The sequence below is a fragment of the Papio anubis genome, chromosome 1 (assembly GCF_008728515.1).
Source record: "Papio anubis isolate 15944 chromosome 1, Panubis1.0, whole genome shotgun sequence".
Lineage (NCBI taxonomy): Eukaryota > Metazoa > Chordata > Mammalia > Primates > Cercopithecidae > Papio > Papio anubis.
The window spans coordinates 211464302-211535595 of record NC_044976.1 but is presented as its reverse complement, the minus strand read 5'-3'; the positions used below and the strand labels follow the sequence as shown (position 1 = coordinate 211535595).

The following is a 71294-nucleotide window of genomic DNA, read 5'->3' as shown; positions in this document are numbered from 1 at the left end:
TACTAAAAATACAAAAAATTAGCTGGGCGTGGTGGCAGGTCCCTGTAATCCCAGCTACTTGGGAGGCTGAGGCAAGAGAATCACTTGAATCCAGGAGGCAGAGGTTGCAGTGAGCCGAGATCACGCCATTACACTCCAGCCCAGGTGACAGTGTGAGACTCTGTCTCAAAAAAATAAAAGAAAGGAAAATAAAAAGAGAAAAAAGCATTCATATATATCTATATATATACACACACACACACATACATATATACACACACATATATATGCTGTAATAATTCATTCTTAAGAAAACAGAGACTTTATCAGCAGTGTTTAGGCAAAGAAAAAAGAAACTGTAAAAAGGTAAAAGGAATAGGAAAAAAGAAAACGAGCAACAACAGAAAGACCGTCTCTCCTACCCACAGCCTCAGCCAGGTATCTCCCTCATTTCACTGTTTCCTTTGATTGCAAAACTCTTCCAAAGAATTTCCTATTTCATCTGTAATTTTTCTCCTCCGATTCTCCCTTCAACGGACCCTAGTCAGTCTGTTATCCTCACCACTCCAACCAGACAGCTCTTGGAAGGCTCATGGTGACTTGCACATTGTTAGAGTTCGTGTTCAATTCTCAGCCACATCTCACATGATCTTGCAGAAGCATGTGCCCCTGCCAACCACTCCCTCCTCTGAAAACACTGTCACCTTTGGGCTTTTGGGTTACTACCATCATTTGGTTTTTCTCCTTCTCAAGACTTCTTTATGGGTCCTTCTCATTTCACCAGTCTCTTCATTTCAGAAAGCTCCAGAACTCAGATCTTGGCTCTCTTCTTTTTCCTTTCTATGTTCACTCTTCTATGGTATGCGGCGATATGCTACTGACTCCCCACGATGTGTCTTCTGACCAGACCCCTCCATTGAACTATAGGCCTGCTTACACCGCGTGCGAACTTACATGCCTAATAGCTAAGCCAAAGGTAACATGTCTAAAGCTTCGAAACCCATCATAAATTAATCCATGCCGCTTCAGAGAAGGTGCTGAGTAATGCCAAGCAATCCTAGAAGAGAACATTCATGACGAAGATGTCCTATTATTGATTAAAGGAAAAAAAAAAAAAGGTGGGCGCAGTGGCTCACATCTGTAATCCCAACACTCTGGGAGGCCAAGGTAGGCAGATCATGAGGTCAGAAGTTTGAGACCAGCATGGCCAACATGGTGAAACCTCATCTCCACTAAAAATACAAAATTAGCCGGGCTTGGTGAGGCACACCTGTAATCCCAGTTACTCAGGAGGTTAAGGCATGAGAATCGCTTAAATCCAGGAGGTGGAGGTTGCAGTGAGCCAATATGGTGCCACGGCACTCCAGCCTGGGAGACAGAGCAAGACTTTGTCTCAAAAATAATAATAATAATAATAATAAATAAAGTCCCTTTTTCCTAAATTAAAAAAAAGGCACCTTAATCAAGACAGTGTGGTATTTGTGAAGACATAGACAAAAACATCAATGAAACAGAATAGAGAGCTCAGAAATAGATCCATATAAATAGAGTTAACTAATCTTTAACAAAGAAGCAAAGGCAGTACAGTAAAGAACAGATTGTCTTTTCAACAAATGGTACTGGAACAACTGAACACCCACATGCAAAAATCTAGACACAGACCTACATTCTTTATAAAAGTTAACTCAAAATGAATAATAGGTCTAATTGTAAAATGTAAAACCATAAAACTCCTAGAAGATAATATAGGAGAAAATCTAGATGGCCTTGCTGTTTGGTAATGACTTTTTTTTTTTTTTTTTTTTTTTGAGATGGAGTCTTGCTCTGTTGCCCAGGCTGGGGTGCAGTGGTGTCACCTCCGCTCACTGCAACATCCGCCTCCTGGGTTCAAGTGATTCTCCTGCCTCAGCCTCCCAAGTAGCTGCGATTACAGGTACGTGCCATCATGCCCTCTAATTTTTCTATTTTTAGTAGAGACGAAGTTTTGCCATGTTGGTCAGGCTGGTCTCGAACTCCTGATCTTGTGATCTGTCTGCCTCGGCCTTCCAAAGTCCTGCGATTACAGGCGTGAGTCACCATGCCTAGCCCTTGGTAACGACTTGTTAGGCATAATACCAAAATCACAATTCATGAAAGAACTGATAAGCTATACTTTATCAAATCAAAAATTTTGCTTTGTGACAGACACTGTCAACAGAATGAAAAGACAAGTCATAGACTAGAGAAAATATTTGCAAAAGACACATCTGGTAAAGGAATATCATTCAAAGTATAAAAAAGACTCTTAAAACTCAACAATAAGAAATCAGACAGGCGGGGCATGATGGCTCATGCCTGTAATCCCACCACTTTGGGAGGCTGAGGCAGGTGGATCACTTGAAGGCCACTAGTTTGAGACAAGCCTGGTCAAATTGGTGAAACCCCATCTCTACTAAAAATATAAAAATTAGCCAGAGGTGGTGGCAGGTGCCTGAAATCCCAGCTACTTAGGAGGCTGAGACACGAGAATTACTTGAACCCGGGAGGTGGAGGTTGCAGTGAGCCTAGATCACACCACCGCATTCCAGCCTGAGCAACAGAGTGAGACTGTCTCTGTCTCAAAAAAGAAGTCAGACCACCCCACTGAAAATGGTGTTAAGTTATTTTTCAGAAAAAAGAAACTTGCAGAAGACCTTAATAAACACCTCACCAAAGAAGATATACAGGGAGCAGAAAGCATCTGAAAAGATACCCCGTATCATGTGTCGTCAGGGAAATGCGATTGAAAACAGCAATGAACTACCACTACACATCTGTGACATTGACCAAAATCTGGAACACTGGCAACACCAAAGACTGAGCAGAATGTGGAACAGCAGGAACTCTCTCATTCATTGTTAGTGGGAATGCAAAATGGTTCAGCTACTTTAGAAGACAGTTTGGCTGTTTCTTAGAAAACTAAATATATTCTTACCATAGGATCCAACAATTGCACTCTTTGGAGTTTACCCAAAGGAGTTGAAAACTTATGTCCACACGACAACCAGCACACGGATGTTTAGAGCAGCTTTGTTTATAATTGCCAAAACCTGGAAACAACCAAGATGTTTGTCAGTAAGTGAATGGAAAATAAGCAGTGGTACAGTCAGTACTAAAAATAAATGAGTTATACAACCGTGAAATACTTTTTTTTTTTTTTTTTTTTTTTTGAGGTGGAGTCTCTCTGTGTCACCCAGGCTGGAGTGCCTTGGCACCATTTTGGCTCACTGCAACCTCCACCTCCTGGATTCAAGTGATTCCTACACCTCAGCCTCCAGGGTAACTGGGATCACAGGCGCCCGCCACCACACCCAGCTAATTTTTTTTTTTTTTTTTTGTATTTTTAATAGAGACGGGGTTTCACCATGTTGGCCAGGCTGGTCTCGAACTTCTGACTTCAAAAGATCCGTCCACCCCCGCCCCAGCCTCCCAAAGTGTTGAGATTACAAACGTGAGCCACCACACCCAGCCTCCATGGAGAAATCTTAAACTTACATTACAAAGTGAAATAAACCAATCTGAAAATGCGGTATACTGTATGATTGCAACTACAAGACGTTCTGCGAAGAGCAAAACTATGGAAACAGTAAAAAAAAAAAATCAGTCGTTGCCATGGATTGGGGGCAGAGAAGGATGAACAGGCCAAGCACAGAGGATTTTTAGGGCATTGAAACTACTCTGTATAATACCATCATGGTGGGTACATGTCATTATACATTTGTTAAAACCCGTGGAACGTATACCACCAAGAGTGAACCATATGTAAACTATGGACTTCAGATGATGATGATGTGTCCATGTAGGTTCAGGGGTTGTAGCAAATGTACTACTCTGGTGGGGCACTTTGATAATGGGGGAGATAATGCATGTGCTGGCAGGAGATATATGGGAAATCTCTGTATCGTCTGCTCAATATTGCTGTGATTCTAAATTTGTTCTAAAAAATAAAGTATATTTTACAAAGTAAAAGGCACTGTGCTAAGAAATCTTCAGATATGGGCTAGATACAAATGTGGCAGGGAACTGACAGAGACAACATCAGAAGGAGATCCTTGTTATTCAATGTGTGGAGTGTAGACCTGGGGACTTCCTAGAAATAAAGAAACTCAGGCTTCACCCCAGGCTACTAAATCGGAAATCCGCGTTTAGGCTGGGCGCGGTGGCTCACACCTGTAATCCCAGCACTTACACAGTAAGTGCTCAACTTTGGGAGGCCGAGGTGGGCAGACCACCTGAGGTCAGGAGTTCAAGACCAGCCTGGCCAACATGTCGAAATCCCATCTCCACTAAAAATACAAAAATTAGCTGGGCGTCTTGGCGGGAACCTGTAGTCCCAACCAATCAGGAGGCTGAGGCAGGATAATCACTTGAACCAGGGAGGCAGAGATTGCAGTGAGCTGAGATCTCACCACCGTACTCCAGCCTGGGTGACAGAATGAGACAGTGTCTCCAAAACAAAACAAAACAAAAAAACAAAAAATCCATGTTTAAACATCCCCAGGTATAACAAATGTTACAGTTGGAGAAATAGCACCGTGAAAGAATGCTCTTTGAAATTCCCAAACGTAGGATTTTGTGTGTGTGGATGGAAAAGAAACTAGAAAAGGAGTTTTGGATTAAATCAGAAGAAAGGGTAGGGAATCTTCAACTCATTTTTCCTGCCATTCCATGATCAGATTCTAAATTATTTTCCATTTGCATGTATCAGTGGGACTCTGCCATTAGCATAAAAAATGCATTCTAATAAACAGTTTCCAAGAAATTATCTCCCAGATAACCTGCTTATGATTCTCTGGAAAGCCTGATAGCAGGAGGTTCTATCTCTCAAGGATACAGATATTGATTGGACTTTCAAATGGACTTTCAAAGTCGTTCCACTAACGGGTTTCACTATATCGTTCATGGCTGAAAAACGCATTCATACCTGAAAGAACCCACATCAAACTGTCAACATTGTGTACCTCTGAAAGCTGGGAATACAAAAGACAGAGAAGGGAAGAATATTTTTTTTTCCTATGCACCTTTGTATTATTTGGCTTATTATAACAAGTATATATGATACCCATCCCCACCACTTCCATACTCCTTAAAAAACAAAAGCCCCACACCCATAAGATGCTGGTTAAAGAGAAGGAAGTGGCCACTCTGCTCCTGTGGCATTTTGCATGACATTCTCCGTCATCAGCAACCCAAATTATTATTAGCTATTCTCATGGAAGATTTTTACCTCCACTGCTTAATGGTGTGCAGCAGCTGTATACTTAGAGTGACGAGAAGACAAATGAGAAAAGAAAGCCTGGTTGTCAGATATGACAAATTCCCACAAGGAATGCCTTTTCCTGTCCATCACCTATACTGGTTTGGGGTTGGCTACGCAGCATGCATGTAAGAAAGGGCGTATCTGCTTTGCTATACGTGTTACAGAAGGTTGAGTCTCCTAAGCATATTAATATTCAAGACTAGGGAAAAGAAGCCTAAAAATACCACTGCAACACATTTTATGTCTTGCAAAGTATTTTCACATAGGTCATCTCAGTTGTTCTCATAGCAATATACAGTGTATATTTACAGACAGATATTACTATTAGCATTAGCCTTACTGTTTTCCATATTGAGACCAAGTTAATTAAGAGGAAGAATGTGGGATTTTTTTTTTTTTTTTTTTTGAAACAGAGTCTCACTCTGTCACCCAGGCTGGGGTGCAGTGGTGCAATCTTGGCTCACTGCAACCTCCGCCTCCCTGGTTCAAGTAATTCTCCTGCCTCAGCCTCCCGAGCAGCTGGGACTACAGGCACCGCCACCATGCCTGGCTAATTTTTTGTATTTTTAGTAGAGATGGGGTTTCACCATCTTATCCAGGATGGTCTCGAACTCCTACCCTAGTGATCCACCTGCCTCAGCCTCCCAAAGTGCTGGGATTACAGGCAGAAAGTGGGAATTTTATACCACTATTCACTCTTGAGTAAATCACATTCAAAAATATTCAGGTGTGAAAAAAAAAAAAAAGATCTTATAATTTATCTCACTACAAAACAATCCCATGGTATAAAGTATAGAATAATTGCTTGGCTGGACATGGTGGCTCATGCCTATAATCCCAGCACTTTGGGAGGCCAGGATGGGTGGATCACTTGAGGCCAGGAGTGTGAGACCAGCCTGAGCAACATAGGGAGATCCCATCTTAATAAACAACAACAACAAATTGCTACTCTCAACTAAGCACACGCATATGCCAGACAGCATATGTATTATTGCTAATATTCACCAGCAAGGCAGACATCATTATCCCCATTTTAGAGATAAAAAAGTGAGGTTCAGAATGATTCCACGCAGTGCCCATGGTTACAATTTGCAATGCTGGATTCAAATCCAGCTTTAACTTCCAAGCCCAAGCTTTGTCCCCTAAAACGCAGCTTCCTACCATGACTCTTCTCATTACTAGGAGGATCTGGCATTGCAGGAGGAAGCATCTGTCCCAAATGCTGCTGCATCCCCATCCCGGGTTCAGTGAGATTGAACTATTTCCACCTTCCAGTGTCGGAAATTTCATCCTTTGAACAGAACTGTCAGAACTGTCAGATCGCTTTATCTTGTCAAGTCACAAACAGCTGATCCTGAATTCCTTTCTCTCCAAACCACAAAACAGGTTCCCAAAGTGGAATTCAGATTGAATCTGGAGGTTATACTACATTGATTTTTTTTTTCACTCCTAGTAACTATCCATCCGCTACTCACTGAACTCTTGCCTGCATCAATATTCATTATGTTATTTAAAGAAAAAAGCATATTAGAACAGAAATAATGTATGATGTCTTGCCTGATCACTAACAAAGATGGATGACACAAAGGCCAGTACATTAGGGCTGGCAGATGAATGTTGAAATGCACTTGGCTTCTGTACTTGGAGTCTTCCCTCTGTAGGGAAGACTAGGGTCTGTGTGCTACATCCCGGGGGTGAGTCAGCAAAGGAAACCTGTGCTTGGTGAAATACAGATTCTGAACTCTGCTAGTACTGATCAGTGCTGTTCCTGAAAATCCATTATTTAAGAAACAGGAAGTGAGTGAAAGACCCTCCTACCAGGCTGTCCCAACTTCACCGCACCCCCAAAAAATACCTGAAAGTAGAAGCTGCAGGACTGATGAGCATTGATGCATTTTCTTTCTTTGTGTAGTTGTTTGTTTGTAATGGTTTGGTTTGGGCGTGTTATTTTGTTTTTCTCTTGTTTTTAAAGAGGGTATCAGACAGGCATAGTGGTTCGCACCTGGAATCCCAGCATTTTGAGAGGCTGAGGCTGGTGGATCACTTGAGGCCAGGAGTTTGAGACCAGCCTGGCCAACATAGCGAAATCGCATCTCTACTAAAAGTACAAAAATTAACCAGCTGTGGTGGCAGGTGCCTGTACTCCCAGCTACTCAGGAGACTGAGGCATGAAAATTGCTTGAACTTGGGAGGCTGAGGTTGCAGTGAGCTGAGACAGTGTCACTGCACTCCAGCTTGGGCAACAGAGCGAGACTCCGTCTCAAAATAAAATAAAATAAAATAAAAAGATAAATAAATAAATAAAAATAAAGACAAGGTCTCGCTATGTTCCCCAAGCTGAAGAGCAGTGGCTATTTCACAGTGTTTGTGAATGTTAGACAGGAAATCTAGAAAACCCAAAATGTCAACCCAAATCATTTATGAGAAGAAGCATTACCCCACTGCAGGTAAGGAGGCAAGCATCACAGTGTGGTTCTACAGGGAAGGATCCCATGAAATCATCAAAAATGAAGCAACAGTACTGGAAATACCTGGGTTTGTGAAACAGAACCCTGACACGAAACAGGCATTCTGTCACGGTGGCCAGAGGAGGGGCCGCGGATCACCACTCCGGCTGGAAGCTCCGCTGGCTGGTTTTCAGCGGGGTGCCAATGGCAAGTCAATTCTCTCTGAGCCCCAGTTACTTCACTGTACGGCGGAAGTAAAGCCTGGGTTACCTGGCATTGAGATCTGGTGAAAATCAAATGAGATGATGCATTTGAAAATTCTAAACAAATGTTATTTATCATAAACTGAAAAAAGGCACAGGGCCAGGAGGGTAGAAAAGTCACATCGTCTGTACAGATGGCGGATGGGAATTTTGCCCTTGATCACGCCTTCAGGTGACGAGGGCTAAGGTATATGTTGATGCTGCGTCCACAGCGGGGAGAGTCCAGAGTATTTAGCCTTTCTCAAAAGTGTGCATCTAGATGACAAATGTATTATTATTATTATTATTATTTTGGGACGGAATTTCACTCTTGTCACCCAGGCTGGAGTGCAATGGCGCAATCTCGGCTCACTGCAACCTCCACCTCCCAGGTTCAAGTGATTCTCCTGCCTCAGCCTCGCAAGTAGCTGGGATTACAGGTGCACGCCATCGTGCACAGCTCATTTTTTTGTATTTTTAGTAGAGACACGTTTTCACCACATTGGCCAGGCTGGTCTTGAACTCCTGACCTCAGGTAATCTGCCCGTCTTGGCCTCCCAAAGTGCTGGGATTACAGGCATGAGCTACTGAACCCAGCCAACGACAAATGTATTATATCAGCACCTGGAGCTGAAATTTCCCTTGCGGGGCAACTAACCACTTTTGTTTAGAAAAATACCCTTTTTTCCCCTTTAAAAAAAATTATTTATTTATGTTTGTAGAGACAGGGTCTCACTATGTTGCCCAGGCTGGTCTTGAACTCCTGACCACAAGGGATCCTCTGGCCTCAGCCTCCCAAAACACTGGGATTACAGGTGTGAGCCATGGTGCCCAGCCAGGAAAATACCTTAATAAGTAGCACAGAGGTAGGTGGAACCCTGATGACATGGTTCAGCAGAGGTGGAGGCAACAAAAGAGAGCCATAAACTTCTCCACGTGGGAAATAAGCAGGAATTTGTGAGTGAGAAGGAGATCTGAGAGACGAGGGCTGAAGCACACAGAAATTGGCATGGGCCATGATTTCAGAAATGACTGAAGGATTTCCAAAGAGAAATAGCTAACAGTGCGTTTTCAGTTGTTTTTGTGGCTGTAACATCAATCTCTCTGCAACCTTCAGTTGTCAGTAAATCATCTACACTCATAAATGAAGGTGCTGAGACAATCCAATTCTGTGAGCTAGAGCCTAAAGCCAGAGGTGACCTTGAGAACAAGCCCTTGGGGAATCGAAGGGAGTCTTGGAGAGCACTTTGAAAGAGGTTGCAGCAATTGGGCAAGATAAGGTGACCCCAGCTGACCCCTGAGTTATCACATGCTCCTCTCTCCAGCTCAAGTCAAAACCTGCTGTCATTATAGAGAGACTTTGAAATGCACTGAACAAAATGAAGAAAATGTGTTCAAAGTGTTTTATGGACTGCATGCTCATGTGCCCCCAAATTCCTATGTTGAAACCCCAACCCCAATGGATGGTTTTAGGAAGTGGGGGCTTTGGAAGAGAATTAGGGTTCGATGAGGTTATGAGTGTAGCACCCCCTTGGTTTGGAGAGATTAGAGCGCATGCCTTCTCTGTGTGCATGCACCAAGGAAGGCCACGTGGGGGCCATAACCAGAATGAGGACTCTTGCCAGGACCCAACCAGGCTGGCACCCTGACCTTGGTCTTCCAGCCTCTAATTTTTTTTTTAATGGAAAGCCTGGGGGAGGAGGAGGAGGAGGAATGAGGAGTTGAGGAGGATATGTACATTTCTTTTTTCTTTGTTCGAGATGGAGTTTCGCTGTCACCCAGGCTGGAGTGCAATGGTGTGATCTTGGCTCACTGCAACGGCCGCCTCCCAGGTTCAAGCAATTCTCTTGCCTCGGCCTCACAAGTAGCTGGGATTACAGGCACCCACCACCATGCCTGGCTAATTTTTGTATCTTTAGTAGAGACAAGATTTCACCATGTTGGCCAGGCTGGTCTCGAACTCCTGACCTCAGGTGATCTGCCTGCCTCGGCCTCCCAAAGTGCTGGGATTACAGGTGTGAGCCACTGAGCCCGGCCCGAACCTCTAGAACTGTGAGAAATCAATGTCCATTGTGTAAACCACCCAGTTTAAGATCTTTGTTATAGCAGCCCAGACTGACTAAGACACAGAGCCAGAAAAAAAGTGAACCCCAAACAAGAGTTTAGGACAAAGTCGCTACATACTTCACAAGGTTGGATTAGGAGCAGTGTTGCATCCTTAATGATCCTTGGCAGTTAGACTGCACCTGTTCTCCACAGTACCGTTTCTGCTCTCCTAAAATTCTAAGCCCACCTCTTCATCTCACTCACACCGAGGCCAACACCCATCAGTGTGCAGGACTCTGTCCATCCTCCTCGTGTATCTCAAATGTTTGCCCCATCTCTCCTCTGTCTTCATCCTCTTCCTTTCCACTGACTCCTCCTTTGGCATTTAAACAAATACAGATTCACTTCATTTCTCAACTCCGTCTTCTGTCTATTGATTACCCTAGCGCGTCTCTTCATTTTCCAGCCAAATTTCTAAAGACACACTTCCTCACCATCCCCTAGCTTCTCGAGTCACTGTAATGTGTCTTTCCAATCTTGGCCACTCCACTGAGACTGCTGGCACCGGTTTCACGAAACACCTCCCTTTCTAAGGCTTTATCTTACTTAAATTATTGTTGGCATTGACAAAATCCACTACTGTCTCCTTTGAAACACTCTGTTCTCTTGATTTATCTTGCGCCCGATCCACTACACAGGTTCCTGGATTTCTTCCTGGCACTGTGGTTAATTCGTCTCAGGCTCCCTGCAAGCTGAACTTCCTTACTCCTAAAGATGTTGATGCTTCTCAGGGTTCTCCTTTTGGCGCTCTCTTCCCCTCACCACTCCTCTCTCACTTTGCCCACTCTCTCTAGGCAATATTACATACTGTACTCCCCTGTGTTCAACAATATTTCCAGACCTTCACATTCCACTTCCTTTTGAATATTTCCACTTGAATGTTCCATATTCACCTCAAACCTCCAAAAGTGAATTTCCCTCCCCACCCCTCATATCCTGCTCCTTCTCCTTGGCTCCCTTCCCCATCCCTACTTAATTGTCGACTTAGAAATGTGCATATCAGCCGGGTGCAGTGGCTCGCGCCTGTAATCCCAGCACTTTGCGAGGCCAAGGCGGACGGATCGCCTGAGGTCAGGAGTTCGCACCAGCCTGGCCAACATGGTGAAACCTCACCTCTACTAAAAATGCAAAAATCAACCAGGTGTGGTGGTGGGTGCCCGTAATCCCAGCTATTTGGAGGCTGAGGCAGGAGAATCGCTTGAGCCCTGGAGGTGGAGTTTGCAGTGAGACGAGATCTCACCATTGCACTCCAGCCTGGGCGACAGAGCGAAATTCTGTCTAGGAAAATTAAAAAAAGAGAGAGAGAAAGAGAAAAGAAATGTGCATATCTTCCTCAACCCCTCATTCCTCCTCCTCCCCCAAACTTTCAATCAATCATTAAGTTCTATTGATCCTCCTTTCTCAAATTATCTCAATCTCCTCACTTCTCTTCTTAACTACATCTACAACCATAGTGTAATTCCACCATCATCCATCACCCAGATTATTCCAATACTTTCTTAGCTGGCCCCATGCCTCTGGCCTTACACCTTCAAATTAATTCTCCAGGGCTGGGCACGGTAGCTCATGCCTGTAATCCCAGCACTTTGGGAAGTTGAGGTGGGCGGATCACGAGGTCAGGAGATTGAGACCATCCTGGCTAACACGGTGAAACCCCGCCTCTACTAAAAATACAAAAAATTAGCCGGGCGTGGTGTCAGGCGCCTGTAGTCCCAGCTACTCGGGAGGTTAAGGCAAGAGAATGGCGTGAACCCAGCGGGCAGAGCCTGCAGTGAGCTGAGATTGCGCCACTGCACTCCAGCCTGGGCGACAGAGCGAGACTCCGTCTCAAAAAAAAAAAAAAAAAATTAATTCTCCATGCCACAGCCATCATGACCTTTTCAAAACAACTCCCTTACTTAATACCTTCAGTGGTCCCTTAAGCTGCCCAGGAATAAATATTAGACCCTAACATGTCTTCCAGGTCCATTCCAGATCTGGCCTCTGCAGCCTCTCCTGTCTCTTCCTACTCCACTTCATTCTTTTCCCATCAAATGTGTCTTACTCCTTCTTGGACCTCCATGACCAGGTTCATAGTCGGCCTATGACTAACACCACCAGGTCTGATCATGAGACACCCTTGATTCAATCCCTTCCTGCTCAGTCAGGCAAACGGACTTTAAGTGTCTTGGTGTCCTGTGGCTGCTATAACCCTGTACCACAAATTGAGTGGCTTAATCAACAAAAATGGATTCTCTCACAATTATGGAAGCCAGAAGTTCAAAATCAAGGTGTTGGCAGGGTAAGTTCCTGCCAGAGTCTCAAAGGGTGATTCAGCTCCATGTCCCTCTCCTAGTTTTGGGGCATCAGCAATGCTTGGTCTTCTCAGCTTGTGGACACATCACCTCCATCTCTGCTTCTGTCTTCAGACCGGCTTTCCCCCATCTCTCTGTGCCTCCTCTCTCTTACAAGGATGCCCTCCACTGGATTTATGGCCCTTCCTAAGCCAGGATGACCTCAGCTCAGGATCCTTACTTATGATATCTGTGAAGATCTTTATTCCTGGGCAAGTTACCGAACCTAGGAAAATATAAAAAATAAAAAACATTTTAAAAATAAGGTCAGGTGTGGTAAATCATGCCTATAATCCCAGCACTTTGGGAGGCCAAGGTGGGTGGAAGGGTTGAACCGCAGAGTTCAAGACCAGCCTGGACGACGTGGCAAAACCCCATCTCTACAAAAAATAGAAAAATTAGCTGGGCATGGTGGCACATACCTATAGTCTCAGCTACTCCGGAGGCTGATGGAGGCTGAGGTGGGAGGATCATCTGAGCCTGGGGAGGTCCAGGCTGCCATGACTGTGCCACTGCACTCCACCATGGTCAAGAGAGTGAGACTCTCTCTCAAAAACAAAAATTTTTTAAAAGAAATAAAATAAAAAATTAAAGACCCTTATTCTAAATAAGATCACATTCTGAAGTTCGGGATGGACATATCTTCTAGGGGTTACACCATTCAACCCACATTATGGGATGGTTTGGGGAAAATGTTTTATGTCCACTTATAGCTCCTGAATGCCTTTACTCAGTATTTCTTGATGTCTAAAATTCTTAAAAATCTTTGTTAGTTTGGCAAAAATTGTGTTAATTTTAAAACTTGCATTTGTTTTATTATTAATGAAGTTGCATGTATTTTATTGCCTATTAACCATTTTATTCCATCTGTAAATTATCTTCTCATATGCTCGGCAGTTTTACGGAGTCTTAATATCTTTCTTATAAGTCAGTACAGGATCTTTATATAGTGAAGCTATTAGTATTTGTGGCAATTTTCCATAGTTTGTAGTTTACCTCCGCTTTCTATTTTGTTTCTTCTACATAAGATCTTAGAAATTATTCATGTTGGCTGAGCACAGTGGTTCACGCCTGTAATACCAGGACTTTGGGAGCACTTTGGGAGGCTGAGGCAGGAGTATCTCTTAAGCCCAGGAGTTCAAGACTAGCCTGAGCAACAAAGTGAGACCCCATCTCTATTTATTAAATTAAAAAAAAGAAATTATTCAGCCAGGCCCAGTGGCTCAAGCCTGTAATCTCAGCACTTTGGGAGGCTGAGGTGGGTGGATCACCTGAGGTCAGGAGTTCAAGACAGCCTGGCCAACATGGTGAAACCCCATCTCTAATAAAAATACAAAAAGTTAGCTGGACATGGTGGTGGGCACCTGTAATCCCAGCACTTGAACCTGCGGGGAGGAGGTTACAGTGAGCTGAGATCGTGCCACTGCACTCCAGCCTGGGTGACGAGCAAAACTCTGCCTCAAACAAACAAACAAACCAAAACAAAAAAAACAGAAAATATAGAGGGATCATGTTAATACTGGATGGTGAGCTCAGAGGTCTCCTGATAGGCAATAATCCATAAGCTAACTACTCCAAAAGCTTTATATTTGTCTGTAATATGTTTTTGGGTTAGTATATTTTAGAAAACGTAGCCAGGTGTAAATAAACAGCCAGTCCAGGCATGGTGGCTCATGCCTATAATCGTAGCACACTGGGAGGCTGAGATGGGAAGATCACTTGAGGCCAGGAGTTCGAGACTGGCCTGGTCAATGTAGCAAGACCCCCATCTCTATTTTTATATTTTAAAAGTATAAATAAATAAATGGCCATAAGACTTCCATTTCTGAAGCTGACAGTGAGATGATACTCTCAAGCTTTGGAGAATTAAAAATAAAATCTTACTCTAGAAATGCAATTTATTTATTTATTATTTGAGACAGTCTTGGTCTGTCACCCAGGCTGGAATGTAATGGTTCCATTTTAGCTCACTGCAACCTCTGCCTCCCGGTTTCAAGCGATTCTCCGCCCTCAGCCTCCTGAGTAACTAGGATTATAGGTATGCGCCACCACGCCCAGTCAAAAAATGCAATTTATGGCAATCTTGCAGATCTTCCTATTGGTAAAAATCATTTTACCAATCCTACCTATTCAGACCCTCAGACAGGCCACTGGGTCATTTTTATAGATCTGAAAGGACCTGGTGTTCTGTTGCTGCAATAGCCTAAAACACAGAGAACCACTGTGGTTAATAACATGATATTGAGTGGCCCTTCAGGTGAACAAAATTTAATACTGGCTTCCACACAATTGAAACATGCAGACTTGTGCATGCCCCTTAATTTCTATGAGCTTTGGTGTATTTGTTTATAAGACAGAAGTCGTAATTTTCCTCCGAGTGGTGATGTGAAGAGTAAATGAGATGATGGGTGAGGCAAAGTGGCTCAAGTCTGTAATCTCAGCACTTTGGGAGGCAAGGCGGGATGATCACTTGAGCCTAGGAGTGCAAGACCAGCAGGGGTAACATGGTGAGAGCCCGTGTCAACAAAAACAACAAGAAGAAGAACATGTATCTATAAAGGTAAATGATGTTTATGACAGTGCCTACATAGATAGGCATCAAGCTCAAAAAATGTTAGTTCCTATCCCCTTCCCCTCACTGGGGCCAGATACACATGCCAACATGAAGGGTTTACAATAGATGATCCCTTCCAACTCAGAAACTTTTAACATACAACTAAAATCAGTACTGGTGAGGCTGCAGGAGAAACGTCGCAGAAGTGCATGTTGGGGCAACCTTTCTGGGCAGCTGCTGTATCAATGGGCTTAACATGCAAGTACATTTTGACCTAATGATTCAGTTCCAGGAATTTAGCTCATGGAAATTATTTGGATTGCTACTAAAAAGTCATCAAAATGTTGATCACAGTGTTGTTTTTAATCAAGAGAATTAAAAAGCCACTCGGATCATAGAGTGGTGATTAAATAAACTGTGGAATCTCTAAGCCACCCGTATAACAGATATTGTTTTAAAAAATATTATCAACAGAAAAATCAGTCAGGCGTGGTGCCTCACGCCTGTAATCCCAACACTTCGGGAGGCTGAGGCAGGAGGATTGCTTGAGCCCAGGAGTTTGAAACGTGGTCTCTACAAAAAACTAGCCAGGCATGGTGGCATGGGCCAAGTAGTCCCAACTACTCAGAGAGGCTGAGGTAAGAGGATTGCCTGAGCCCAGGAGGCCAAGGCTGCAGTGATCTCTGCTCCTGCCTCTGCACTCCAGCCAGGGTGACAGAGCAAGACTTTGTCTCAAAAAAATAAAAATAAAAAATAAATAGAATTAAAAAAAAGAAAAATATTCATAGCATACTGTTTACCAGAAACTAAAAGGAAATGAAATATAATATATGCTTTGTGATCTTAGTTTTGTTACATTAAAATAAACATCTTTGTGCAGAGGCAAAAGATTATACACAAAAAACTCTAATGGTGGTTACTTCTAAATAGTAGTTTGGACATTACTTCTTTTTTTTTTTTTTTTTTTTTTTGAGACGGAGTCTTGCTCTGTTGCCCAGGCTGGAGTGCAGTAATGCTATCTCAGCTCAGTGCAACCTCTGCCACCTGGGTTCAAGCAATCTCCTACCTCAGCCTCCCAAGTAGCTGGGGCTACAGGCGCCTGCCACCACACCTGGCTAATTTTTGTATTTTTAGTAGAGATGGGTTTCACCATGTTGGTCAGGCTGGTCTAGAACTCCTGACCTTGTGATCTGCCCGCCTCGGCCTCCCAAAGTGCTGGGATTACAGGCCTGAGCCACTGCACCCACCTGGATATTATTTCTAAAAGGTTTTTATGATAGATGTATATTGCTTTTGTGAAGAAGAAAGTCACAGGATCTATTTTTAAGTCTTTGCAAAAATGAAATGAAAAATTATTTAATAGTCATTAAGTGATATGTGACGTTAGTCTAGACTTCTCCATTAAAGTAATCATTGGTGTTCTGCAAGAACTCAAACCACTTCGGCAGAGGGTCTGATGAAACGCTGGCGAGTTCCTGCGCTTCAGAGTGGAAGAAAGAATTGTGTGGGCTTTGATCTATTAGTTCTCTGTAGAAAACGCTGTGTTCCCTAGGGGATGTCTGGGCCAGAGAGAAAGGGACTGTGCTTTCGGGCAAAAGCCACCACAGTGGTGACCCTGCCTGGCCCCCACAGTGGAAAAGTGCTTTCTGTAGTCTGAAATGAAAGGCGCCCTGTGCATCTCCCCTTAATGGGCTCTGAAAGCCCAGGCTTCGGGAGTTGACAGCATCCACAACACTAACCTTAATAAATGGACATAGGCAGAGAAACTTAAGCTCTCTATCAATACAGATTGTGTGGGTGTTTCGGAGGCAACACAAGTGATGCACACTCATCCCAGGGCAGCCAACCCCTCGCAGTGCCTTGTGACATGCTGTTACCCTTTTCTTTGGGGTCCCAGAGCCTTATGCATGGAGCTGGTGTTAACTCCCTTCTCATTTTCACAGTTAACTCTCAAATTCCTGGATACTCCCCAAGCTAATCTTGGAGACTTCTTTAATCCAATCAGCCCTTCAAGAGCCTATCTATAAGTTATCATTCCAGAGCCTGAGAATAAAAAGATGAATAATAGGCTGGGCGTGGTAATCCTAGCACTTTGGGAGGCCAAGGCAGGAGGATGACCTGAAGTCGGGAGTTCGAGACCAGCCTGGCCAACATGGAGAAACCCCATCTCATGGTGAAACCTCGTCCTACTAAAAATACAAAAAATTAGCCAGGCATGGTGGTGGACACCTAGTAATCCCAGCTACTTGGGAGGCTGAGACAGGAGAATTGCTTGAACCCAGGAGGCAGAGGTTGTGGTGAGCCAAGATTGTGCCACTGCACTCCAGCCTGGGCAACAGAGCAAGACTCCGTCTCAAAAAAAAATGGAGACTGACAAAGGTGAAGTTACCGCTCAAAGTTATGCAGGTAAGAGATGGAGGAGGTCGTGTTGATAGCAGGCTTACCTGACTTCTGCGTGTGACGTGGGAGAGGCAGCAAGGCAGCCTGCCAGAGAACTGCAGACAGGGCTTCCCAAGACTTGAAGGAGCTTTGGGGAGTCCACTGCACTAAGAAATGAGGGGAAAGGGAGTCAAAGCAAATAAGCTACATATATTTCCTATTTTATTTTTCATTATAGTCGGGTGCAGTGGCTTACACCTGTAATCCAACACTTTGGGAGGCCAAGATGAGAGGATCACTTGGAGCCAGGAGTTCGAGACCAGCCTGGATGACAGAGTGAGATTCTGTCTCAAAAAAAAAAAAAATTAGCCGGGTGTGGTGGTGGATGTCTGTAATCCCAGCTACTTAAGGGAGGCTGAGGCAGGAGAATTGCTTGAACCCGGGAGGCAGAGGTTGCGGTGAGCTGAGATCAAGCCATTGCACTGCAGACTGGGCAACAAGAGCAAAACTCCGTATCCAAAAAAAAAAAATAGCTGAACAGTGATGGTGAGTGTCTGTAGTCCCGATACTCAGGAACCTGGGGCAGAAGATTGCTTGAGCCCGAAAGTTTAAAGTTGCAGTGAGCTTTGATTATACCACTGCACTCCAGCCTGGGCAATAGAGCAAGACCCTGTTTCAAAAAAAGGAAAAGAAAATGTTATCACATGCTGTCTTTGGCAGCACATATACTGAAATTGGAACAATACAGAGAAGACTAGTATGGCCCCACACAAGGATGACATGCCAATTCATAAAGTGTCATTCCTCAAAGAGCTAAAAGCAGAACTACCATCGACCCAGCAATCCCATTACTGGGTATATACCCAGAGCAACGTAAGTCATTCTCCCATAAAGACACACGCATGCAAACATTCACTGCAGCACTGTTCACAACAGCAAAGACATGCAATCAACGTAAATGTCCATCAATGGCAGATGGATACAGAAAATGTGGTGGCTGGGTCCGGTGGCTCACGCCTGTAATTCCAGCACTTTAGGAGGCTGAGGCGGGCAGATCACCTGAGGTCGGGAGTTCGAGACCATCCTGACCAACATGGAGAAACCCTGTCTCTACTAAAAACTACAAAATTAGCTGGGCATGGTGGTGCATGCCTGTAATCCCAGCTACTCGAGAGGCTGTGGTAGAAGAATCACTTGAACCCGGGAGGCAGAGGTTGCAGTGAGCTGAGATCACGCCACTGCACTCCAGCCTGGGCAACAAGAGCGAAACTCCATCAAGAAAGAGAAGAGAAGAGAAGAGAAGAGAAGAGAAGAGAGAAGAAGAAGAGAAGAAGAAGGGGATTCTGGATCTGGAATACTAGGCAGCCATAGAAAAGAACAAGATCATGTCTTTTGTGGAAATGTGGATGGAGCTGGTGGTGGCTATTATCCTCAGTAAACTAGCAGAGAAACAGAAAACCAAATACTACATGTTCTCGCTTATAAGTGGAGACTAAATGATAAGAACTTACGAACAAACACAAAGAAGGAAACAATAGACACGGGGGTCTACTTGCGAGTGGAGAGTGGGAGGAGAGAGAGGAGCAGGAAAGATGACTATTGCGTACTGGGTTAATCCCTGGATGATGAAAGAGCCTGTAGAACAATGTCCATGACACGTGTTTACCTATGTAACAAACCTTCACATGCACCCCCAAACCTAAAAGTTAAAAAGAAATGTAAAAACACATAATGTGCCAAAAATAGAATGGCCAAAAAAAAAAAAGAAAATACTATCACAATCACCATGTATCTCTCACTGGCCAACCCTGTATTTCGCATTTATCTGAGCAAAGTGCTAGAGGGTGGAGATACGGTGGTGAGAAAAAAAATGAAATTAATTGTAACAGTTAGTTACAAGAACTTAAAATCTTGTGTTTAACTTAGGTAGCTATGGTAGGCAGAATGATGGCCCCCAAAGATGTTCACATCCGAAGCCCCAAAACTTGTCAATATGTTACATTATGTGGTAAGGGGGAACTGGGATTCTAGATGGAATTAGGAATGCTAACCCGGCCAAGCATGGTAGCTCATGCTTGTAATCCCAGAATTTGGAAGGCTGAGGCAGGAGGATCGCTTGAGCCCAGGAGTTTGAGACTAGTCTGGGCAACATAGTGAGACCCCATCTCTAAAAAATAAAATAGACTGGGTGTGGTGGCTCACGCCTGTAATCCCAGCACTTTAGGAGGCTGAGACAGGTGGATCATGCGATCAGGAGTTCGAGATCAGCCTGGTCAATATGGTGACACCCCGTCTCTACCTAAAGTACAAAAATTAGCCAGGTATGGTGGCGGATGCCTGTAGTCCCAGCTACTCGGGAGGCTGAGGCAGGAGAATTGCATGAACCCGGGAGGCAGAGGTTGCAGTGAGCTGAGATCATGCCACTGCACTCCAGATTGGGCGACAGAGCGAGACTCTGTCTCAATAAATAAATAAATAAATGAGTGAATAAACAAAAAATAAAATAAAATAGAGGAATGCTAATCTGCTGACCTTAAAATAGGGAAATGATCCTGGATTATCTGGCTGTGCCTAATGTAATCACGAGGATTCTTAAATGATGAAGAATCAGGAGAGTCAGGGAAGGGAATGAGACCACAGAAGCAGAAGTCAGAGGCTGGAGTGAAATGATTGCTGGTCTTGAAGATGTAAAGAAGCCACAAGCTAAGGAATGCAGGCAGCCTCTGGAAACGAGATGACAAGAAAACAGACTTTCTAGCTGGGTGTGGTGGCTCATGCCTCTAATCCCAGCACTCTAGGAGGTGAAGGTGGGCAGATCACGAGGTCAGGAGTTCGAGACCAGCCTGACCAAAATGGTGAAAACCCATCTCTACTAAAAACATAAAAATTAGCTGGGCGTGATGGTATGCACCTGTAATCCCAGCTACTCAGGAGGCTTAGGCAGGAGAATCGCTTGAACCCGGGACTCAGAGGTTGCAGTGAGCCAAGATCATGCCACTGCAGTCCAGCCTGGGCAACAGAGTGAGACTCTGTCTCAAAAAAAAAAAAAAAAAAAAAAAGGCCAGGCGCAGTGGCTCACGCCTGTAATCCCAGCACTTTGGGAGGCCGAGGCTGGCGGATCACAAGGTCAGGAGATCGCGACCATCCTGGCTAACACAGTGAAACCGCATCTCTACCGAAAATACAAAAAATTAGCCGGGCATGGTGATGGGTGCCTGTAGTCCCAAGTACTCTGGAGGCGGAGGCAGGAGAATGGCGTGAACCCGGGAGGCGGAGCTTGCAGTGAGCCGAGATCGCACCACTGCACTCCAGCCTGGGTGACAGAATGCGACTCCATCTCAAAAAAAAAAAAAAGAAGAAAAAAAAAAGAAAAAGAAAACAGACCTTCCCCTAGAGCCTCCCAAAGGCTGACACCTTGATTTTAACCTGGTGGGGTTCATTGAGACTTCTGATCTCCAGAACTATAAGAGAAGGTGTGTTGTCTTAAGCTGCTAATTTGGGGTGATTTGTTACAGCAGTCATAAGACAATAGCACAGTGGGAGGTCATGGAAATCTTCCATCAGGCAATGGCTCTTGAACTGAAATCTGATGGAATAGGAGGGAAGGGTCCAACACATTTGGCAGGTAAGGTTGGCACAGCTGGAGAAGGCTTGTCCTAGGAGAGAGGTGGAGGAGCTCTGTAGGTTTTCAAGCAGGCAAGGCCAGGTAGGCCACATTCAGTATATTGGTCCTCCTTTTTTTTTTTTTTTTTTCTATAGATGGAGTCTTGTTGTGTTGCCCAGGCTGATCTTGAAATCCTGGCCTCAAGTGATCCTCCTGCCTCAGCCTCCCAAAGTGCTGTGATTACAGGAATGAGCTAGCACACCCGGCCAGCCCTTCTAAAAGCAACAGAAGCTGGGCACGGTGACACACACCTGTAATACCAGCCACTCAGGAGAGTGAGGCAGGAGAGCCCAGGAATTCGAGACCAGTCTGGGCAACATAGCAAGACTTTATCTCAAAAAAAAATTATTTTAATTTAAAAACAAAAGCAACGAGAATCCACTGAAGGACTCAATTTCAAGGATGGCATCAGCAAAATTTTGCTTAATAAAATTGTTAATTTCAGATTAATCCCTACCTCACTACACCTAATTTATCTCACACAGTACTCAGAATGCAAATTAATATTAACCATAGACAATTAAAAAGGCAAACAGACTGGGAAAATGTCACATGATAAATTCCTAAGTCAACTACAAATTATTTGCACATTATCCCCAGACATTCTCTCTTCCCATAAAAATGAGTAATTAAAAGACACTAATACCAAGAAAAGTTTCATTGATACTTTGTTCCAAATGGTTGAGATTAATGAATACACTAACACAAGATTTGCTTTCATACTAAAATCGAGGTGAAATTTGGAATAACATAGGCCAGAAATTTTCTGTTGACCATCAAGTGTGGTGTGACATCTAGTGGCCAAAGTTACCAATTTTATTTCTTCCTTCTTGGCTTGATTTAAACATACTAGACACAATGTACCTTGAGGCCAATAAACATTGAGAAACCACTGTGTTAAAAGTTAAATTGACTGTAGGGATAGCCAAATGAAAAATGTGCTGCCTCTGATTCTCTTGGAGCTTGAAGACTCAGTAGAAGGTGGAAAGATAAGTATTTAGATATTCTTTTTTTTTTTTTTTTTTTGAGATGGAATCTCGCTCTGTTGCCCAGGCTGGAGTGCCGTGGCACGATCTCAGCTCACTGCAAGCTCCGCCTCCCGGGTTCACGCCATTCTCCTGCCTCAGCCTCCCAAGTAACTGGGACTACAGGCGCCCGCCACCACGCCCAGCTAATTTTTTGTATTTTTAGTAGAGACAGGGTTTCACCATGTTAGCCAGGATGATCTTGATCTCCTGACCTCGTGATCCGCCTGCCTTGGCCTCCCAAAGTGCTGGGATAACAGCATGAGCCACTGCGCCCGGCCTTGTATTTAGATATTCTAATAGTGGGCAGGTGATTGCAGTACTTGCTGTGACTCTTTCTCCACCTTCTAGCAGGTGTTAGGCAACCAAATGGGAATGAAGGAGCCCTGGGCTGGAGACAGATTTGAGATCCATTAGTGAGCAGGTTACTGTTGAGACTTAAGTGTGGAGGATACACAGGAACACTTAGCACTGGGACTGGTACAGAACAGTTGTTCAATAAATATTCACTACCATGAAAAAGCATTCAGTCAAAAGTGTCAAATGCTGTGATTGCAAGAGGAGGACCCATGGGAGAGTTCCAAGTACTACTGTATGGAAATGCCTGGGCTTGATAAAATAATAGTGTTAAATCACTGATGCTAGCCAATACACATTGCGTTACAGCTGAATTATATAAATTTTGGGGGTTTCTAATAGTCTAAATTGGGTTCCTTTGGGGAAATTGCTCATCTTCTCAGAGGTACCTGCCTAACTGGTTGAAAGACAAAAACACCATCTGTCGGAAATTCTGTGCAGATCAACTGAGATAATGTGTCAAAAACATTTTTAAGAGACCAGGCATGGTGGCTCATGCCTGTAATCCCAACAATTTGGGATGTTGAAGGGGGCAGATCACTTGAAGTCAGGAGTTCAAGACCAGCCTAACCAACATGGCGAAACCTTGTCTCCACTAAAAACACAAAACAATTAGCCAGGTGTGGTGACGCACGCCTGTAATCCCAGCTAATCAGGAGGCTGAGGTGGGAGGACCACTCGAACCCTGGAATTGTAGGTTGCAGTGAGCCAAGATTGTACCACTGCGCTCAGAAAAAAGGAGAAAGATTTTTAAGCCATAAACTGCTAAACTCACATGAAGCGCCTGCATTAAGTGAGCAGCCATAGGCTTATTACACAAAAAGGAAATGCTTACATACATCAAATCATAACCCAAAATGAGGCTACACAGGAAAATCATCTCATTCAAATGTATCAGCATATCAAAAATGGCTTTTTAAACTCTTGTCAATTTTGAGTATTTCTTGCTGAATTTTTAATATATTTTGTAAGTTCAGGCAGGGTGCAGTGGCTCATACCTGTAATCTCAGCACTTTGGGAGGCCTAGTCAGGTAGATCACCTGAGGTCAGAAGTTTGAGACCAGCCTGGCCAACATGCTGAAACCTTGTTTCTACTAAAAATACAAAAAAAAAAAAAAAAATAGCCAGGCATGGTGGCACATGCCTGTAATCTCAGCTACTTGGGAGGCTGAGACGGAGAATCGCTTAAACCCAGGAGGCGGAGGTTGTAGTGAGCCGAGATTGTGCCACTGCACTCCAGCATGGGCGATCAAAAAAAAAAAAAAAGTTTGTGTTCTGGAAAAAAATAGAAATAATATTTCAAATATTTTAAAAGAAATAAGAACTATCTAGAATTAATTCTGTCACATGAAATGCCAAATTTTAGGCTGGGAAATGTAATAGAAGTGTTTTATTTCATAACAGAATTTTTTATTCAAATTTTTACCAATTTTGGGAGAAATTTTTGAAAGTATTAACTTTAGTCAATGTTTAGAATTTCATCTTCAGTAACTGAGAATGGAACATTCATGTCGATGCTGTTAAAACCAGTCAGGAAATTTGCTCAGTGTGATTATTTGTCACTTGGTCAGTTTGCAGAGTTGTTTCTATTTGCAGTAACTCAACGTAGCCAACACGAGGAACAGCAGAGGGCAACAAAGAGTCAGCGGCCTTGGTAGGAAGCCGGGCAGGGGCGGGAGGGGGCACATTTCACCCATTGTGCACATGTCCAAGGGACAGTTTAGTCTTTGTGTACCTCGGTAGTATTTTATTTTATTTTATTTTTGGTAAGCACATAGCCCCATCACATTTGAAGATAATTCAAATTTTTATTGTTTAAGTGTTTTTGTATGTTTGTTTGTTTTTGAGACAAAGTCTCTGTCGCCCAGGCGGTTTTTTTGCTTGTTTGTTTGTTTTATGAGACAAAGTCTCACCCTGTCACCCAGTCGGAGTGCAGTGGTGCCATCCTTGGTTCAAGTGATTCTCCTGCCTCAGCCTCCCAAGTAGCTGGGACTATAAGGACATGCCACACCTGGCTAATTTTTTGTATTTTTAGTAGACATGGGGTTTCACTATGTTAGCCAGGATGGTCTCGATCTCCTGACCTCATGATCTGCCCACCTTGGCCTCCCAAAGTTCTGGGATTACAGGCATGAGCCACCATGACCGGCCTATAATTCAAATTTTTTTTTTTTTTTTTTTTTTTGAGACGGAGTCTCGCCCTGTCGCCCGGGCTGAGTGCAGTGGCCGGATCTCGGCTCACTGCAAGCTCCGCCTCCCGGGTTCACGCCATTCTCCTGCCTCAGCCCCCCGTGTAGCTGGGACTACAGGCGCCCGCCACCTCGCCCAGCTAGTTTTTTGTATTTTTTAGTAGAGACGGGGTTTCACGTGTTAGCCAGGATGGTCTTGATCTCCTGACCTCGTGATCCGCCCGTCTTGGCCTCCCAAAGTGCTGGGATTACAGGCTTGAGCCACCGCGCCCGGCCTCTATAATTCAAATTTTTAATTCAATATATCAGTCCAGGCTGGGCACAGTGGCGCATGCCTATAATCCCAGCACTTTGGGAGGCCCAGATGGGTGGATCACTTGAGGTTAGGAGTTCAAGACCAGCCTGGCCAATATGGTAAAACCCTGTCTCTACTAAAAATACAAAAATTAGCCAGGCATGGTGGCATGCGCCTGTAGTCCCAGCTACTTGGGAGGCTGAGACAGGAGAATTGCTTGAACCCGGGAGGTGGAGGTTACAGTGAATCAAGAATGTACCACTGCACTCCAGCCTGGGAGACAGAGCAAGTGGGCAACAGAGCAAGACTCTGTCTAAATATATATTTTATATATATGTATGTATATCTCCAAAGTAGATTGTATTAGTAATTTTATTCACCAAAACACCAAAAATCCATATACCAAAAAGCTAACACTTTAAAGAGAGAGATTTAAAGGTGGCCTGGCAGCCCTTGGATGGTGTTAAGTACGTGCTATTCCATGATTTGAATCATTCTGTAACACTTGCCACCCAGGAGAGGAACATTCCCAGCTGTGTTCTTGGCTTAAACAGAGCTCCAGAGGCTGGAAACAAATAACCCAGTTGATGCACAATTGAGAACATAAACAGAGAAGAAACGATCCACTCATACCTCCCCAATGAGCGAAGCAGCTCTATCAAGCACATCTTTGCATATCGCACAATCCTCACTAATTATTGGTTGATAGTAAGCCAAATCCATTCATATTCACTGAGCCCATGAGCACATTCAAAGTTAAATATAAATGCACCTGTCAATGCCATAACTACAGGAGATATTTTAGGATAAAAGATATTCCCTGGAGTAAGATCCATGCAAGATGGAAAGGAAACACCAAGAGCATCTAAGATGCAAGGATTAAAAATTCAAGGTTTGGAGGAAGAAATTGGAATGGGTGCTAGTGGGGCAAGGAGGAGCTGGGCTGGAGGGTGCGTTGTGCAGGATGAGATACAGAGTTAGAGGGCTTGAGATCAGACCACGAAGAGTCCTGCCTGGGATTTGCACTTGACCTTAGGTGTGAGGAGTCATATTTAGGAGTTTTGTTTTTTCCTTAGATTTCTCCGTCCCTCAATTTCCTGTTCCAGGGATCAATGACTATGTGTGATGAGCAGGAAGGTTTAGATAGGGATGGCCCAGTCTGAGTAGATAGGACATATATCTCTGAATCTCTCCTCTTTACATCTAATCCTTTCCTTGTCATAGAGAGAATCTTGGAGGCTCCCAGTGAACCAGACAAGGCCAGACAGGACATGCTGATGATGTCAATGACTGAAGAAAAACCCTTTTCCACTCAGGTGCCGTGGCTCACACCTATAATCCCAGCACTATGGGAGGCCAAGTCAAGAGAATAACTTGAGCCTAGGAGTTCAAGACCAGCCTGGGCAACATAGCAAGATGCTGTCTCTACAAAAATAAATGTAAAAAAAAAAAACATAAACCTTTTCCACAAACTCTCCTGCCTTCCCCTTTTTCTCCATTCCTAAGCTATCTTTCATTCCCCATATCATAGTCTGCAGATGGAGAACCTCCTTGTTATTTTAGAAAGGGTACACAGGAACAGAAGAGAGTTAAACAGAGGCCAGGTTATGGGGGTCTTTGTCAACTGGGATAACAATATGATATCTAAAGTAACCAGCGGTGCTTTTATTTAAAAATAATATTTATTTGGCCAGGTGCGGTGGCTCACACCTGTAATCCCAGCACTTTGGGAGGCTGAGGTAGGTGGATCACGAGCTCAGGAGATCGAGACTATCCTGGCTAATACGGTGAAACCCCATCTCTACTAAAAATACAAAAAACTAGCCGGGCGCAGTGTCGGGCGTCTGTAGTCCCAGCTACTCGGGAGACTGAGGCAGGAGAACGGCGGGAACCCGGGAGGCGGAGCTTGCAGTGAGCTGAGATCCGGCCACTGCACTCCAGCCTGGGCGACAGAGCGAGACTCTGTCTCAAAAAAAAACACAAAACTTTCCTTTCAAAATAAATGTGCCATGTTAAAAAGAAATTAAGTAATTTAAGGCAAAACTTTTTTTTTTTTTTGAGACGGAGTCTCGCTCTGTCGCCCAGGCTGGAGTGCAGTGGCCGGATCTCAACTCACTGCAAGCTCCGCCTCCCGGGTTCCCGCCATTCTCCTGCCTCAGCCCCCCGAGTAGCTGGGACTACAGGCGCCGCCACCACGCCCGGCTAGTTTTTCGTATTTTTAGTAGAGACGGGGTTTCACCATGTTAGCCAGGATGGTCTCGACCTCCTGACCTCGTGATCCACCCGCCTTGGCCTCCCAAAGTGCTGGGATTACAGGCGTGAGCCACCACGCCCGGCCAGGAAAAACTGTTAAGTAATAGTATTACAGGGCTATTACAGATGCCCTTAGCATGATATACAAATGATTGAAGTTTAAGAAGCCATGCCTTATTCCATTCAATCTGTACCCAAACACATCAGCTCCTTCTCAGTACTTAAATGACCTGCATGTGTGGGGAAAAAAAAAAAAAAAAAAGAACAAAAGGGCAGCCAGGCATAGTGGCTTACAGCTGTAATCCTAACACTTTGGGAGGTCGAGGTGGGTGGATCGCTTGCGCTCAGGGATTCCAGACCAGCCTGGGAAACATGGTAAAACCCCGTCTCTACCAAAAACACAAAAGTTGGCCAGGCATGATGGTGTGCAACTGTGGTCCCAGTTATGTGGGAGGCTGAGTCGGGAGGATCACTAGAGCCTGAGAAGTTGAGGTTGCAGTGAGCTGTGATCATGCCACTGCAGTCCACCCTGAGCAACAGAGCAAGACCCTGTCTGGAAAAAAAAAAGAAAGAAAGAAAAAAATAGCATTTTCCCTCAGCAAGATTTGAGGGACAGTCCCTCCTTTGAGGCATACACCTTGATTCCATCAGACACAGCCTCTGGTTTCACCCCCATCTCATTAATTCACTTCTGTCTCATTGGCAGGCTCAGCCTCTTCTCTGCTGTCTTTGATGATTAGAATTGCTATAGGCTCCGACCTATCTCCCCTTTTCTTACTAGATATTTTCTCCCCAGGCAGCTCAGCAACACCCATGTCTTCAGCTCTCTTCAACATGAACTCCAGTTGCTTAAGCCATAAACTTAGAGACATTTCATTCTGTGCCATTGATCTTAAGCCAAACTTCCAACTTTTCTCCGCTAAACAACGACAATAGCCCCACCTCCAGTCTATTCTCCACCGTCCTCCCCGAACAATTTTTTTAAACTGAAAATTGAATCCATTATTCTCTGCTTAGGTGGTTTCAGTGGTTTTTGTTGACTTTATAATAAAAATCACACTGCAGGGCCCCTGAGACCTCAGCCCCATTCCGCATGGTTTTCCTCCTGGAGGTCCCAGACACAGTGACCTCCAGTACTTTCTTCCCTTCTCTCTCTTTTTATTTTCTTTAACAGATGGGGCCTATGTTGCCCAGGCTGGCTTTAAACTCCTGGGTTCAGGCAATCATCCTACCTTGGTCTCCTCAGTGGTTGAGACTACAGGCACATGTCAGCACGCTGGCTTCTAGCACTTTCTTAAACAAACCATATTCCCTCTTTCCAAAGCTATTACCATTGCCTCAAACACTGCCCTGCCCCCTCTTCCCACCTCATGCCATTGCCTTGCTTTGCCTGGCTAACACCACATGAGCTCAAATATCACTTTAGGAAAATTTCCTTGACCTTCCTCTACATCGACTAAGTCAGATCCCCTAAGAAACTCTCTCCCAGCACCATGGACCCCTCTTCATCACACGTGGCACAGTTGAGTTCCTTTGATCATCATCTGCTGCCCCACTAAGCTGTAGCTTGACATAAGAGATGCTGTGGGTATTTTTTTTTTTTTTTTTTTTTTTTGAGACGGAGTCTCGCGCTGTCGCCCAGGCTGGAGTGCAGTGGCCAGATCTCAGCTCACTGCAAGCTCCGCCTCCCGGGTTCACGCCATTCTCCGGCCTCAGCCTCCCGAGTAGCTGGGACTACAGGCGCTGCCACCTCACCCGGCTATTTTTTGTATTTCTTAGTAGAGACGGGGTTTCACCGTGTTAGCCAGGATGGTCTCGATCTCCTGACCTCGTGATCCGCCCATCTCGGCCTCCCAAAGTGCTGGGATTACAGGCTTGAGCCACCGCGCCCGGCCTTTTTTTTAAACAGAGTTTTGCTCTTGCCACCCAGGCTAGAGTGCAATCGTGTGATCTCGGCTCACTGCAACCTCTGCCTCCCGAGTTCAAGCAATTCTCCTGCCTCTGCCTCCCGAGTAGTCGGAATTACAGGTGCCTGCCACCATACCCGGCTAATTTTTGTATTTTTTTAGTAGAGATGGGGGTTTCACCATGTTGGCCAGGCTGGCCTCAAACTCCTGAACTCAGGTGATCCACCCGCCTTGGCCTCCCAAAGTGCTGGTATTACAGGCATGAGCCACCAGGCCCAGTCTAGTTTTTACTTTTCTGTTGTATCCCTATAACATACTAGTACACTTATCACATGTTAGATACAATAAATATTTGGGGAATTAAGAATGAATGAATATTGTTGCCGGGCATGGTGGCTCACATCTGTAATCCTTAGGAGGCCGAGGCAGGCAGATCACCTGAGGTCAGGAGTTTGAGACCAGTCTGACCAACATGGCAAAGCCCCATCTCTACTAAAATTACAAAAATTAGCTGAACGTGGTGGCACACACCTGTAATCCCAGCCACTTGGGAGCCTGCAGCAAGAGAATCGCTTGAACCCAGGCAGTGGAGGTTGCAATGAGCCGAGATCAAGCCATTGCAATCCAGCCTGGATGACAGAGCAAGACTCTGTCTCAAAAACAAACAAAAAAAATTTATATTGTTGTGAAGCCAAAATAATTGTCTCCATTTTTTTAAGAGATGAGATCTTGCTATGCTGCCCAGGCTGGACAATAATGTGTCTTCATTTTTACAGTTAGAAAGCTGAAGTTCATTGGCAAGAAATAAACTCCCAGAATCAGGGAGCTGAGACGTGTCTGACTCATCTTGCATTAAGGCTGGAGTCAAAGCTGATACGTTCCCAGGGCTTCAGAGCAGCAGACTCTTGTGGGAGGTCACTGCTGCAACCTCCTCCAACCTCTAAAGGTGCTAGAAGTGGGTTTCCTAGTAGACAACAGGACTAATGCCCAGTTTCCTTCAGGTCCAGGCAGATCCTGAGCGCAACAGATGCTGAAAACAAGAAATGCCTCTGGCTCTTGAAAAAAGGAATTTGACAGCTGGCTACCTCTAGGAAGGCCTGCAGTCCTTCCCTACCCAGCTTCCAGACTCCCTCGCCCATCACATTAGATTTCCCCCCCGCCCCCCACCTTTTCTACTTTCCTGTGTCTAAGGAATTACTAAGCCGTTAATGCCTCCTGATGTGAGTGCATCATTCTTCATCCCGGGTGGTGGCGTGGGGGTGAGATGTAAACACCTGCAAGGCTGAGTCACAGAGCAGGAGAAGCTGGGCTTTCTGGCAGTGGATGGTGGGAGCTGGGGAAAGGCCACAGCTCATTCCCTCTGGCAGGCAAGGATCTGGAAACAGCCTGCCCGGCCACAGTCTGGGCCTCTTAGCCTTTTTTTTCCAATGGTTGTACCTGTGAGAAAAGGGGTTGGGAGCTGGGTTATTTGTACTGGGGGAATCTCAGGCGCAGAGTCTGTTTTAATAAGATGTTGGGGGTCCCTCCAGCATAAAGGATAGAGGTTTTGTCCATGTAGGGCCCTAACCCTGGAGCTGCTAGGGGAATGTTTCAGGAAGCACTTTCCTTATGATGGTGATGGTTCTATTTTAAGCCAACTTTGAAAATTCTAGAACAGAGGCCAGGTGCGGTGACTTACGCCTGTAATCCCAGCACTTTGGGAGGCCAAGGCGGGTGGATCGCCTGAGGTCAGTAGTTCGGGACCAGCCTGGCCAACATGGTGAAACCCTGTCTCTACTAAAAATACAAAAATTAGCTGGGCATGGTGGTGGGCTCCTATAATCGCAGCTACTCGGGAGGCTGAGGCAGGAGAATTGCTTGAACCCAGGAGGCAGAGGTTGCAGTGAGCCAAGATCGTGCCACTGCACTCCAGCCTGGGTGACAGAGCAAGACTACATCTCAAGAAATAATAATAAATAAAATAAATAATAAAAATAAATTCTAGAATGGAAAGCATTATGTCATAATGGGTTTCAGCGGCATAAAGTTGTAGGCTCAAATTTCACCAACTGAGTGATCTTGAGCAAATTACCTCAACTCTCTGAGTTTCAGGTGTCTTTTTCTTTTCCAGAAAGATTAAATAAGAAGGTAGAATAATAATATCTCAATGCTTAACATGTGTATGTGCTCCATAAAGATTAGTTTCCACCCCTAGCGCAATGACTGTACATGATAAAATTTAACAAATGAAGATAATGACAATGATGGTGAAGACTGTGGTGGATGCAGAGTTAGGGTGCCCAGATCCCTTGTCCAGAACTGAAGCACTGATGGCCCAGCTGTGGGGGTATTGGTGAACTGGGTGGTAAATGGTGGAAGGAAGTCATTGGTGGCTTGATAATTAAAGAAAAAGTAATTATAAGGACTATAGAGTCACATAGCTATTACCGGGGGCTATTGATGCTTTCTAGAAAGTTAATGAAAGGCTGAAAATGATTAATCATCAATTCTTTTTGTTTTTTGAGACAGAGTCTCACTCAAATCACCCAGGCTAGAGTGCAGTGACATGATATCGGCTCACTGCAACCTCCTCCTCCTGGGCTCAAGTGATTCTCCTGTCTCAGCCTCCCAAGTAGGTGAGATTACAGACATGCACCACCACACCCATCTAATTTTTGTATTTTTAGTAAAGACGAGGTTTCACCATGTTGGTCAGGCTGGTCTCAAACTCCTGGCCTCATGTGATCCACCTGCTTCAGCTTCCCAAAGTGCTGGGATTACAGGCATGAGCCACCACACCCAGCCCTGATCATCAATTTTTTAATTGATGACATCATATTGATCTAATCAATGACATTATGTTGATTTGATCAGGTGAGCAAGGAGTGAGACGTCTTTTGGAAGCCTTGGTAAGACATATGCACCCCAGAGGTAGGATGTGAAACCCTGAGGGCCTCCTTGGCTGAGACTCATATCCATTATCTACAGGACAGAAAAAGGATTAGGGCCAAAGCACAGTTACAGGAGTAATAGAACACCAGAGAAGGTTGGACTGTCAGTCTAGGCATGTCTGCTATGCCAACGTCAGGGCACTGGTTGGGAAGTATTGGAACCTATAATTTGGGATGGATAAATCTGGGTCAATGCACTTGAAAATCTTGAACCCCTTGAAAGGCCTGGCCTGTTTTTGCTGGGGAAAGGTATTTTCCCTCTTGCCTGAAGATTATGTGGACTCATTTGCCTTCCAAGACAACAGAGGATAAGCCTTACCTCTTCTGCTGGCCATTATGCTAATAACTAGGTTTCGGTTATGACATAACTCACTGCATAAATTGTGACCTCTATTTGGTCATTTGCATAATGGCCAGCAGGAGAGGTGGTGCCTGTCTTCCTCTCAGAGGAGATGCTGGATGGAGCCACTGTGTACCCCCAGGACCCAGAAGAGAACACGTGGACCTGGATTCTGAATGCCCTGGAAGGGAGGCAAAAGTGGGGTGGGAAGGCATGGAACATAAAATAAGGTGAAGGGAGAAATTATTGATATCAGAGCATTTTCCTGGCTGGGCATGGTGGCTCACGCCTCTAATCCTAGCACTTTGGGAGGCCGAGGAGAGTGGATCACCTGAGCTCAGGAGTTTGAGATGAGCCTGGGCAACATGGTGAAACCCCGTTTCTACTAAAAATATAAAAAAATTAGCCGGGTATGGCGGCATGTGCCTGTAATCCCAGCTACTCAGGAGGCTGAGACAAGAGAACCGCTTGAACCTGGGAGGCAGAGGTTGCAGTGAGCCAAGATCACTCCAGTGCACTCCAGCCTGGGTGGCAGAGCAAGACTCCATCTCAGAAAAAGAAAAAAAAAAAAGCATTTTCCCATTATATGGATTTTAGATCCTGGCAAGGAATTTGGAAGATGCTGCTGTTATGCGAGTGTAGTTCTTGGAATCTCAGCCAAGCAGCAGCACCAATTGCAGCTGCTTCTGCCAGATGTAGAACATCTGCTGGCAAATATTAACATGGGCTCAGATGCATGGCATCTGGTTCTTTATCTTGCAAATAGATTCTTTTTCATCACTATCAAAAAGAACTAAAAGCAGTTTGCATTTACTTAGGACAGATAATTATATAAATTAACGGACTTGCTCCAAGACCGTGTTAATTCTCCCATCCTTTGTCATATTTTAGTCCAAAGAAAAATAGATTGTCTGGACAACCCAAATAACATGGCATTAGTTCACTCTTTCAATGATCATTTGATCTAATCAGATGGGCAAGGAGTGAAAAGGACCTTGGAAGCCTTGATAAGACACATGCACCCCAGAGGTGGGACATACATTTTCCAGTGACTCAGGGGGCTGCAAAATCAGTGAAGCTTCAGAGATTCAGTGGTCTGTGCATGCCAGGACATCCTCTCCAAAGTAATGAAAAAAATTATTGCATTACACATCTTTCTCTTTTCTTTCTTTTTTTTTTTTTTTTTTTTTTTTTTTGAGACTCTTGCTCTGTTGCTCAGGCTGGAGTGCAGTGTCACAATCTCGGCTCACTGCAACCTCCGCCTCCCGGGTTCGAGCAATTCCCTTGCCTCAGCCTCCCAAGTAGTTGAAACTACAGGTACACGCCATCGCGCCTGGCTAATTTTTGTATTTTTAGTAAAGACGGGGTTTCACCATGTTGGCCAGGATGGTCTCAAACTCCTGACCTCAGGTGATCCACCCTCCTCAGCTTCCCAAAGTGCTAGGATTACAGGTGTGAACCACCGCACCCAGCCACATCTTTCACCACAAAGAAGAAAAGGCAATGCCTGATTGGCTTCTTTGGGCTCTAAAGATAGCCACATTTGAGAATTCTGCCTCAACTCATATTCTAGAGGACACAAAAGTTGCCAGCTTTAAGTTGGGCCAGAGTAAGGAAGAGTTCTGTTGAAAGTACCCCTGCCACTTGTACCCTATGACCAGGCAGACCTTATGGTACAGAGGGAGGTATGGTGGGAAAAGACACTGGGTGGGTCTATGGTAAATTTCAATCTATGATTCACAATGTAGCTCGCTAGGGTTCAGAAACATAGTTATGCCATTTGCAGCAGAGAATGGTTTATCTTTCAAAAATCACTTGACCATGAGCCACTTAGAGACAACGTGGCCAGAACTGGCCATAATGAACTATATTTTGTCTGACTCATGAAGTCATTAGTGGCAGCAACACATCATAAAATGGAAGTGGTGTTTGTAGGATCAGACATGTGCCAAGACAAGGGCATAAGTAAACTGCATGATCAGGTGGCCCAGAGCCCCAGGAAATCTACCACTGTTGCACCCATATCCCTTTCTTTGTTCACTACTGGCCATTGTAGGGGAGGGTCACTTGTGATCAACTGACAGAGGAAGAAAAAGGCTAAACTTAATTTTACAGATGAATAGCTTAGTCAGTGGTGCAAGCCAAAAATGGGCTGCACCTGCACCAAGGGTGGCCCTGAGAGACAGCATTGAGGGGAAACCCTCCCGATGGGCAGAACTTTGGGCAGTACACCCAGTGCTTTACTTGGGTAAATACAGATTCATGGGCTCTGGCAGATGACTTGATTGTTGGTCAGGGGCTTAAAGAAGAAAAACTTGAAGATCAGAGATTTCAAAAACAAAGGTCTGGGGAAGGGGCATAAGTATGGATCTGTGGGCATAGACATGAAATGTAAAGATCTATGTGTCACACGTTCATGCCCACATGGAGAACATCCACATGGAGGAGGCACTACAGTTTGTCTAGTTGACCAGTTGACTTTGGCCACCATCCCTTACTTCTCCCAAGACTGGACCAAGAAATGAAAGAGGGAGTATCCATGGTGGCAGGGATAGAGGTTATGCATGAGCTTAGCGGTATGGACCCCAAATCACCGGGCCTGATGTAGCTACACTGTTGCCAAATGTCCAATCACTCAACAACAGAAACCAGTGCTGAGGCCGTGACATAGCACAGTCCTCGAGGAAACAACTCAGTTACATGTAGACAACTTGGGCCTCATTCTACCCAGTATGAGGGGTTGCAATTCATTTTGCATGTAATCAACATGTATTCTGGATATGAGTTTGCCTTTCCTGCTTGCTGGACTTCACAAGCAACATCACTCTGTAGCTGGGCACTTTTCCCTGTTAGCAATTTGCATGCAGATAAATCTATTCAACTTCTATAAGCGTGTGCTGTGTGCCAGGCTCTGTGCTAGCTACTGGGGATGCACAGATGAAGGCTTGCGCTCAGTCATGTAATAGCTATTACGGACTTTTTAAAATCCTGCCTTGGGGTAGGATAGCAAAATTGCCAGTTCTAAAACCATTTCACAAGTTAACTAAGCAGATTTTGAGCTCACGTGACTTCATGATTCTGTGGCTCATTTGGGACTGGGAACCAGAATCATTTATTTCATTGGATGGCCTGACTCTTAAATAAAATGTTTTTATCCCATGTTGATCAGATACATAAGTATTACGGGTAAGTAGCATCTTTGTTTGTTAGTTTGTTTTTTGAGATAGAGTCTTGCTCTGTCACCCAGGCTGGAGTGCAATAGCGCGATCTTGGCTCACTTCAACCTCCACTGCCTGACTTCAAGCGATTCTCCTGCCTCAGCCTCCCGAGTAGCTGGGATTACAGGCGTGCACCACCACGCCTGGCTAATTTTTGTATATATGTTTTTTAATAGGGGCGGGGTTTCACCATGTTGGTCAGACTGGTCTTGAACTCCTGACCTCAAGCAATCTACCTGCCTTGGCCTCCCAAAGTATTGGGATTACAGGCATGAGCCACTGCGCCCAGCCAGTAAGTAGCATCTTAAAGGGCATGTGACAATAAAAGTAAAAATAAAATGGAATGAAATAGAGTTTGATTTTCAGCTGTCTACCTGGAGCTTGTGAGCAGTGCCTTCCTATCCTGCGAGTGTGATCAAGACTGGGAGGTTTCGGAACTCTCTGCAGCAGTAGGATCCCCCCACTGTCCCGAATCTCAGATCTCCCCTACTTTGAGAAGCCACAAAGCCCAGAGAAGGTTTAACAAAGGAGTCAGGCAACATTCGGAAGCTGGTTTGATAATCTGTCTCCTCTATAAAATAGACACATCTCTCTAACCTGCAGCAGTCTATTTTATTTTTATTATTTTAGTTTTGAGACAGGATCTTGCTCTGTCGCCCAGGCTGGAGTGCAGCAGTGTGTTCATGGCTCATTTCAACCTTAACCTTCCAGGCTCAAGCAATCCTCCCTCCTCAGCCTGCCAGGTAGCTGGGACCACAGGCACATGCCCCCACGCCTGGCTAATTTTAAATTTATTTTTTGTAGAGACAGGGTCTTGCTATGTTGCCCAGGCTAGTCTTGAACTCCTGGGCTCAAGCAATCCTTCTGCCTTGGCTTCCCAAAGTGCTGGGACTATAGGCGTGAGCCACCACGCCCAGCCAATCCCTTATTTTAGGTGTACACATTTCACTTCCATGTTGTTAGAGCTCCCAAACTTGTTTCTCCCTATATCAGAGCTTGTAGCCAGGAAGGATGAATGACAGCAGCCAGAGGGAGCAAACTCGATCTATCCCAGTCACTCCCTGAGCCCCAGACATCCACACTTGCCAAGAGGCAATCTTATTTTTAATCACATTGCAAAAGCTGAGTCACCTTAGGAAATTCCTCAGGAATGATTAAAAATCATCCCAGAAAAGCAAAGAGAGCAAGGACAGAATTGTGGGGGAACCAGGGCAAAGCCAACATCAAGAGTCGAAAAGGCCACTCGTGGCTCTCAAATCTATACATAGTAAGGGCTGGCTGCGGCGATGGTGGCAAGGACGGTGATCCTTTCAGAACCTCATCTTAAAGCTCCATTTGTATATCAAGTCTGTTGCATATTCACAAGATTGCCTACTACAGATAAGAATACAGACAAGTTTTGTGAACTTTTTTTTTTTTTAATTGAGATAGAGTCTCGCTCTGTCACTCAGGCTGGAGTGCGATGGCACGATCTCGGCTCACTGCAACCTCCACCCATCGCATTCAAGCAATTATCTTGCCTCGGCCTCCCAAGTAGCTGCGACTACAGGCAGGTGCCATCATGCCCAGCTAATTTTTTGTATTTTCAGTAGAGAAGGGGTTTCACCATGCTGGCCAGGCTGGTCTCAAACTCCTGACCTCGTGATCCACCTGCCTCAGCCTCCCAAAGTGTGCTGGGATCACAGGCGTGAGCCACCGCTCCCAGTCTTTTTTTTTTTTGGACAACATTTCGCTCTTGTTGCCCAGACCAGTCTCAAACTCCTGTCTTGAAGCAATCTTCTCAGTTCAGCCTCCCAAAGTGCTGGGATTACAGGCATGAGCCACTGCACCCGGCCAGGTTTGTGTTTACTAAAATATTAGTAGACTGGACATGGTGCCTCATGCCTGTAATCCCAGCACTTTGGGAGGCTGAGGCAGAAGGACTGTTTGAGTCCAGGAGTATGAGGCCAGCCTAGGCAACACAGGGAAAAAACATTTTGTTTTTTCCCAGTGCTTCATTCTATTACCTCCTTCATCTCCATTCCATCGGAGAGGCAAACCTGCTTGGACTAGATAGCAATCCCCATGCCTCAGCCCAGAAAGCCAAACGCAAGGTTAGGAAGCATCTCAAAGCCCTTATAATCATTGACCAAACACCACAGCTGGGATTTATTTTCTCCTGGCCCCAACTAAGCGCTATTACCTTCTACCTCTGCAACATAGGGAGACCCCATCTCTACAAATAATTTTTAAAAATTAGCCAGGCATGGTGGTGTGAGCCTATGGTCTCAGCTACTTGGGAGGCTGAGCCAAGAGGATCACCTGAGCCAGAAGGTTGATGCTGCACTGACCTGTGATCATCCCACTCTACTCCAGGCTGGGCAAAAGAGTGAGACCCTGTCTCAAAAAATCAAAACAAAACAAAAATGAAATTAAAATCTTGATAGACAGACCTCCTAATCAAGCGAGGGCACTCTTGCTTCAGCTGTTCTCCACAGGACCGTTCCTATTTCCTTCCCCATGATCCACGTAGCATCCATAGTATGTGGCTTTGGTCACCTCCCAGCCACCTAGGTCTCACTCCACTGCCAGAGGAGCACTAGCCAGGAGCACGATGCCATCAGACGACACACCAGACACTGCTCCCCTCAAAATATGGCTTTCAACTCCCCTCCTCCAAAAAAATAAAAGACAAAAACGGGCCAGGCACCGTGGCTTACACCTGTAATCCCAGCACTTTGGGAGGCCAAGGCGGGTGGATCACCTGAGGTCGGGAGTTTGAGACCAGCCCGACCAACATGGAGAAACTCCATCTCTACTAAAAATACAAAAATAGCTGGGCGTGGTGGCGCATGTCTGTAATCCCAGCTACTCAGGAGGCTGAGGCAGGTGAATCGCTTGAACCTGGAAGGCAGAGGTTGCGGTGAGCCGAGATCGTGCCATTGCACCCCAGCCTAGGCAACAAGAGCAAAACTCCGTCTCCACCACCCCTCCCCCGCCAAAAAAAGAAAAAAAATAAAAGAGAAAAAAGATCCAGCCCATTCCTCTGCCTGGAAGATGATGGATTCTGGAAGTGTTGCCGCATGTTGTTTTTTCCCAGTGCTTCATTCTGTTACCTCCTTCATCTCCATTCCATCGGAGAGGCAAACCTGCTTGGACTAGATAGCAATCCCCATGCCTCAGCCCAGAAAGCCAAACGCAAGGTTAGGAAGCATCTCAAAGCCCTTATAATCATTGACCAAACACCACAGCTGGGATTTATTTTCTTCTGGCCCCAGCTGAGCGCTATTTCCTCCTACCTCTGCCTTCAGCATTCAGACCTGAATGCACATAAAGTTTCTTGGGATTATAAAGATTTGGGGGAACCATGGCTTGGGGAAGTGAGGGGAAGATGCATATACTGAGGAACAGTGGCAGGCACTATGCTAGCCGCTTTACAGAAACCAGTTCATTTAAGCCTCACATAACTATTCTGAGTTACAGATGACCATAACCATTCAAAGCCATATTTAGTAAAGTGAAGCCATGTATCCAAGATCAGAAATTAAGGTGCATAGGTGAGAGGGCCTGGCTTGGAACCAACTTTGCCTGGTCTTAGAGTCTGGGCTGCCCCTGGAGATTGGCCAGTCTGGGTTGGATCCCGGCTCAGTTTGCATTCTGGCTGAATGATCTAGACCTGAGCAGTGTGAGCATCCCGCCTGCCCGTCCCACCTGCAAGGCAGCTGGGAAAGTTTACGTGAGGTTGCAGATTTGAGAGGTACTTTGGCGCAGAGCACTGCACACCTGCTCTTACTATTCACACCTGATGGGATGCCTTCTTTTTTAAGACAGAGAAAGAGGATGAGGCCACTTATCTCTTGAATGATGCCATCATTTAATCTCTTGACATCTATTTCTTATCATTGACCTAAAGCCCCAAGAGTCAGGCCCTTCAGTTCACCCAGCAAATGTACTATCTCCTTCTCCTTTGTCACATTTTGTTCACTTTAAGACTCTTCACTGCTGAAAGACTACAGAAAATCCTGGCATACACTGCTGACAAAGGAAACGCAAGCCTTTTGGCTGTGCAGAGTCTGAAAGGCTACCTGGATGGGCGTAAGTACCGCAAAGCAACCCCTGGCCCCAGGAACTGGAAGAGCTGTGTCTTGCCCTTCCTAGTCCCTTTGACCCCAGGCAAGGGATTAATTTCTCAGGCCCTGTGATATTGAGAAAAACATGTTTAGTTTTCATTCAATTTCCTGGCATACAACTTCTAAAACCTCTTGGAATTTTCTTTTTTTGTTTGTTTCTGTTGTTTGTTTCTGAGACGAAGCCTCACTCTGTTGCCCAGGTTGGAGTGCAGTGGTGCAATCTTGGCTTCAACCTCCGCCTCCTGGCTTCAAGTGATTCTCCTACCTCAGGATCCTGAGTAGCTGAGATTACAGGCACCCACCACCAAGCCTGGCAAATTTTTGTATTTTTAGTGAAGAGAGGGGTTTCACTATGATGGCCAAGTGGGTCTCGAACTCCTGACCTCAGGTGATCTGCCCACCTCGGCCTCCGAAAGTGCTGGGCTTACAGGTGTGAGCCACTGTGCCCGATGGAATCCTTGGAATTTTCAAAGTGATAGGTGTCTCTTTTTTTTAATTTTTAATTTTTTTTTTTTTTCTGAGGCGGAGTCTCGCTCCGTTGCCCAGGCTGAAATGCAGTGGCACAATCTCGGCTCACTGCAAGCCCTGCCTCCCGGGTTCAAGCGATTCTCCTACCTCAGTCTCCTGAGTAGTTGGGATTACAGGCAACCACCACCACGCCCAGCTAATTTTCTTGTATTTTAGTAGAGACAGGGTCGCCATGTTGGGCAAGCTGGTCTCGAACTCCTGACCTCAAGTGATCCACCCACCTTGGCCTCCCGAAGTGCTGGGATTACAGGCGTGAGCCACTGCTCCCAGCAGTAAGTGTCTTTTTTAGCTCATCAGTGGACTGATGGCTGGCAGCCCCTGGGTAGCTTCTGGATGGGGGCTGGGCGCCAGAAAGACAAAAGTGAGATTAGAGGGTTGGAATTTTTAGCCCCACCTCCAGCCTCTGGGGAGGGTAGAGCGGTTGAAAGTCAAATTGATTACCAGTGGCCAGCGATATAATCAATCTTGCCTACATAATGAAGCCTTCATAAAAACCCAAAAGGCCTAGGTTCTGGTAGCTGAACATGGGGAGGTTCCTGGAGGGTGGCATGCCCTTCCCCCACACCTCGCCCTATGCATCTCTTCATCTGTATCCTTCGTGATATCCTCTGTAAGAAGCCGGTAAATGTGTTTCCCTGAGTTCTGTGAGTCATTCTAGCCAATTAATGAAACCCAAGGCGGGGGCTATCGGAAGCCTGACGTATATCCCATAGATCAGAAGCACAGGGAAAACAAGCTAGGGTCCGGGCACGGCGGCTCATGCCTGTAATCCCAGCTCTTTGGGAGGCCAAGGCAGGAGGATCATCAGGTCAGGAGTTTGAGACCAGCCTAGCCAACATGGCAAAACCCCCTCTCTACTAAAAATACAAAAATTAGCCAGGCGTGGTGTCACGTGCCTGTAATCCCAGCTACTTGGGAGAAATCGCTTGAACTCAGGAGGCAGAGATTGCAGTGAGCTGAGATCGTGCCACTACACTCCAGCCTGGGCAACAGAGCAAGACTCTGTTTCAAAAAAACGAACAAACAACAAACACAACTTGGGGCTTGCAACTGGCATTGCAAGTGGGGGACAGTCTTGTGGGACAGAGCCCGCAGCCCGTGGGATCTGACGCTGTCTCCAGGCAGACAGTGTCAGAGCTGGATTGGAGGAGACCGAGCTGGTGTCCACTGCAGGACTCATTGCTCGGTGTATGGGGAATCTCCCCAACCCACACACACACACATCTAGTGTCCAAAGTGATCTGTGTTGTGAGAATATAGGAGAAATGGAGTTTGGTTTCCCCTATGTATGACCAGAGGCCCAGTTTCTTAACTCCAAAAGCGAGATCTTGGGGACAATTGTCCTTCCTTCCTTCTTTTATCCCAGAGAAAACTAAGTGACAGAATATACTGGAGTATATTGGGCTTGGAGTATACCGGAGTACATTGGAAGTACTTGGACTTCCTTGTAACAACTCTGGGTTTGTTTGTTTGTTTGTTTGTTTGAGATGAAGTTTCACTCTTGTTGCCCAGGCTGGAGTGCAGTGGTGCAATCTCGGCTCACTGCAACCTCTGCCTCCTGGGTTCAAGCGATTCTCCTGCCTCAGCCTCCTGAGTAGCTGGGATTACAGGTGCCCGCCACCACACCCGGCTAATTTTTGTATTTTTAGTAGAGATGAGATTTCAGCATGTTGGCCAGGTGATCCACCCCCCTCAGCCTCGCAGGTGCTGGGATTACAGGTGTGGCCCACTGCACCCGGCATACAACTCTAGGTTTTAATCCATACTCCCTCTCTTACTAGCTGTGTGCCCTCGGGCAAATCACTTCACCTTTCTTAGTATAGGTTTCCTTCTTTGAAAAAGGGCATGGACCATTGTGAGAATTACACAGCACACTTCAGGCTGAGGTGGATCCAGCTTGGACTCCCCTTGCTACTGAAGTACAAAAACGTCCCAGCACAAGGCAGTTTTACCTCTCCACGGTCCGCTGCCCAGCCAATGATTTTATTACAAACCCTAATTTCTTTTGCAAAGAAACATCTTGAACTGGTCATGAACAAAGTGGCTTTCTCTGACCAGCAAGCAGGTGGCGATTCCATTTCCATCAGAACTGACCTCCTGCTGCCCAGGGAGGGGGAGTGGGGAGAGGGGAGGAGAGGAGAGGCCTGATGTCACTCAGCCCTACATAAGGGCCTCCTTCAAGCTCCTGCAGGCAGTTTGGAAGCAGCTGGAGGAATGAGTTAGGTTCCTGGTTGCGGGACATTTTTTTTCTTTTTTAAAACAGACACAGCTGTTGAGTGAAATGCCGCCTCCACAGAGAATCCCAGGCGTCAGACCTTTCAAGCAGAGGAAGAGCTTGGGTAAATTTCCTGGGGTAGTTTTCTGGGTTACTCGAAAGAGAGGAGAGGATCTGGCCTTCTCTTGATCTTTGCTTCTTCCCTTGTGCTTGAAACATTCACAGCAATCAGACAAGAGGAAGTTGCTGGAATCCGGGCAAAGTTCCCCAACAAGATCCCGGTAAGACACCATTGGACTTCCGCTGGGGGGCGTGGGGGTGGGGTTCCGAGCCTGTTCTTTGAAGAAACCAAGAGCAGCCAACAGCTTCCCTCTCTCTGTTCCAAGTTCCTAAGACTCACGCTGAGTCACATTCTTAAGGATGGACACTCTTGACAGGTGGTAGTGGAGCGCTACCCCAGGGAGACGTTCCTGCCCCTGCTGGACAAAACCAAGTTCCTGGTCCCGCAGGAGCTGACCATGACCCAGTTCCTCAGCATCATCCGGTAGGTGGCGCAGAGCATGCCGGGGAGGAAGGAGCGCGGGGTGTGCCGGGCTGTTCGCTTTCGTCCTTTGAAGGTTTTATTTTGGGGAAAGGGGTATGTCGGGGGGGGGGGGGGGGGGGGGGGGCGGGCAGAGGACAGGGATTTTTCTGAAGTCATCTTTTGGATTCACTAGTACCCTGAAAAGATGCTCTTAGAATTACTCTATTTTAAACCCGGGCGCAGTGGCTCACGCCTGTAATCCCAGCACTTAGGAAGGCTGAGGCAGGTGGATTGCCTGAGGTTAGGAGTTCGAGACCAGCCTGGGCAACGTGGTGAAACCCCGTCTCTACTAAATATACGAAAATTAGCCAGGCGTGGTGGTGCCTGTAATCCCAGCTACTTGGGAGGCTGAGGCAGGAGAATCGCTTGAACCTGGGAGGCGGAGGTCCCAGTGAGCCGAGATCGTACCACTGCAGTCTGGCCTGGGCGACAAGAGTGAAACTCTGTCTCAAAAAAAAAAAAAAAAAAAAAAGAATTACTCTATTTTAAATAGGTAAGGAGAATCTCTCAGACAACAACAACAAAAAAAAAGAGCTGCCAACATTTCTAAGAATTTCCTAAAGTAGTCTTGGCTCTCAAGCTAGTCCAGCAGATCCTTTGTTTCAGATCCTGTCTGAAACGGAGTCTGCGCGTCCCTTGCAGAGAACAGTACCTTTTCCAAGTGTATGTGCGCCTGGGGGTGGGGACTTTTCCCCGAAAGAAAGGTTCCCCGTTCAGAACACAGAGAGAAAAGCATCTCCCAAACACACTCCTCCCTTGGTTAAGCCAGAGGTACAGCAAAGAACAGGCAGCTATTCTTGAAGCTTAAAGGACGTCACTTGACACATGGATTCAGTAAAAAATGATTTGGGAGTAAAGTAAATAGACCCGATGAGTAAGTTTTCAACAGGGTTGAAAAGGCCTGGGAAACTGCGTCGCTGTTGCAGCCTGTTTCTTTGAGAACACACGATGAATGAGTGTCTTTTTATTTTGCTTTATTTAGCTCTTTCGCCCAGGCTGGAGTGCAGTGGCGTGATCCTAGTTTACTGCAGCCTTGACCTCCTGGGCTGAGGTGATCCTCCCATCTCAGCCTCCTGAGTAGCTGGGACTACAGGCAAGCACCACTGTGCCCGGCTAATTTTAAAAATGTTTTGTAGAGATGGGGGTCTCACCATGTTGCCCAGGCCTCTTTTTATTTTGTTTTACTGAATTGTTTAAGAGCATTCTGATTTCCTCTCTCTAGGCAAGCTTACATGTTAAGGTCAGTTCAGTGTGAATGGAAGGTGGCCAAGGGAGAATGAAAGTTAGGATTAGGGCTGAGCATGGTGGCTCACACTGTAATACCAGCAATTTGGGAGGCCAAGGCAGGTGGATTACCTGAGGTCAGGAGTTCAAGACCAGCCTGGCCAACATGCCAAAACCCCGTCTCTACTAAAAATACAAAAATTACCCAGCTGTGGTGTTGCGTGCCTGTAATCTCAGCTACTTGGGAGGCTGAGGCAGGGGAATTAAAAAAAAAAAAAAAAAAAAGTGAAATGTCAGAGAGACTGTGCATCACCTTTGTACCTCTAGGGAAATAGCTTTAATTTCTTTTCTTTCTTTCTTTCTTTCTTTTTTTTTTTTTTTTTTTGAGATGCAGTCTTGCTTTGTCACCAGGCTGGAGTGCAGTGGTGCAATCTCGGCTCACTGCAATCTCCACCTCCCGGTTCTCCTGCCTCAGCCTCCCTAGTAGCTGAGACTACAGGTGCACGCCACCGTGCCCAGCTAATTTTTGTATTTTTAGTACAGACTGGATTTTACCATGTTGGCCAGGATGGCCTCTATCTCTTGACCTCGTGATCTGCCCGCCTCGACCTCCCAAAGTGCTGGGATTATAGGCGTGAGCCACTGCACCCAGCCCAATAGATTGAATTTCATAACAAACAGAAGTTATTTGCTTAGCATTTTTGTGTTGTCATGTTTCCTCGTCCTGTTTGTGTTCTCCTATTTCATCCATGGAATGGCCTCACCCTTTTGACCCAAATGGGAAGCTTATAGTTAAATCTCAGGGAAGAAGGAGGGAGCAATTCAGTCTTCTTGAGTGTCACGAGGCTGCAGATCCCTGGGCTGTCTCGCAGGTCACCCCCTCACCACCCTCCTGCCCATCCCAGGAGCCGCATGGTCCTGAGAGCCACGGAAGCCTTTTACTTGCTGGTGAACAACAAGAGCCTGGTCAGCACGAGCGTAACCATGGCAGAGATCTACAGAGACTACAAGGATGAGGATGGCTTCGTGTACATGACCTACGCCTCGCAGGAGACGTTTGGCTGCCTGGAGTCAGCAGCCCCCAGGGATGGGAGCAGCCTTGAGGACAGACCCTGCAGTCCTCTCTAGCCCATGTCGGGAAGGATGTGTGCTCTGACAGACGCGTCAGACGCTGGCAGAAGGGATTGGTTTTCTCCTGTGTGTACGCTGGAGGAGTCTGAGAAGCAGGGATGCCTGGGGTGATCAGCTCCAACCAGCGTCAGCAGAGTGGTGGCTCTTCCTAGTTTACTCTTTGTGCTCCATGCTCTTGTGTTCTTCTAAGAAAAATGTGGGCTGCTCTTGAAAGTTATGTAATTATCACCTTTTTTTTTTTTTTTTTTTTTTTGAGACAGGGTCTTGCTTTATTGCCCAGGCTGGAGTGCAGTGGCACGATCTTGGCTCACTGCAACCTCCGCCTCCCGGGTTCAAGTGATTCTTCTGCCTCCACTCACTGGGTGGCTGGTATTACAAGCATGTGCCACCACACTCGGCTAATTTTTGTATTTTTAGTAGAGATGGGGTTTTACCATGTTGGCCAGGCTGGTCTCAAACTCCTGACCTCATGATCCACCCTCCTTGGACTCCCAAAGTGCTGGGATTACAGGCATGAACCACCACATCCAGCTATATAACCATATTCTAAATAAGAAATGGTTGGCTTGTGTGATAGTGTTGTGTGATGAGCTGGAGATAATATTTTAAGTGTCTTCTGTGGTATATGTGGGAGGGCCATTGAGGAGTGGGTTTCACTCCCTGCCTGTGGGCAGGTATCCCATCTAGGGCTCGGTCCTAGAGAACCTCTGGCCTGTAGGCTGTCTCTGTGGAACCCAGTGAAGCCAGCGTGAACCATGGTAAGCTCATCTGGAGGAGCCCTTATCCGTGTCATTAGAGAAATTATTCGATTTCCCCAGCATTCACTCTATTTGGTTATTTTCTGTCATTCTCTTTTTGTCCTTCTATACCATACATATTTATGCCAAAGCTGTAACTTCTCAACATAAAGTCATTTAAACCATGTACATGTTTACTATGTGCCAAGCTGTATTCTAAAATAAATATTCTTTATTTTAAAGGAGCTTTATTATTTGGCTTCTTATCACAACTCTCTATGGCTAACTACTGTTACAGTTAACCCACACAATGGGTGGGTTTGATCGCTTGGTGGGTGACGGTCCAATGACTACTCCCAAGGAGGAATTTAAAAGGGGATTTTATTAATTCTAACAAGTAAGGAGGATACTGGGGATAGTTCCCAAAGCAGTGCCTCGCTGAACAAAAGTGAACGCAGGGCATTTATTGTGTTGGTTAGCTGAGTCATTGTGTGCAGAGGTAGAGTGAAGGAGTGCAGGCACAGTCACCGGGCATGCTTCTACGTAGGTCGCATGTGTAGAAAATTGTGAATAAGCTTCTCCTAGGAGGGGGTTTGTTTTTCACCATTAATGAGCCTTTCTATTATTGTCTTCTTTGTTGGTTTGTTTGAGACAGTCTTGCTCTGTCACCCAGGCTGGGGTGCCGTGGTGCTATCTCAGCTCACTGCAACCTCCGCCTCCTGGGTTCAAGAGATTCCCCTGCCTCAGCCTCCCGAGTAGCTGGGATTACAGGCATGCACCACCACGCCCAGCTAATTTTGTATTTTTAGTAGAGATTTTGTATTTTTAGTAGAGTTTCTCCAGGTTGGACAGGCTGATCTTGAACTCCTGACCTCGGGTGATCTGCCCACCTCGGCCTCCCAAAGTATTGGGATTACAGGTGTGAGCCACTGTGCCCGGCTTTTTTTTTTTTTTTTTTTTTTTTTTGAGACAGAGTCTCGCTCTGTTGCCCAGGCTGGAGAGCAGTGGCACGGTCTCCACTCACTGCAAGCTCTGCCTCCCGGGTTCATGCCATTCTCCTGCCTTAGCCTCCCGAGTAGCTGGGACTATAGGCGCCTACCACCACACCTGGCTAATTTTTTGCATTTTTTTTTTTTTTTTTTAAATAGAGAAGGGGTTTCACCGTAGCCAGGATGGTCTTGATCTCCTGACCTCGTGATCTGCCCGCCTCAGCCTCTCAAAGTGCTGGGATTACAGGCGTGAGCCACCGCGCCCGGACTTAAATGGTAGGTTTATTACTGGTTCTGCTTCCATGAATGGCTGTGACCAGGGGAAAAGCGAGAGGAACCAGCTGGCACAGGGAGGGGTCATCTCCACAACATTCCATTTATACACAGAACTAGGCAAGCACAGAGTCACTATTGTGGTTAGAAGTTGTCAGCAAAGGCTGGGTGCGGTGGCTCACGCCTGTAATCCCAGCACTTTGGGAGGCCAAGACGGGCAGATCACGAGGTCAGGAGATCGAGACCATCCTGGCTAACACGGTGAAACCCCGTCTCTACTAAAAATACAAAAAATTAGCCGGGCGTGGTGGCGGGCGCCTCTAGTCCCAGCTACTCAGGAGGCTGAGGCAGGAGAATGGTGTGAACCCAGGAGGCGGAGCTTGCAGTGAGCCGAGATCGCACCACTGCACTCCAGCCTGGGTGACAGAGTGAGACTCCATCTCAACAAAAAAAAACAAAAAACAAAGAAGAAGTTGGCAGCATGAGGCTGGGCGTGGTGGTTCACGCCTGTAATCCCAGCACTCTGGGAGGCTGAGGTGGGCAGATTGCCTGAACTCAGGAGTTCGAGACCAGCGTGGACAACACGGTGAAACCCCATCTCTACCTAAATACAAAAAATTAGCCGGGTATGGCAGTGCACACATGTAGTCCCAGCTATTGGAGAGGTTGAAGCAGGAAAATTGCTTGAATCCAGGAGGTGGAGGTTGCAGTGAGCTGTGATTGTGCCACTGCACTCCAGCCTGGGCAACAGAGTGAGAATCTGTCTCAAAAAAAAAAAAAAAAAAGTTGACAGCATGGGAAGGGGGAGAAACAGGTGGGGAGTGGGGGTGTTGTTAAAAAAAACTACAGTCTCCCTCGCAACTGGGGTGCCTGGGGGAACTTGATCTGCTTCGACCCAAGAGGAATCAGAAGATCCAAAGCAGTTTGGGAAGGCCAGAACCCTCAGGGATGGAGGGAGGAGGAAAACCCAGGGGTGGGGGATCTGTTTGGCAACTGGGGTGAAGGGATTGCCCTCCCCCTACTGGGGTCCCCCCAGCCCCTCCGGTCTGGCAGGAAGGGGGCAGCCTGCAACCCCTGAGGGCAGGGGTGGGGCTGCCAGATGCTCCAGGCAGGGAGCCAGAAAGAGCTGGCAAAGGCTTACCCTCCAGGGGGATGAAGGCAATGCCCCCCAGCTTCTCTGCCAGGGTGCAGCAGTCCTTGACCTCCTCGAAGCAGTTTGCTTGTAATTCATGCTTGCTCCCTGTCACCTTCTTCTTGATGGCATTTTTGGAGCTGGCTTAGATCATTTTGCTTATAAGGGGTGCAGGTTCAGGGGCCCAGAAGATAGACACCAGGTCCTCCTCCTTGCTCTCTTTGTCTCGTAGATTGTGGCATAGAGAGCACAGCGGCAGTTCTTATCTGGCAGCATCTCGACAAAGGTGGTGTAGGGGTCATGGATGGTCTGTCCCACGTCACCCGCCAGGGTCTCATTGCCTTCCCCCAGGATGATGTTCTTCTTGTCCTCACTCAGGCAGAAGAGCACCGCCTTCCTGTGCTTCTTTACCTTCTCTGGCGTCAAAGACTTACACACCTTCAGGTCGTTGAACACCTTGATGACACCATCAGAGATGACTGAAACTTTTTTTGTTTTGTTTTTGAGATAAGGTCTCACTCTGTCTCCCAGGCTGGAGTGCAGTAGTGCAATCGCAGCTCCCTGCAACCTCCACCTCCCGGCTCAAGCAATTCTCCTGCCTCAGCCTCCAGAGTGGCTGGGACTATGGGGGTGTGCACCACCACGCCCAGTCAATTTTTCAAATTTTTTGTTGATACAGGGTCTTGCTATGTTACCCAGGCTGGTCTCAAACTCCTAGGCTCAATGATCCGCCCATCTAAGCCTCCTAAAGTGCTAGGATTACAGGCATTAGTCACCACACAGGCCAGAGAGGGGATTTTTAGTGTGGTAGTGAAGAGAGTTCGCCAAAGTTCAGCTCCAACTCAGGCCTCTCTGGATCCAACTGGTTTTTGTGTTTTCCTGGGGCTGAGCTTCTTCCTGTCACTTTTGGAAACAAGAACTTAAGGTGCAGCAGGTCACAAGTGGATACGTTTTCACAGTGCATACCCAACAAACTAGCGACCCTGGGCATTTTACAGATAAGGAAACAGGCCCAGAAAGGCCAAGAATATTTTCCATTTTCACACAACATTGTCTCATCAGGACTTGAGGTTGGGCAGCCACTTTTATAAGCCAGGCTGCTAGCTCTCTGTTGGGCTCCCGATCTAAGTGGAAGTTACCTTACTTGACAAGTACGGGATCCTTGAGCTACAGTGTTGAGTGACACTAACACAACCTACAGAGGGAACAGGAGGTACAGTGGAGCTCCATGAATGCATTAACAATAGGGTGTTTCAAGGCCGGGCGTTGTGGCTCACACCTGTAATCCCAGCATTTTGGGAGGCTGAGGCAGGTGGATTGCTTGAGCTCAGGAGTTTGAGACCAGCCTGGGCAACATGGCAAAACCCCGTTTCTACAAAAAATACAAACATTACCTGGGTGGTGATGTGCACACCTGTAGTTCCAGCTACATGGCTGAAGCAGGAGGATTGCTTGAGCCTGAGAGACAGAGGTTGCAGTGAGCTGAGATCTCGCCACTGCACTCCAGCCTGGGTGGGAAAATGAGACCCTGTCTCAAAAACAACAACAAAAATACGGTGTTTCATTCATCAACAGTACAACAAGAACAAGTGCTTGGAGAGTGTGGTCACAGGAGATACTGCAGCCTCAAATTCCTGGGTTTGTGAACAGGGTTTTAAAGTGTGGATGAGAGTTCATCTAGGAAGGAGTTTTGATTGATATTCAGCAAACATTTATGGAGCATTTACTGACTATCTACTAGCACTATGCTGGGTCCTGAAAATACCTCATTGAACAAGGTAGGCAAGGTCCTGGCCCTCATGGAGCCCAGTTTAATGCTAGCAAGGGAAGGAAGATAGTATTCAGATATTTAAAAGTACAATAAAAAAGAAGAAAAAAACTCAGTGATTGGCAGATGGAATGCATTTTCAGGTGATCAGAGGGGGAATAATTTTCACTTGGGCCAGAATGACGGGACAGAGCCAATGGTGGAGATGGAACACACCAGGCAGAGGAAGGCGTGATTGAGAAAAGGGTCCTACTGTTTAAGAGCTTTACAAACAGGATTCCAGGGTGTCTGCAGCCAGTGACAGGGAGAAAGGACTAGGCAGGTCTTCAGGGCCCTGTAAATTTGTTAAGGTGTTCGGACTTTTATTAGAAGATGAATGATGGGAAAGAGAAAGCATCCTAAAGGGAGACAGAGAGTTTTGTTTGTTTGTTTATTTGTTTTTTGAGGCAGAGTCTTGCTCCGTCACCCAGGCTGGAGTGCAGTAGCATAATCTTGGTTCACTGCAACCTCCACCCTCCCAGGTTCAAGCGATTCTTTTTTTTTTTTTTGGAACGGAGTCTCACTCTGTCGCCCAGGCTGGAGTGCAGTGGCCAGATCTCGGCTCACTGCAAGCTCCGCCTCCCGGTTTACGCCATTCTCCTGCCTCAGCCTCCCATGTAGCTGGGACTACAGGCACCCGCCACGTCGCCCGGCTAATTTTTTGTATTTTTTAGTAGAGACAGGGTTTCACCGTGTTCGCCAGGATGGTCTCGATCTCCTGACCTCGTGATCCACCCGTCTTGGCCTCCCAAAGTGCTGGGATTACAGGCTTCAGCCACCGCGCCTGGCCTCAAGCGATTCTTATGCCTCAACCTCCCGAGTAGCTGGGATTACAGATGTACACCACCACACCCGGCTGATTTTTGCATTTTTAGTAGAGATGGGGTTTCACCATGTTGGCCAGGCTGGTCTTGAACTCCTGGCTTCAAGGGATTTACCCGCCTCAGCCTCCCAAAGTGCTGGGATTACAGGCGTGAGCCACCGTGCCCAGCTGAGAGAGAGTATTTGTTCTAGAAACTGGGACTCAGAGAAGGTGTGAGCTCCCTAAAGTCCCTCAACAGTGCGGCGGATCTCCTGGGCTCACTCCCTCTGGGGCCTGCTGTTTCCTCCTCCAGGCTGCTTCCCCTACTCCCAGGTGGCTGCTCACCATCTCTCCTGCCTGTGTCTGTCCTTACCCTCCCTGGCTTGTCTGCTCTAGTCAGTTCCTCTAATATGTCCTTCAAGTCATCTGTGCCATATGCCAAGTAAAAACCCTGACTCCTAGGTTCCTTCTCCAGACATACTCTTATGTTTAGCCTGGATCAATGAATATTCTTCCCAAATAAATCTACTTTCTGGAGTGAATTTTTTTTTTTTTTTTTTTGAGGTGGAGTCTTGTTCTGTTTCCCAGGTGGGAGTATAGCAGCTTGATCTCAGCTCACTGCAACTTCCACCTCCCAGGTTCAAGTGATTCTCCTGCCTCAGCCTCCTGAGTAGCTAGGACTACAGACACCCACCACCATGCCTGGCTAATTTTTGCATTTTTAGCAGAGATGGGGTTTCACCGTGTTGGACAGGCTGGTCTCGAACTCCTGGCCTCAAGTGATCCACCCGCCTCGGCCTCCCAAAGTGCTGGGATTACAGGTGTGAGCCATTCTAAGGTGGACTTTGAACTGGAGAAGCCATCTTTGGCCTTGGACACTCACCTAGCTGCCTCTGCCCGGTGCTGCTTCTCCTGCTCCCAGCCTTCTCCACTTCCTTGGTCTTTCTTGGATCACAGCAGTGTAGGTTGTCACCATGCTGCAGATGCAAGGTCCTCCCCTGGATATGCATCTGGGTGAGCTCTCAAGTTCTCTTTGCCCTCCAAGATCCTTCCTGATGTGGCTCCCCCTCGTACATTCATCAGAGAGGTGAAGGATGACTTCGGCTGCCTTGTTGAGGGTGGGCATTGTTTAGTAACCAGTAAAAACTCTGCATAAAACAACCACCCATGTTTTATGCTCATGGAGTCGATGGATAAGGGGACTTCAGAAAGCCTACAGGGCGCAGCTTCTCTATGCTCCACGGTGCCTGGGGACTCAGCTGGAAAGACCTGAAGGTTTGGGAGTGACTTAAATGACTGGGAGCTGCTGGGCACAGTAGCTCATGCCTGTAATCCCAACACTTTGGGAGGCCGAGGCGGGTGGATCATGAGGTCAGGAGATCGAGACCATCCTGGCCAACACGGTGAAACCCCGTCTCTACTAAAAATACAAAATATTAGCCTGGCATGGTGGTATGTGCCTGTATTCTCGGCTACTCGGGAGGCTGAGGCAGGAGAATTGCCTGAACCCGGGAGGTGGAGGTTGCGGTAAGCCAAGATCGCGCCATTGAACGCCAGCCTGGGCTACAGAGTGAGATGTTTAAAAAAAAAATGGCGGCCGGGCGCGGTGGCTCAAGCCTGTAATCCCAGCACTTTGGGAGGCCGAGGCGGGTGGATCACAAGGTCAGGAGATCGAGACCATCCTGGCTAACATGGTGAAACCCCGTCTCTACTAAAAATACAAAAAACTAGCTGGGCGCGGTGGCGAGCGCCTGTAGTCCCAGCTACTCGGAGGCTGAGGCGGGAGAATGGCGTGAACCCGGGAGGTGGAGCTTGCAGTGAGCTGAGATTGCGCCACTGCACTCCAGCCTGGGCGACAGAGCGAGACTCCGTCCCAAAAAAAAAAAAAAAAAATTTTTTTTAGAGCCAGAGTCTCGCTCTGTCGCCCAGGCTGGAGTGCAGTGGCATGATCTCGGCTCACTGCAACCTCCGCTTCCTGGATTCAAGTGATTCTCATGCCTCTGCCTCCTGAGTAGCTGGGATTATAGGCACGCACCACCACACTCAGCTAATTTTTTGTATTTTCAGTAGAGACAGGGTTTCGCCATGTTGGCCAGGCTAGTCTCAAACTCCTGAGGTCAGGCAATCCGCCTACCTCAGGCTCCCAAAGTGCTAGGATTACAGGCATGAGCCACCGTACTTGGCCAAGTTTTTAAATTTTTTGTTTATTATTATTATTATTTTTAGAGACAGGGTCTCACTTTGTCATCCAGGCTGGAATGCAGTGGCACAATCATAGCTTACTGCAGCCTCAGATTCCTGGGCTCAGGTGATTCTCCCACCTCAGCCTCCTGAATAGCTAGGACTACAAGTGTGTGCAACTATGCCCAGCGAATTAAAAAAAAAAAAAAAGTATAGAATTGAGGTCTTGCTATATTGCCCAGGTTTGTCTTGAACTCCTGGCCTCAAGAAATCCTCCTGCTCTGCCTCCCAAAGTGCTGAGATTACAGGCATGAGCCCACCACACCTTGCCTGTATGGGAGATTTCTTTTTTTTTTTTGAGACTGAGTCTGGCTCTGCCGCCCGGCACGGGAGATGCAGTGGCGGATCTCAGCTGCAACTCCGCCTCGGGTTCGCCATTCTCCTGCCTCCAGCCTCCCGAGATGCTGGGACCACAGAGGCGCCGCCGCTTAAGCCCGGCTAGTTTTGTATTTTTAGTAGAGATGGGGTTTCACCGTGTTAGCCAGGATAGTCTCGATCTCCTGACCTCATGATCCGCCCGTCTCGGCCTCCCAAAGTGCTGGGATTACAGGCTTGAGCCACCGCGCCCGGCCTGTATGGGAGATTTCTAAGTGTCTATTGTTTTCTTTCACAGACAAAAGAAGCTAGTTCAGGCTGGGCCCAGTGGCTCACACCTGTAATCCCAGCACTTTGAGAGACCAAGGAGGGCCAATTACTTGAGGTCAGAAGTTCGAGACCAGCCTAGCCAACATGGTGAAACTCATCTCTACCAAAAATACAAAAATTAGCTAGGCATGGTGATGCATACCTGTAATCCCAGCTACTTGGGAGTCTGAGGCAGGAGAATTGCTTGACCCCTGGAGGGTGGAGGTTGCAGTGAGCCAAGAACAGAGAGCCATTGCTCTCCAGCCTAGGTGACAAGAGCGAAACTCCATCTCAATGAAAAAGTGACTTGATATTAAGAGAAGGATGCAGGCTGGGCATGGTGACTCATGCCTGTAATCCCAGCACTTTGGGAGGCAGAGGCAGGAGAATTGCTTGAGGCTAGGAGTTCAAGACCAGCCTGGGCAACATAGTGAGACCCCATCTCTAAAGAAAAAAAAATTATTTAAAAGAAGTTTTAAAAGGAGAGGGATGCTCTCAATAGGAGACAGAAGTTTTCAAATACTGAAAACGACCAGCCCCAGATGTAAAACAAAATGGACAGTGTCTTGTGGATTTAAATGACATGGTCCCTTCTAAGTGCCATATTTTCTGGGAACCGCCCCTTGCTTTGGCCCTCAAAGATGTTGCAATGGCTTTGCATGCCACATTCTGACATTTCACGAGCTGGCCCTACTCCGTGGCTCATTCTGTCTGGCCCATGGCCTGTTTCCCTCACATTTTGACGTCATTGCTCAAGATGCTTCCTCTCTTGCCTAGAGTGTGCGCCCTCTAGGGATGAGCTCCTTCCGCTAGTTTTTCAAGGTTCAAGGCACTGTCTTGGCTTGGTTATGTGCTCCTTCCATTTTACTCAGTGTTTATTTAGGATCTACAATGGCCCTCGAACTCTTAGTCAATGTTCACTAAGTCCTTGAAAGAGTTTATGTACGTTTGTTTGTATGTATGTATTTTTAGAGACAGGGGTCGGGTGCGGTGGCCCACGCCTGTAATCCCAGCACTTTGGGACGCTGAAGCAGGTGCATCACTTGAGGTCATGGGTTTGGGAACAGCCTGGCCAACATGGTGAAACCCCGTCTCTACTAAACATACAAAAATTAGCCAGGCGTGGTGGCACATGCCTATAGTCCCAGCTACTTAGGAGGCTGAGGCAGGAGAATCGCTTGAACCCGGGAGGCAGAGGTTGCAATGAGCCGATATCGTGCCATTGCACTCCAGCCTGGGTGACAGAGCGAGACTCAGTCTAAAAAAAAAACCAGAGATGGGAGCCTCACTTTGTTGCCCCAGGCTGGTCTTGAACTCCAAGACTCAAGAGATCTTTCTGCCTCAGCCTTCCAAAGTGTTGAGATTGTAGGCGTGAGCCTCCATGCCTGGTCTCAAAAATATTTATTAATATTATTATTATTCAAAATTTTAAAGACAAAAAACCTGAGATTTAAAAAAGCCAAGTAATTTTCCTAAAGGCACAAAATCAGTAATCCTGCAGATGAGATTCAGACTTGTATCATCCAACATGCCAAATACCATGTAGGCCAGACACCAAAAAAGATTATTTGTTGTTTATCTGAAATTTGAATTGAACTAGGGTGTCCTGTATTTTTGCTTTTTAAATCTGGCAACTCTGTGTGTGCCCAAGAGTGGGCTGTGGATGGCCCCATCCCTTAGGAGTCTAACTCTTCCTTACACAAATTTTTAAACAAATGAAATTGCCAGGTGAGGTGGCTCATGCCTGTCATCCCAGCACTTTGGGAGGCTAAAGCGGGTGGATCACTTGAGGTCAGGAGTTCAAGACCAGCCTGGCCAACATGGTGAAACCTCATCTCTACTAAAAATACAAAAATTAGCTGGGCCGGTAGTAGGCACCTGTAATCCCAGCTACTCGGGAGGCTGAGGCACAAGAATCACTTGAACCTGGGAGGCAGAGGTTGCAGTGAGTGGTGATTGCACCATTGCCCTCTAGCCTGGGCAACAAAGTGAGACTGTCTCAAAAAAAAAAAACAAAACCAGGCCAGGCGCGGTGGCTCAAGCCTGTAATCCCAGCACTTTGGGAGGCCAAGATGGGCGGATCACGAGGTCAGGAGATCGTGACCATCCTGGCTAACACGGTGAAACCCTGTCTCTACTAAAAAATACAAAAAAACTAGCCAGGCGAGGTGGCGGGCACCTGTAGTCCCATCTCCTCGGGAGGCTGAGTCAGGAGAATGGCGTAAACCCAGGAGGCAGAACTTGCAGTGAGCTGAGATCCGGCCACTGCACTCCAGCCTGGGTGACAGAGCGAGACTCTGTCTCAAAACAAAACAAAACAAAAACAAAAACAAACAAACAAAAAACAAATGAAAATATACACCTAACTTTTGGGTCCTTATTTAAATTTTGGATAAACAGCAAATAATCATTATAACACAGTAAACAGGCTGGGCACAGTGGCTCACGCCTGTAATCTCAGCATTTAGGGAGACTGAGGTGGGCAGATCACTTGAGGCCAGGAGTTCAAGACCAGCCTGGCCAACATGGTGAAACCCCATCTCTACTAAAAATACAAAAATTAGTCAGGCACAGTGGCTCGTGCCTGTAATCCCAGCGACTTGGGAGACTGAGGCACGATAATTGCTTGAACCTGGGAGATGGAGGATGCAGTGAGCGGGGATCACACCACTGCCCTGTAGCCTGGGTGACAGAGAGAGACTCTGTCTCAAAACAAAAACAAAAGATAGTAAACATATTTTTCTTGACTTCTTCACATCTATTTTTCCAAACAGATTCTTGTTTATATGCAGATAACAAGGAGCTTGCTAAAATAGAAAAACACAGGTGAAGAAACCGAGAAACAATGCAGATGTCATAACTCATAGACCAAGACTTGGGATCAAAGCTCCTTTGAAGGGGTGGCCTGCCCCTCCACACCTGTGGGTGTTTCTCGTTAGGTGGAACGAGAGACTTGAGAAAAGAAATGAGACACAGAGAAAAAGTATAGAGAAAGAAAAAGTGGGCCCAGGGGACCGGCGCTCACCTTACAGAGGACCCACTCCGGCGCCGGTCTCTGAGTTCCCTTAGTATTTATTGATAATTATCTTTACCATCTTAAAGATAAGGGAGTGGCAGGACAATAGGATCATTGTAGGGAGGAAATCAGTAGTAAGACATATGAACAAAAACCTCTGTGACATGAATAAGTTTAAAGGAAAATGCTGTGCCTTGAGATGCATATGTAAACATCTCCATAAACCTTTTAGCAGCATTGTTTCAGCCTATCACAAGGGGAGAAACCTTGGATAATACCTAGCTTTCCTAGGCAGAGGTCCCTGCGACCTTTGGCCATGTACCTGTCCCTGGGTAGTTGAAATTAAGAGAATGGTGATGACTTTTAACCAGCAAGCTGCCTTCAGGCACTTGTTTAACAAAGACACATCCTGCACAGCCCAAAATCCATTAAACCTTGAGTCACCGCAGCACATGTCTCTTGCAAGGACAAGGTTGGGGGTAGGGTCACAGATTAACAGCATCTCAAATACAGAACAAAATGGAGTCTCTTATGTCTACTTCTTTCTATATAGACACAGTAACAGGCTGATCTCTCTTTCTTTTCCCCACATCCTTCAGACAACGAACATAAAACAGATAATGTAGATCATGAAATTAGAACAAATAAAACAGCAAAGTAATGACTAAGAACAATGTTGCTGGTGATAACATGCTCAGATTTTCTGAGCCAGTTCTGAAGATCTTTCAGAAAATGTGGCTTTCAGGTTGGAACCTAAATAAATTACCTATGCAAATATGGGGTGGGGCAATGGTGTGGCTCCCAGAGTGGAGGGGTGTGGGTGTAGCGAAGTAGAAGAGGGCAGAGCTGCCCTTCCTTTTTTTTTTTTTTTTCTTTTTTTTTTTGAGACTGAGTCTCGCTCTGTCATTCAGGCTGGAGTGCAGTGGCATGATCTCAGCTCAGTGCAACCTCCACCTCCTGGGTTCAAGCCATTCTCTGCCTCAGCCTTCCGAGTAGCTGGGATTACAGGCGCCTGTCACCACGCCTGGCTAATTTTTTGTATTTTTAGTAGAGATGGGGTTTCACCATCTTGGCCAGGCTGGTCTTGAACCCCTGACCTCGTGATCCACCTGTCTTGTTTTCCCAAAGTGCTGGGATTACAGGTGTGAGCCACTGCGCCCGGCCTGCACCGCCCCTACCTGCAACTTTTTTTTTTTTTTTCAGGACTAATTACATTATTATTGGGTATTTGGTAAACTCCAAATCCCTTCTTTAAGAGAAGTCAAATCTCAGAGTATAGAGCTTTTGCACAAATGTAAAGAGATTTTCTTTTTGTTTTAAATTTTTTTCTTTTGAGACAGGGTCTTGCTCTGTTGCCCAGGCTGGAGTGCAGTGGTGCGATCTCAGCTCACTGCAACCTCCACCTCCCGGATTCAAGTGATTCTCCTGTCTCAGCCTCATGAGTAGCTGGAATTACAGAAGCACACCACTATGCCTGGCTAATTTTTGTATTTTTATTATAGTAGAGATGGGGTTTCACCATGTTGGCCAGGCTAGTTTTGAACTCCTGGCCTCATGTGATCCGCCTGCCTCAACTGCCCAAAGTGCTGGGATTACAGGCATGAGCCACCCTGCCTGGCCCTCTATATGGTTTACCTTTCCATTTTTTTTACATGTTTTTATTTTTTGAGATGGAATTTTGCTCTTGTGGCCCAGGTTGGAGTGCAGTGGCATGATGTTAGCTCACTGCAACCTCCGCCTCCTGGGTTCAAGTGATTCTCTTGCCTCAGCCTCCTGAGTACCTGGGATTACAGGTGCATGCCACCACACCCAGCTAATTTTTTGTATTTTTAGTAGAAATGGAGTTTCATCATGTTGGCCAGGCTGAACTCCAACTCCTGACCTTAGGTGATCCACCCGCCTCAGCCTCCCAAAGTGTAGGGATTACAGGTGTGAGGCACCACGCGTGGCCTCTGGTTTACTTTTTTTTTTTTTTTTTTTTTGAGACGGAGTCTCGCTGTCACCCAGGCTGGAGTGCAGTGGCTGGATCTCAGCTCACTGCAAGCTCCGCCTCCCGGGTTCACGCCATTCTCCTGCCTCAACCTCTCGAGTAGCTGGGACTACAGGCCCCCACCACCACGCCCGGCTAATTTTTTGTATTTTTAGTAGAGACGGGGTTTCATCGTGTTAGCCAGGATGGTCTCGATCTCCTGACCTTGTGATCCACCCGCCTCGGCCTCCCAAAGTTCTGGGATTATAGGCGTGAGCCACCGCGCCCAGCCTGGTTTACTTTTAACATAAAGTTTTTAGTTCTCAAGGGCAAAGGATGGAAGAATACACAATTTTACCCCTTACTGTGTGATCCGCAACATGGATAACAAAGCAGGTTGAGTTTAAGTGGAAACCAGAAGCATGCAGGTTTGGCCTGGCATGGTGGCTCACGCCTGTAATCCGAGCACTTTGGGAGGCTGAGGCAGGTGGATCACCTGAGGTCAGGAGTTCAAGGCCAACTTGGCCAACATGGTAAAATCCCATCTCTACTAAAAATATAAAAATTAGCCAGGCATGGTGGCGCATGCCTGTAATCCCAGCTACTCAGGAGACTGAGGCACAAAAACCCCCTGAACCTGAGAGGCAGAGGTGGCAGTGAGATGAGATTGCACCACTGCACTCCAGCGTGGGCGACAGAGCGAGACTCCGTCTCAAAAAATAAATAAGAGGGTGGGGTTGCCCATGACAGTAGCTGCACCACTAGAAAGATGGCAGAGCAAGAGCGAAGAAAAATCCCTTTGGTTCCAGAAAAGCTGCTAAAAAAGAGGAAGGTCTATCAAGCCCTCAAAGCCACCCCGGCAAAGCAGGCACTTTTAGCAAAGAAGGAGCAGAGGAAAGGAAAAGGGCCAGGTTTAAGCGACTGGAATCATTCCCACATGATTCCTGGTGGCAGAAACGCGACAAGGTGCGTCTCAGGCCACTAGAAGTGAAACCTCATGCCTTGGAATTGCCAGACAAACATTCCTGGGCCTTTGTTGTACACATCGAAAGGACTGATGGTGTGAGTTTACTGGTGCAGAGAACCACTGCAAGACTTCGCCTAAAGAAAATTTTTAGTGGTGTCTTTGTAAAAGTCACCCCCCAGAACCTAAAAATGATGCGTATAGTGGAACGTTATGTGACCTGGGGATTTCCAAATCTGAAGTCTGTCCGAGAATTCGTTTTGAAACGTGATCAAGCCAAGGTCAAGAATAAGACCATCCCTCTGACAGACAACACAGTGATCGAGGAGAACCTGGGGAAGTTTGGTGTCGTTTGCTTGGAAGACCTCATTCATGAAATTGCCTTCCCAGGGAAGCATTTCCAGGAGATCTCATGGTTCTTGTGCCCTTTCCACCTCTCAGTGGCCCGTCATGCTACAAAAAATAGAGTGGACTTCGTCAAGGAGATCAGCACACCTGGCTATCAGGGTGAACGCATCAATCAGCTCATCCACCAGCTGAACGAGACCCAGGTGTCAAACTGCGGTAAATTTTTATCAATGAAGTGGAAGCATGTGTTTTGTTGTTTGGGGAATTTTTATCAAGTGTCTTCAGAGAAGATTATTTCCTGCTTTATCTTCAAAAACTGGAAAGGAAGGGTCAAAGAAAAGACAGTAGCTGGCTGGGCGTGATGGCTCATGCCTGTAATCCCAACACTTTGGGAGGCTGAGGCGGGCGGATCACCTGAGGTTGGGAGTTGAAGACCAGCCTGACCAACAGGGAGAAATGCCGTCTCTACTAAAAATACAAAAATTAGCCAGGCATGGTGGCGTGTGCCTGTTATCCCAGCTACTCGGGAGGCTGAGGCAGGAGAATTGCCAGGTGGAGGTTGCAGTGAGCTGAGATCACGCCATTACACTCCAGCCTGGGCAACAAGCGAAAGTCCATCTCAAAGAAAAGAAAAGACAGTAGCTTACGTTTATGGCAAGCACCTCTCATCACAGTCCAGTTCCAAGGAAAAATTCCAGCGTTTTCCACATTGGGTGCTGCGTCGTCTGAAATCAGCACATTCCGTGGAGGAAGGGTCCTGCTTTGTTGCATCTATCCTGGGGTTTAATGTCGGTAAATGAGTCACTCTAGCATGTACACAAGGCTCCCTAAGACTCCTGCAGCAGCTGACCAAGCCCAAGGACATAACTGAATCTGGAAAGTCCTGGGCCTTGTTTTGAAAAAAACTTGAGTGCCGGGCGCGGTGGCTCACGCCTGTAATCCCAGCACTTTGGGAGGCCGAGGCGGGCGGATCACAAGGTCAGGAGATCGAGACCACGGTGAAACCCCGTCTGTACTAAAAATACAAAAAATTAGCCGGGCGCGGTTGTGGGCGCCTGTAGTCCCAGCTACTCGGGAGGCTGAGGCAGGAGAATGGCGTGAACCCGGGAGGCGGAGCTTGCAGTGAGCCGAGATCGCGCCACTGCACTCCAGCCTGGGCGACAGAGCGGGACTCTGTCTCAAAAAAAAAAAAAAAAAAAAAAGAAAAAAACTTGAAATACACATAGGAAGAAAGCCATGAAAGTAAATGCTCACTTGTCTCTGCAAAATAAATAAATAAATAAATAAATAAATAAATAATAAAAGTAAATAAATACTACTCCCCTATTCTTGAAACACTTCTTCTTTTTTTTCTCTCTTTTAAGAGATGGGGTTTTATGGTGTTGCCCAGTCAGGTCTTGAACTCTTGGGCTCAAACGATCCTCCTACCTCAGCTTCCCAAAGTGCCAGGATTCCAGGTGTGAGCTACCGCACTCGGCCAAAGCTCTTTTATGATTCCCAGTTGTACGCTGGATAATCACTAGCATCCATGGTATGTTATGTGAGGTCCTCAATGAATTACCTGTCTGGACTCATTTCTTAGGACTCTACTTCTTATGCCAAAGCGACAGGCAGATTTTATCTGTGTTTAAGGACTCTCCTCAAGTTCACCTGGTACGCTGTGTCTGTAGCATATTTTAGTGACTGCTGCTTCTTCATGTGGCTTTTCTTTTTTTGTACTTAACATTCTTCAGAGGCTGGGCATGGTGGCGCACGTCTGTAATCCCAGCACTTTAGGAGGCTGAGATCGGAGGATTGCTTGAGTTCAGGAGCTTGAGACCAGCCTGGACAACATATGGAGACCTTGTCTCAATTAAAAAAAAAAAAATTCCTCAGATGAAACCCTGAGAATTCCTGTTCTAACTAGCCCTCTTCCAAGGACATTCCCAATGAGCCTAAGAAAATTAAGCTCCCTGCCCCATATTTGCTCTGTAGAGAAATAGGTAAACACCAGCTGGGCATATCTGGCAACATTTTCAGCAATAAAAACAAAAGTTTGCGTTGTGAAAACCAGATTTATTTATTTGGATATGAGACTGGATGGGCCTTTGGAAATCTTTCTAAACCTCAGTGCCATTTTTAGCATCTTTTAGAGATGCAAACTAATTTCACTTGGTGGCACAGAAATGGATTATACGTGGCAGAGCCTGGGATGACTGATTTCCCTCCGTGGAATTGGCCTGTATTTGGGGTGCAGCTGACAGCTGCCGCACCTCCGCAAATACTGAGAATTCAAAACAGCTTTGCCCAGAGCAGAGGTCCAGAAACTTTTTCTGGAAAGGGCAAAATCGTAAATATTTTAGATTCAAAGTTGTCTGCCACCATTCACCAACTCTGCCATTGTAGTTCAAAAGCAGCCAGAGACAATAAGTAAATAAATGGCTGTGGGATCAAATTATCTTTATGAATACCGAAATTTGAATTTAAACTTTCTCACGTGTCCTGAAATGTTATTTTTCTTTTGTTTCTTCCCAATCATTTGAAAATGCAAAAAGCATTCTTAGAGAGCTGTACAGAAATATGTAACGGGTGGATTTGGGCCATGGGCCACAGTTTGCTGACCTCAACTGGATCAATGATGACTCTGAAACATCAGCAGTCATCAGCACCCGCTTGGAGGGCTTATTTCATTTATTTATTTGAAGCCTAAACTCATAGAATTGGAGGACTTTTTTTTTTTTTTTTTTTTTTTTTGAGATGGAGTCTCACTCTGTCGCCCAGGCTGGAGTGCAGTGAGGCGATCTCAGCTCACTGCAAGCTCTGCCTCCTGAGTTTATGCCATTCTCCTGCCTCAGCCTCCCCAGTAGCTGGGACTACAGGTGCCCGCCACCTTGCCCAGCTAGTTTTTTGTATTTTTTAGTAGAGACGGGGTTTCACCGTGTTAGCCAGGATGGTCTCGATCTTCTGACCTCGTGATCCACCCGACTCGGCCTCCCAAAGTGCTGGGATTACAGGCTTGAGCCACTGCGCCCGGCCTAGAGGACTTATTTTAATCAAGATCGCCAGGCCTCACCCTAAGGGTGACTTTCTGAGTCAGAATGTCTAAGACACAAGTCCCCAACCCCCAGGCCACGGACCTGTAACCGTGGGCCGGACCGCGGGAGGTGAGTGGCAGGCGAGTGAGCATTGTGGCCAGAGCTCCGGTCAGACCAGGGGCGGCATTACATTCTCACAGGAGCGCGAATCCTATCTTGAACTGCAATGCGAAGGATCTAGGCTACACGCTCCTCGTGAGATTCTGATGCCTGATGATCTCAGGGGGAGCAATTTCATCCCCAAACCATCCCCCATCCCACCACCTCTGCCCTCGGACCGGATTTTGTCTTCCACAGAACTGGCCCTGGTGTCGAAAACGTTGGGGGTCACTGATTTAGGGTGTAGAGTGGAGCTGGAACGGCATTCCCGCCACCGCCCCCATAACCATTTCATTCACAGCAGCAAGGGCCTGAACATTTTTAACACAGTTCCAGGTGACCTGTTGCTACAGGCCTGTCCTAGAACTCTTCTTTTTTTTTTTTTGAGACAGAGTCTCACTCCGTTGCCCAGGCTGGAGTGCAGTGGTGGGACCTCGGCTCCCTGCAACCTCCGCCTCCTGGGTTCAAGCGATTCTCCTGCCTCAGCTTTCCAAGTAGCTGGGATTACAGGTGTGTGCTAATTTTGTATTTGTAGTAGAGATGGGGTTTTTCCACATTGGTCAGGCTGGTCTTGAACTCCTGACCTCAGGTGATCCACCTGCCTCGGCCTCCCAAAGTGTTGGAATTACAGGCGTGAGCCACCACACCTGGCCAAGATTGTTTTTAAATTGTGTTTGTTGTTTAAAAAAAAAAAAGTTAACTGGGCATGGTGGTGGGTGCCTATAATCCCAGCTACTTGAGAAGCTGAGACAGGAGAATCGCTTGAACCCAGGAAGCGGAGTTTGCAGTGAGCTGAAATCCAGCCATTACACTCTAGCCTGGGTGACAGAGCAAGACTCTGAGTCAAACAAATAAACAAACAAAAAACCAAAGGTAAATTGTGTTCGATGTATGCTTTACTTCATGATCATTTTGTGTTGCAAAAGTGCTTTCACAGTGAGGGCTCTGTGTATCTGATTCTCAGGGCAGCCATGTGGCGGTGGGACCTGACCAATCCCTCCATGATCCAGGCTCCTATTACTATTATTAGGGAGGAAAAATGTTTCCTCTGCTTTCTTAGGTCCAGAGTCTGGGGATCTGCAAAAAAATTAACCAAAAAAAACAGCTCAACAGGAGAAAAATAACATCATTTTTATTAATGTTTACAAGTACTGCATGAAAGTTCACAAAAAGAAATGAAACTTGAAAAAGCAATTAGGGGCCGGGCGCGGTGGCTCAAGCCTGTAATCCCAGCACTTTGGGAGGCCGAGACGGGCGGATCACGAGGTCAGGAGATCGAGACCATCCTGGCTGACACGGTGAAACCCCGTCTCTACTAAAAAATACAAAAACTGAGCCGGGCGAGGTGGCGGGCGCCTGTAGTCCCAGCTACTCAGGAGGCTGAGGCAGGAGAATGGCGTAAACCCAGGAGGTGGAGCTTGCAGTGAGCTGAGATCCGGCCACTGCACTCCAGCCTGGGCGACAGAGCGAGACTCCGTCTCAAAAAAAAAAAAAAAAAAAAAAGAAAAAGCAATTAGGCTCTGGGAATTTTATGCCATTTTATCAAAAGAAAGGAGATCCAGGTGCAGTGAGTGGTTCATGCCTGTAATCTCAGCACTTTGGGAGGCTGAGGTGAGAGAACTGTTTGAGCCCAGGAGGTTGAGATCAACCTGGACAACACAGCAAGATCTCTCTCTCTTTTTTTTTTTTTCTTTTTTTTTTTTGAGACAGAGTCTTACTCTGCTGGCCAGGCTGGAGTGCAGTGGTGTGATCTCAGCTCACTGCAACCTCCACCTCCTGGGTTCAAGCAATTCTTGTGCCTCAGCCTCCCAAGTAGGTGGGACTACAGGCACAAGCCAGCACACCTGGCTAATTTTTGTATTTTTTGTAGAGACAGGGTTTCACCATTTTGGCCAAGCTGGTCTTGAACTCCTGACCTTGTGATCCACTCCCCCCCCCACCTTTGCCTCCCAAAGTGCTGGGATTACAAGCGTGAGCCACTGCACCCGAGCAGCACAGCAAGATCTTACGTCTACCAAAAACAAGAAAAAGAAATTAACCAGGCTCACAGTCAGTGCGCCTGTAGTCCCAGCTACTCAGGAGGCTGAGGTGGGAGGATCCCCTGAGCCCAGGAGTTAGAGGTTGCAGTGAGCTATGATCACACCACTGCACTCCAGTCTAGATGTCTAGATGACAGAGCAAGTCCCTCTCTGGAAAAAAAAAAAAAAAAAAAAGAAAAAGAGTTTGGGATTTGACAGAAAATAAATTACGGGGAAGTGACTAGGAAATAAATGGGGAGGCCAGTGAAAGACAAAGGCTATTCTAGTAAGGTATTTCTTTTTATGCAAATTTATGTCAGTGTTGACTCTTTTTCTCCAGTGGAGAGAGTAGCTCTTTGGGGAGGGGCGGGGGAAGCGCCCTCACACATAGAAATGTATGCCCTGCTTTTAGGTAGATAAGGGAAGGGCAAAGAACTCTTCCTCCATCTGTTAATTCTCAAGTGCCTTCAACTCAGAATAATCCTTATGCTGAGGCAGTGTATTTGGGGGCGACGTATCCTAAGCCCCTTCATTCCCATCATCACTGGTTTGGGAATTGGCTGGGACATGAATACTATTTTCCCCACTCCCTCTGTGCCTTTGGTAAAGTTACTTAACATCCTATATGCCTCAGAACCCGGGTGGCTCACGTCTGTAATCCCAGCACTTTGGGAAACCAAAAGGCGGGTGGATGATGAGGTCAGGTGTTGCAGACCAGCCTGGCCAACATGGTGAAACCCCATTTCTACTAAAAACACAAAAATTAGCTGGGCGTGGTGGTGCATGCTCATAGTCCCAGCTACTTGGGAGGCTGAGGCAGGAGAACTGCTTGAACACAGGATGTGGAGGTTGCAGTGAGCCAAGATCACACCACTGCACTCCAGTCTGGGAAACAGAGTGAAACTCTGTCTCAAAAAAAGAAAAAAAAAATTATGTACTCAGCCAGCGTGGTGACTCATGCCTGTAATCCCAGCAATTTGGGAGGTTGAGGTGGGTGGATCACCTGAGGTCAGGAGTTCAAAACCAGCCTGACTAACATAGTGAAACCCTGTCTCTAGTAAAAATACAAAAATTAGCCGGGTGTGGTGGCAGGCCCCTGTAATCCCAGCTACCAGGGAGGCTGAGGCAGGAGGATTGCTTGAACCCAGGAGACAGAGGTTGCAGTGAGCTGAGTTCGCACCATTGTACTCCAGCCTGGGCAACAAGAGTGAAACTCTGTATCAAAAATAAAAATAAATAAATAAATAAATCATATACTCAAAGGGAATGAAATCAGCATCTCAAAGAGATATCTGCACTCCCACATTTATGGCAGCATTACTTCCATAGCCAAAATACAACAACTTGTGTTCACTGACAGATTAGATTTGAAAATGTGGGATGTATATGTATATGTGTATAGATTTTTTTCTTTATACGTACACAGTGGAATATTAGCCTTAAAAAGAAGGAGATCCTGCTATGCATAACATGAATTAACGTAGAAGACATTATGCTGAGTTAAATAAGCCAGACACAGAAATAAAAATACTGCATGATTTGGCCAGGCGCGGTGGCTCAAGCCTTTAACTCCAGCACTTTGGGAGGCCGAGGTGGGCGGATCATGAGGTCAGGAGCTCGAGACCATCCTGGCCAATATGGTGAAACCCTGTCTCTGCTAAAAATACAAAAATTAGCAAGGTTTGGTGGCGTGTGCCTGTAATCCCAGCTACTCGGGAGGCTGAGGCAGGAGGATCACTTGAATCAGGGAGTCGGAAGTTGCTGTGAGCCCAGATCATACCACTCCAGCCTCGCGATAGAGCAAGACTCAGTCTCAATAAATAAAATAAAATAAAATAAAATAATAAAATAAAATACTACATGATTTCTTTTATACGTGGCATGTGAAAGAAGTTTCATACACAGAAAAAGAATAGAATGAATGGTGGTTACCAGTATAATGGCAGGACTGGGATTTGGGGGAAGAATGGGGAACTGTAGATCAAGGGGTACAAAGTTGCAGTTATGTTGAATGGATGTCTAGGAATCTAGTGTACAGCTTAAGGACTATTGTTAACATTGCATTATATGCTGGAAATTTGCTAAGAGAGTAAATTACTGTAGTAATCATTTAAACTATGCATATGCATAGACAAGCATCATGTTGTGTACCTTAAATACGTACAATATAGCTCAAATCCATGACTCCAGCCACAAGGCCTGGCACGGCCTGTTCCATTCACTCCTCTAGCTTCACCTTACACCATCATCTGCTTTGCTCAGTATCTGTGACTTGTTCTTACTCTTCTTTTTCTCAGGCCCAGGCTTTCCTGTAGTCTTTATCACCACTATAGGTCAATTTTAATTTTTGAGCTGTTTGTTCAACCTCTGTTTCTTCTACCAGACTAAACAAGTGTGTGTGCTGAATATTCACCAACCCTGAACACTCAGCATCTGGCGCAGCTCCTAGCACCTGTAGGCTCTTGGAAAATACATGCAGAATGAATGAAAGAATATGAGTGACCAAACAAGTCATTGGAGAATTTCCCATACTGCAGGCTTGTTGAGGTTGCTTAGCTGGTACTTTACTGAGAAGGCATTGGCAAGCTGGCTTTACTAATAGTTCTTACCACTCACTGTGCCTGTTATCACTCAACAAGCATTGATTAAACACCACTGTGGCCAGTCCCCCGAGCTTGGCATTGTCAGAGGCATGTAAACCAGAGCAACTCCATCTTGAATAAGGCTGGGTAAAATGAGGCTGAGACCTACTGGGCTGCATTCCCAGACGGTTAAGGATTCCAAGTCACAGGATGAGATCGGAGGTCAGCACAAGACACAGGTCATAAAGACCTTGCTGATAAAACAGGTTGCAGTAAAGAAGCCGGCCAAAATCCACCAAAACCAAGATGGCGACGAGAGTGACCTCTGGTCATCCTCTCTGCTACACTCCCACCAGCGCCATGACAGTTTACAAATGCCGTGGCAACGTCAGGAAGTTACCCTATATGGTCTAAAAAGGGGAAGAATGAATAATCCACCTTTGTTTAGCATATCATTAAGAAATAACCATTAAAATGGGCAACCAGCAGCCCTCGGGGCTGCTCTGTCTATGGAGGAGCCATTTTCTTATTCCTTTACTTTCCTAATAAACGTGCTTTCACTTTTCTATATGGACTCGCCCTGAATTCTTTCCTGCACAAGATCCAAGAACCCTCACTTGGGGGTCTGGATCAGGACCCCTTTCCTGGAACATCACTAGCCACAGCAATGGACACAATGGCCAGAAAGCTCTCACCTCATGAAGCGCCAGGCATTCATACTCTAATTATTTTGTTGTTACTTTGCATTTTGATAGAATCTCCAACTCAGAGGTGAACTGCAAGATTAGTACAAGGAACTTCCCCATGCCCTTCCCTAAGATTCACAAATGAATTTTATTTTGCTCCATTTTGAGAGAAAATTTTCCTTCTAATGTTAAATTTTAATGAACGAGTTTAGAGAAATTTTGGTAAGGAAAACTTTGGGGGTTTAAATGAGTTAGCAATATTTAGTACTGTGGCCAGTTGCTGTGGAATGTTTTATTCATATAATTCCTTTTCTACCTAATTATGAGTCACTGAGATGACCATATTGCCTATAAAATGGGGTGACTGCACCCTGAGCATGGTGCTAGGGGAATGAATTAATGATAGTGAAGTGTATTTTAATAATATTTGGTGAAAGACATCATGCACAAATGAAATATGCTTACTCCCTTTTCCCGTCTCTCACAGCTCACAGCTGTGACCAATTTTATTTTCATTACAGGATTAGCGTACATTTTCCTTGCCTGGTTTCCACTTCTCTCATGGTGGGATCTTGCCCTCACTCTCCCCTCCACCCCCAGCCCCAGCTTCCAACAGTCACACGCGCGAGTGTCCAGCTGCCTTTGCAATTGCATCATGTGTGAGCTCCCGTTGCCATGGCAGCATGAGGGGTTTGGTGGCTGTTTCCCTCCATGAAGGTGGCTGCATTCCTCATCTCAGCGGTTCAGCTTTCTGAACTGACCGACAATTTGATGCCCTTTGGTTAATATTCATGTCCTATTGGAATTCTTTTAATTTGCCTAGCTACTTTTTCCCCCAGCATTTTGTCTCATTCAGGAGAGCCATGTTGCACCAGACATGTATAATCTAATTCTTTTGTCTCATTTAGGAGAGACAATATGAGGTTTCTATTCCTTTTTTTTTTTTTTTTTTAATTTTTTTTTGAGATGGAGTCTCGCTCCGTCGCCTAGGCTGGAGTGCAGGGGCACCATCTCGGCTCGTTGCAACCTCTGTTTCCCAGGTTCAAGTGATTCTCCTGCCTCAGCCTCCCGAGTAGCTGGGACTACAGGCGCCCACCAGCACGTCTGGCTAATTTTTGTATTTTTAGTAGAGACAGGGTTTCACCATGTTGGCCAGACTGGTCTCGAACTCCTGGCCTCAAGTGATCTGCCCGCCTTGGCCTCCCAAAGGGCTGGGATTACAGGCGTGAGCCACCATGTCCAACCCAGGGGTTTCTATTCTCATCGTGGTCAGTGGAAGTGGAGGCTCCAGATTGTGCAGTGCGCTTTCTCGAGTGCTGCACCCTGCTGCCCTCTCAAACCGACGCCCATCCCCAGACTGATGGACATCTTTTCAGACAATTCAGAATCACTCATTTAGGTTTGTTGTTTTTTTAAATGTTAGGTTTTATGATGTGTATTGGACAACACACAGGGAATCTCTAAACTTTAAGATGCTGAGTTAAATGGTCTACATTTGCACAAGGATCCAGGTAACTGTATTCTACTTCAAGAAAGCTTCTTGGTGAGAGACAAAAAAACATTTGCAATTGGCCATTTCGTTCATTTTCCTAAGAATAGTTTAGCTTTAAGTGTGTTATTGCAGCTGGGCATGGTGGCCCACACCTGTAATTGCAGTGCTTGGGAAGCCAAGGTAGGAGGATCACTTGCACCCAGGAGTTGAGGCTAGCCTGGGCAACATGGCAAGACCCTATCTCTACAAAAACATAATAAATTAGCCAGATGAGGTGGTGTGCACCTGTGATCCCAGCTAATCAGAAGGCTGATGCAGAAGGATCGCTTTAGCCCAGGAGTTTGATGCTACAGTGAGCTATGATCGTCCCACTGCACTCCAGCCTGGGTGACAGAGTGAGACCCTGTCTCTAAAGAAAAAACAGAACTACATGTGTTAATACTCTCCTGCCAAAGGCCACCAGCAATGCATCTACAGTTGAATAAGTTGGGTGTATTACCCATTACAGTGAGGGAGAATATACACAAGAGGCTACAGGAAATGGGAGATAGAAAGGTGGTACAGGGTTTGGGTCTATATTAGGTAATTTTGGGAGGGCTTGGAGAAATGATTTTGCTCTGGATTGGATGCTGTCAGGAAGCAGGGGTAATTAGATATATTAATACTTCTATCTATAAGAGAAGAAAAATAAAGGGAGGTAGAGGCTTCAACTGAAAAGAAGCAGCAGGCTGGGAGCAGTGGCTCATGCCTGTAATCCCAACACTTTGGGAGGCCGAGGTGGGTGGATCACCTGAGGTCGGGAGTTTGAGACCAGCCTGGCCAACATGGAAAAACTCTGTCTCTACTAAAAAATACAAAAATAAGCCAGGCATGGTGGCGTGTGCCTGTAGTCCCAGCTACCCAAGAGGCTGAGGCAGGAGAATCGCTTGAACCTAGGAGGTGGAGGTTACAGTGAGCTGAGGTCATATCACTGGACTCCAGCCTGGGCAACAAGAGCGAGACTCCCTCTCAAAAAAGAAAAAGAAAGAAAAAGGGCAGGGTGCAGTGGCTCATGCCTGTAATCCCAGCAATTTGGGAGGCCGAGGCAGGTGGATCATGAGGTGAGATCAAGACCATCCTGGCTAACACAGGTGAAACCCTGTCTGCTAAAAATAC

The 71294-nt window shown here is 46.2% G+C and overlaps 1 protein-coding gene, 1 non-coding gene and 2 pseudogenes across 2 annotated transcripts; 3 read left to right on the top strand and 1 right to left on the bottom strand.

Moving 5' to 3' along the window:
* The first annotated feature begins 18022 nt into the window (after positions 1–18022).
* Positions 18023–18128, top strand: LOC116272050. Its single transcript, XR_004180781.1, has one exon. It is a non-coding gene; the product is annotated as a U6 spliceosomal RNA (small nuclear RNA).
* A 23666-nt stretch (positions 18129–41794) lies between these two features.
* MAP1LC3C (microtubule associated protein 1 light chain 3 gamma) lies at positions 41795–46210 on the top strand. Its single transcript, XM_021931828.2, has 4 exons — positions 41795–42472; positions 42574–42629; positions 42786–42892; positions 45061–46210. The coding sequence occupies exons 1-4, from the start codon at positions 42415–42417 to the stop codon at positions 45281–45283; spliced, it is 444 nt and encodes a 147-aa protein (XP_021787520.1). The 5' UTR covers positions 41795–42414; the 3' UTR covers positions 45284–46210.
* Positions 46211–48190: 1980 nt separating this feature from the next.
* On the bottom strand, positions 48191–52036 carry LOC101000677 (annotated as a pseudogene).
* A 7491-nt stretch (positions 52037–59527) lies between these two features.
* Positions 59528–60584, top strand: LOC116273744 (annotated as a pseudogene).
* The last annotated feature ends 10710 nt before the right edge of the window (positions 60585–71294 follow it).

What these genes read in the sequence shown, in the direction of transcription:
- MAP1LC3C (XM_021931828.2), top strand. Translation starts at nt 42,415, where the DNA reads ATGCCGCCTCCACAGAGAATCCCAGGCGTCAGACCTTTCAAGCAGAGG. An exon ending in CAAGCAGAGGAAGAGCTTGG is followed by an intron (nt 42,473 to 42,573) that starts GTAAATTTCCTG and finishes AAACATTCACAG; the next exon opens with CAATCAGACAAGAGGAAGTT. An exon ending in CAGTTCCTCAGCATCATCCG is followed by an intron (nt 42,893 to 45,060) that starts GTAGGTGGCGCA and finishes TGCCCATCCCAG; the next exon opens with GAGCCGCATGGTCCTGAGAG.